This window comes from Electrophorus electricus, chromosome 12 (assembly GCF_041902795.1).
Source record: "Electrophorus electricus isolate QZ-2024a chromosome 12, ASM4190279v1, whole genome shotgun sequence".
NCBI classification, from domain to species: domain Eukaryota; kingdom Metazoa; phylum Chordata; class Actinopteri; order Gymnotiformes; family Gymnotidae; genus Electrophorus; species Electrophorus electricus.
Genome location: NC_137508.1, coordinates 12,201,152 through 12,262,099, shown reverse-complemented (window position 1 = coordinate 12,262,099; position 60,948 = coordinate 12,201,152). Strand labels below are relative to the sequence as shown.

The window sequence follows — 60,948 nt, the reverse complement described above, 5'->3', positions numbered from 1 at the left end:
TGGCTTTCTTGCTTCCCACATCATCCTCTCCGGCAGGCGGGACGGTTCTGCTTTGCAGTGCTTACATAACGGAACTCCGTTGTCTGCCACATGCCCCTCTCCTTCCGCAGCGCGCGTGAGGAGCGTGGCTCCATAAAGCGCGGGGCTGGTTTTTCGGGAGAGAGGCCTTCTGCGCCAAAGCCTTCCCAGTCTCCCCAGTAACGCGGACGAGGGCTGGCTGCTAGGCAACCACAGCGGCCCTGCAGAAAGAAGACTGGCCTTCCAGTTTCGCAGGAGACATTACATAAGATCTCACCCATCTCCTGCCTCGATGCTTGCATCACAGGACTGGGGACAGTGCAAATTAGTCACAAGCACAAACACAACCGTGGGGTCTCACGATTGGGCTTTATTGTAAAGGAGTGGGCATTCTCACATTCAGAATCATACCTAAATTCAGTAAAACATCTCGTGACTTGGGTATTCAGCACTGAGACGGATATGATTTAGTACAGCATATTCATATTCACCTCCTTTGGTGATACAGTAGTTACAGTAGCTCTTTTTTGGTGTTCATCAGTCATATTTACAATGAGCAGTCTTTGTTCATGCTACCACGGAGATCCTTTGTGCAAACGTGTAAAGTGTGTCGTCATTGGGTTAAACTGATTTATAAGGATTGTGAAATTGATTTTGTTGTGAATGTCTACAAATTCTAGTGTAACTCGATGAAATGCATGCATAACACAAGAAACGCAGACAGTAGCTATCGACAACACATCTAAAAAAAAAGCTCGAAATAAAATTGTTTCTTTAAGACCTAAAACACTGTGACAGTGGGAAAACAAGTGTGTTGATGCACATGTTTGTGAATGGTTGCGCATGACTAACTGTGTCAGTGCATGCGCCTAGTGACTCCCCCATCGGCCGCGGGCGTGGTGGGGCGGGTCTGCCCTCATAGTTCTCGGGGGATGATGGTGAAGGGTCTGATGGGCCAGCTGGCCTCCAGCTCCAGGGCGGTTAGGAAGCAGTCGGGGGCCTGGGCGCTGCCCCGCGACTGTAGCGCCTCCCCGAGGCTGCTCCATGCCTCGTGGGCCAAGCTGTGCACTTGCACCGCGTCTCGCAACACCTTCTCCCCCAGACCTACCCGGCCCGTCCGGACCAGCAGCTTACCCTGAAGAGAGAGAGAGAGAGAGAGAGAGAGAGAGGGAGTGAGTTTTTCTCGCTAACATGCTTTAATTTCCCAGCTTTCTTCATCTACTCTTACTGCTGTTCTATTGCTGGCACTGATGCCAAGCGGATTCATGTGCTCTTTCTACAAATAAAAGAGTTACAGAGAGTGTGTGACGCATGTGTGTGTCTTTATGTGCGCGTATGGAGATGACTCTGCTAACATGCCCCGCTGATGTTCATCTTTAGCAGAGGCCTTTCAGGTTGGGACTTTCACATCAGACAGTATATCGCGACTCGGCTGCGTCACTGACAACTCATATTCGCACACCCGAAATACACACACACACACACAAACACACCAAGCATGCTTGAGGTTGGGAAGGTGAGTCTTTCTATGCAGACAGCACTACAAAGCTTCACTTCATCTGGGCCGGCATGAATGGGAAGCTGAGGGTCCCTTCGCTCATACTGAACAGCACTGGACTTAAGCTACAGCCTTGGCTTACTCCACGATACCGTTGTGCGGTCCTTTTGCTTTCTGCTTCCATTTTTTGTCCATCTCTCTGAAAGGTCAAATCCTCAGATTTTTCCAAAATCAGTTTGCTCATTTAGAGTAAATAAAGCCATACATTCCAGAGACACATAAAAAGAGAGAGAGACAGACATTTTTATAGCTAGGTAGTTAGATTATGACCGTTTTGCAGTGCTTTGGTGTACATGTGTTATGTATAAACTTACATACAGCGTAGAGAGTGACATGCATGATGTTATAATAGTACCCAAATAAATCTTTCTCGCATTATAATGTTTATCATTTGACATGATCAATATTTCAAATAAAAACTCAGAAGACACCTTAAGCCTAACATTGTAATATTTGCAATGCAGACTTCATAATGTACATTGTGTGCATGCCCCACCCAGTGAAAGACTCTGTAACCGCATTTACCCGTTACCTTCATACCAATACATACCAATACACACACACACACACACACACACACACACACACACATTTGAGTGACCATGTCTGCACACTAATGTGAACACCCACTAAAGCAGAACTATGAGGCAGAGAGATGGAGAGCAACACTGATACGGCAACAGATGGCTGCTGATTATGCGAGCACTTCAAAAGCTGAGAGCAGAAGCGGGTGACTCCTGCAAGAGGGAGGAGAGAGATGGAAGGAGGAGAGGATGAAAAGAAAGGAGCCAAGCGCCGACAGAATGAACGACGCTGACACGGGTCCATGAAATGCACACCTGACACCACCCTCAGCACACGCACCGTTGCCCCTATAAAACAGCTCCTACAGGGATGACAAGATAGCCCGGGCTTGTTGGCACAACAGAAGAGAAGCCATGAAAAGGGAACATAGGTGCTGTGACCTCCGACCCTTCTTACAGCTAGATGGGCTAATGCTGGCATTCAGACATCAGCACAGTCCCAGTGCTGATGTAGGGCAGCTAGCACTGCAGCGCAGTGATGTGCGGATTTTTGACAGGTCACCGGAACGTGAGGTGGGTCAGTGCCTGCGGTGCTGACTGTGACAGTGGTGGGTCGTGGCCCAGTAAAGCTCTGCTAATCCTGCTGCACACACACCTGATCCCCGTGAGGATCCAGGCCCTTTACCTGAACCACTACTACCTGCTATTACAGCACAACACTGGGAGCTGAGCCACACTGACTCACATCCACACACACACACACACACACACACACACACACACACACACACACACACACACAGAGACACACCTCCTCGAACACATGTAGGCATGGGCACAAATGAATGTGCACACAAAAGAACACTCACTGACACACACACACACACACACACACACACACACACACACCTCTCAATCCTTGTATCTCTTTCTATATCTTCCTCATTAGCAGACCTCTTGGTGGTGAAATACAATTCCCTGGTTGCTAGGCAATCCCATAAAGGCCTGAGAAGGAGTGAAGTGTTATAAATAATGTATTTGCATTATCTAATCACCTCACAACCACCCCCATCTGACAGAGAGAGATAGAGGAAGACAGAGAGAGAGAGAGAGAGAGAGAGAGAGAAAGACAGAGAGAGAGAGAAAGTCAGAAAGACAGAAGAGTGTCTGTGTGTGTGTGTGTGTGTGTGTGTTTGTGACTGAGCAGAAACAGAGACAGTGCTGAGTCACACTAAGGTGCAGTGAGGCAGTATGGCTGATGTGGTTAAACTCATATGACACAGGGGTTCAGAGCTTCACTGAGTTTGACTCAGCTGACTCCACAGTTATACCGATAACACCCAACCTACGGCTCATGAGTCACTCTCTCTCTCACACACACACACAAACAGAAAACCCTAAAGCGGGGTTGCCTACTCTGGACTGGTTCTGGATGGACAGAGCAGCACATGCTGGAAGTCTCCAGCATGTGCTCCTTCCCTGTTTACAGCTCATTGAGCATACCCCCATCATGGACCTACAAGATCTAAATTCATGGTATCTTTGGAGAAAGTGCAGTAAATGAGAGTTGAGGTTTCTTCAAGTGTAGTCTCTTTCTGTGTGTGTGTGTGTGTGTGTGTGTGTGTGTGTGTGTGTGTGTGCACACGTGAGGTAAAGACTGACATTCCTCTTCACTATAATAAATAACAGAGGTAATGAAAGCTGCATTGTCTTGCTTCCCTGTACTCAGAACTTCCATTACCATTGAACTCTCACTGGCATTAATCACAGGTAGACAATGGGAAGCAGATAAAGGTCTCCATTGCAGTGCCATCACACTCTGCAGAAGGGCAGAGAAGACTTCAGCAGAAGGGCAGAGAAGACTTCAGCTGTTGTCAGCACCGCAAAGACAAAGTCTGGATCCGTTCCAGCAGTTGAACAGAGAGGACTGTGAATAGAGCGGAACGTGAATGCCTCCCGGTTACACCTCCGAGACAATAGCACTGGAAAATGCTTCTCTGTCAACGCTGCAATCCCCTTGGCACCGCCATTTACTCCGCAATCTAACTGACAGAGCCATTAGGAACATTGTTGGACTCGGACAAAGTTTGCGAAATTTCGTCAAAGCAAGTGGCTTGGTGGTGAGTCATTCCTGAGGTTTGTTAGCTGCAGCCAGGAGCCCAACAGGAGCGGGTCCTCCTGGCCCGTTCCCCCCCCCCCCCCCCCCACAGTGCTCCACACCCCCACCCCCACCCACCTTGGTACAGCGAGGCCCGGGTACAGTGGATGCAGGTGATACTACAGCCTGGAATTCTTGGAGCTGAAGGAGTGGATTTGGCCTCTGCTATTATTGCAGTGTAGCCAGCTGCCTGCGATTCAGGATTTTAATGGCAGCTGGGGACTGACGGGTGAGCGCGCTGTCCAGGAATAGCAGGGATACGTGCTCCGCTTGGCAAAGCGCTGGGGAGGTGAGGTTGCCCATCCTTCGCTGCGCTTGCTCCAGCTTGGAATAACAGATCCTGGGCATAACAGAGCTTCTAGTGGCCTGCATCCAGGGTCTCTCCATGCTCGCGACACCCTCGGTTCCCAACGGGCCGGGCCTCGCCCGCTCACACGCTCGGCTCACGACGCTGTCCATTTCCGGTGATATGCTGGAGACGGTGCAGGTCCAGAACAAGAGGCGCGCACATCAGTGTGACAGTCGAGTCAGTCCCTTCTCCTGAACTTCCGATGGCAGTATTTCATGTGTAACTTTGGATGAAAAGGCTCCCAGTGAGTAACAAACTGCAGAGAACTTTTTCACAGCTGCCTCTTCGCATCGACACAGACTTCAGGAAGTGTAACAGCGTGAGGATGTCACTCGGAAGTCACCTGCTTGGCTGTACACAGTCACAAACAGGCTTAATGATTTATCCGGTGGTTACCAGCGAGTTCTAACCATCCCACAGCTGTTAAACAGTACACATGTTTATTTACACCACGGGGAACATATCGCAGATGTGTTGAATGACACCACTGATGGTGTGGAGTACGTATCACAAACTCTCATGTTTGATTTCCACATGATAAATCCGTGGAGGTGTGAAGATGACCTGAGGCACATATTTAGAGGCAGAAACTGCCATCTCTCAAGACTCCGATTGGGGTTCTGGACTTAGAAGTTCACGGTGTGGGGAACACGTGTAACGGCGTGCCACGGTGAGGCGGGAGGGCATGACCTGTCGCGTACCATTGTGACCTTCGCACTGTGCTGAATGTGTGGCGTCGGCGCGTGTGATCGGCATGACAAAGACGTGGACGTGTGTTTGTTTCTGAGCGAAAAGCGAGAGAGGTCCTCACCAGGTGGAGGAGTGTGTGGGGGGCTGTGGGGTTGATAGCCAGGGCTTCGTCGTACAGGCTCTTGGCCTCACTGTTGCTGCCTCTGAGCTCAGCCAGGCGGGCCCGGAGGAGCAGCACGGAGGGGGAGGTGGGGAACAGAGCTGCAGCCTCCTGTACGCAGAACTGTGCCTCCTTTACGCGGCCGTCCTCCATGAACAGCTCCCCTACACACACACACACACACACACACACACACACACACAGTACTAAGACATTCTAACATACTGGCAACAAGTAATCAGGTCCATCAACACTAATTACAATCACATAGAAGGCAGCTCTTAAGCTGATTAGATAGATAAAAGGTAATTAATGATTTTTATTAAGAATCACAGGTGTTTAAAATGGTAGGATCTGAGATGGTAGGACTTGTTATGGCAATATTTGCAATATATTATGAAGATCATAAACCACGATTCATTTAAGGCAAGTAACACACAATGTTTTATTTTGTTTGTTTTATGTTCGTTATGTTTGGGCATCTTTAAAGTGTGACAGTGGTTACTTAGTCTACAGAAAGATACACATAACTTACATCTCTGTGTCTAAATATGTGTGTGGTTGCTATTGCAGTCTACAGAGAGGCCAACACATCATACACACATGCACACAAACATACCCACAGAAGCACAAAGACACACCCAGACCTTGGACGTACACACTGCTCAGAAATGGCATGCACAGCTGCCAACAGGCATATTACTACATGCTCAGTAAAGTCTGTGTGTGCATTTGTCTGAGTGTGTGTGTGCTGGGCTGTGTGCGGGACTGCGTGTGTGTGCGGGACTGCGTGTGTGTGTGTGTTTGTTTTACTGGAGCACAGATGGGAGAGTTTGGGCAGGCTAGTACAAAGGGAAAATATAAATATTAAAACCGTGGTCCATTTTGAATAGGGGGGAAGAAGAGAAACTGAGATGGAGTGATGTCACTGCGGATTCTCCCAGTGGGAGCCAATCAGTTCATGATAGAATGTGCAGATGTGACGTGAGAAATGTTCCTGCTGTAGCCTACAGCGCTAGCCCCGAGACGGCTGGGTGGCACAGTGTGGGCCCAGCTGCACAAATGCGGTGCTGCTCCGGCATGGCGTTGGCCCTGCTACCACCCCACTGGCTTTGGCTCGCACAAGGATGCAGCCCATTTCAGACAGGAAATGAACCCATGCCAGAGGAATGCTGGGAATGGAAATGAGAGGGCACACATCCCCTGATAGGAGCCCTGGGAAAGCCACTTTACACACAGCTGCATATAAATAATACTGAACTACCATATGGGTCATGTGAAGGAGACAGGCGGATTCATGGTTTCTGTCAAGCTCTGTGCTAAGGGCTGTTCACCAGTATTGAAGATGTCCTGCTGAAAGAGCTGGAAGATTATGTTTATATTGACAATTAAACTAACCGACTGTGAAAAGATTATATAAATGGGGGCAATTAAATGAGCTAAAGTCCCTCCCGATGTTCTCTTGTTCACCGGCAGGCAATTGGCTTGGGCAGCCATCAATCACGGTTTCTTTACCTGCCTGCAGCCAGATGCGCTCCAGGGTAGTCCAAAGGTAGGCAGGGCCATGCCTGTGGGCGGAGCTAACGGCAGACACCTCGGACATGGCCTGCTCCAGCCGAGACACAGCAAGAGACGGGACTTTCTGAGAGGCTGCCACGGGACATGAGTTACACATACACGCACACGTCCTCATACAGAAAAAAGAATGTTGCGCATGACTTGATTACACATGCAAGCGCCACACGCCCTCAGCAGCAATTGCGCAACTCCACGCACGCCCACACCCATACACGCACCGCTTACACACACGTTAACACGCACCGATTTCCGTCTCCTGGAAGTCTGGTAGTGTGAGGTTCAGGCCACTGGGCTTTGTGCTCAGTGGGCTGGGCTCAGGCAGGATGCTGCTGCTGTCATCAGTCTCACTGCAAAGACAAGCTGCGCTTCATTCCAGCGCCTCATGCCACCCCAGCACGCATGCACGCACGCACGCACGCTCGCACGCACGCTCGCAGCATTTACCTGGGCCGGGCAAAATTGTAGCGACTCTGCCAGAGCTGGAGCATTTCTTCACACGTCTGAAGCGCTGCCACTGGGCCAAACAGAGCCTCCTCCAGTTTCACCTTAGTAAAGAGTAAGCTGCAACACACACACACACACACACACACACACACACACACACCAGTGTAACACCCAAAACCGATGACAAAGCAGCCGTCCACGCAGCACGGGCGTGTCGTAGATTTGCTGCATGCCGTTAAACAGCCTGCACGGTGGTGTTTAGCTAGGCTGGAACGTGTAGGGGAGTCCAGCTGGGCTGTTGGTGTCTGTACTCAGACAGCCTCCAGTCTGTGCCATCAGCCTGCCTCCATGGCCCAGCGTCACTGCTTCTGCCAGGCGGCCAATCGTGCCTCCTTAGCAGCTTGTGTGAAAGGGGTGTGTGGGTGTGAGCGTGTGGGTGTGTCTGTATATGTGTCTCAGAGAGAGAGAGAGAGAGAGAGAGAGAGAGAGAGAGAGAGAGAGAGAGAGAGAGAGATCATTTGACAAGCACGCAGAGTGCAGCAGAAGGATAGCGTGTCGGACATCTGTCTGACACAGTGTCTATTCTGAGACAGAGCTGTATGTGCTCAGTGCAGTACACTACATATAAGACACAGCATAGTCTGTAAGCAGTTGCACAGTGGCACTTTTCATTGTTTTAGCATAACGGTTTTAATTTGAGGATATTTGCACATGTATTAGGGAAAGCATTTAGGAATCACAGTCCTTTTTACCCATAGGCCTCCATTCCAGGGCATCACAAGTCATTTTAAACGTGGCTGCCACTGTGGTCTCTCAACAAGAGGACCACAATGTCAAGGCCACGAAATCAGGTCACCAGAAAACGTATTAGAAATATCCAACCCTTGAGGTGTGTCCAACAAAAAGGTGTGTTTGGTTCAGTGGTGAGAAGCTTGGTGTTTGTAGCGGTAACAAACAACCCGCAGTACGTGTCCAAAAATACATTTGATGAAAACAATCAGCGACATGCAGGCAAAAACAAAAAAGTTCAAACCACTAGTAAGGGCAGAGCAGTCCGGTTAATGTTTCCTGTAAAGTGCATAAAAAACCCCTCCAGCTTTCTGAGATAGATGGCAAAGAGATGAACCAGAGTGACAGAATGAAGAAAATGTGGCAGACAAAAGGACATCTTATGGTGTGTGTACATTGCATCAGTAATAAAAAACTGAAATGTATGGCTTGCCAGTGGAACTCACTAAATAATGAGCTTGTGACATGACCGTTGGCAGTTGCAGCAAGCCAAATCCTGAAAAGAACAGAAGCACTTCGATGGCTTGGATTCAAGTACCTTAAAACCATGCTGGTGGAACCTTGAGGTAGAACTATGAACCTAAAACGTATGAGCAAAGCAACAGTAGCGTTTCAGGACCAAAAAGTTGAGTGTTTCTGACCGGTCAAGACAGTTACCGCTCAGCATGCATTTATGTTACAGGAGACAAGACTGAAGGAAAAAAGACGGCGGAACATGCCGGAACTGAAGACAGCTGCCCCACAGGCCTGGCAGAATACGATGTGAGTGGGTCGTGATCTTCAGGCACTCATCCAAAAGACTGCCTTCCCAGACTGGCAGTTATTCATATGTGATTCAGGCAGTGTAGATATGGATACTCTCAAATTAAAGCTGAAGTTCGCCACTTTAGCCTAAAACCAGCTTCGAGAATGATTTTGGTTTGATTTTTGCAAGCGGAGCCGAACGAACAAAAAACAGGGTCGGTGTAATTATGCGCGGACCACACTGCACTGCGTGGGTTTGTGTCTACAAGCTCGTTTCTAAGTTTTCTTGTATGTAAAGGGGGAAAGTGATCCACCAAACAAAACCTGAGCCGCCCGCCGTGCTATGATCACCTGAGCCCGTATTATAGAGGCCGCGTCATGCGAGCTCTGCGATATGACGGGGGCGGACTCTGACCCAGGCTCTCACTCAATGCCAGCTCACGCTCCAGTTTGCCAAGGGTGGACGAGACTGCCACGGAGCATATCTAACTCCGGATCTGGAAATGAGAGGACAAAGAAAGAAGGGTTGAAGTGAAGAAGGAAAGAAAGAGACAGTTGTGTCATTTCTGACCCTCATTCTACATGACAAAGACACACACGCGCAGTGACACACGAGACCCACACACAGTGACTTGAAGGTTTTTTTTCAATGAGTGCCCATACAGGTGAACATGTAAACTTAATATCCCTCTATAGCCCTATATAGTCCCTTCACTTGACCATTTAGCTATTTTCTTTCTCTCTCTCTCTCTCTCCCTCTCTCTTGCACATGCTCCGTGTCTGTGTGTGTGTGTGTGTGTGTGTGTGTGTGTGTTTGTAACCCCAGAGAGCCAACAGTGACCCCACCTGGCTCAAATATGAAGAGCCAGAGGAACTCTGCTAAATGCGCGAACATGGCCGCCAGATGGGTGTGGCTTAACCCTCATCCTCCACAGAGCACCGAAACTGTTTGCGTCTCCTGGCAGCGCGGCAAACAAACCACGAATCACGGTCACACGCTGAAGGCAGCGGCACGCCATGGTTTCCACTCGTAAAGGCCCCCTATTGTTGCCGGGTTAGTCACCGCACCTCTGCAGTCGCACTCCGCCACCTGCGAGCAGCCAGAAGGCAGGAGATGTGCCCTGAGAGAGCATTTACGAGTGTTTAGGAAAGAGAGAGGTGAGTCACGCAGGCCCAGGGGAGGCAGTCTCCCGAGAGCACCAAGCCCAGGGCCTTCTGCCATTACTGTTTTGGATTGCTATTTTGGGGGGAGATTTCTTTATGTGCCGCCTCCTTCGAATGATCTGTCTTGTGCTGGCTGGCCAAGCAGGTCTAGCATCGTGCTCGTCAAAGTCAGGTATCATCTTATTATCCAACATTTTGAAAACCTACTTCTATGTCATTTCACAGACACCTAGACACACACACACGCGTACCTTTTAGCACCTAAACTAGGCTAGCAATCCCCCAAGACTAGGCAGGCTGTTGGTATACATAGGCAGGATATTCTCTGGAGCCTATAATGACTGCATCAGCCTGTCCCCAGCTCAGCGCTGAGAAGTCAGGGGGGCTGTGTAGAGTGGATGCCTGGACTGGCCTTTCTAAATAAGGCCGTGCCTCTGCTATTTGGAACGGGCGAGACACCGAGGCCAGCTACCGCCGCGTGTGCACACAGCAGTTATACAGACATACACACGTGCGCTCACGCGCACCCACCCGAATGCACACGCACTCCACCCCCTGGCCACCCCCACGCACACACTTGCGAGGACAAAAGATTACGGCACCAAACAGGCTGTCTGCTCACAGCGCAGATCTTCGGCCAAAGGGCCGCTCGAGGACGAATGCGGGAAGACGTTGTTCTTTGAGGTTTACCCTCTGGTTTGAATACGCCGACATTGGGAACATTTAATGCACTGTGAAGGCGAAGGGAGGTGTTGGTGTGGGAGGAATGCTGCTCTTCTCAGATTTATAGACAGAGCTTTACGGGCCTGGATCGACGGGACAGCAGCTAAACAAACCTGTTCTGCTGCTCCAATAGTTTTGTCATAAACAATGCAACCAGAAACCAGTGCTACTGAATGTAAATGGGAGAATGTGGCCTTGATCTCATTGGAAGGACAGGTTTGTCCTTCCTGGTGCTGAGCCCTGGCTAAAGACCTAGTGCGTTGAAGAATTTATGTATTTAAGTAAATAAAATGGCTTAAAATGGCTTCAAGTGCTCGACATTATAAATGTAAATAATAATAATAATAACAACATAGAGCCTCTCTCAGACTCAAGGACACTTTACAGACAGATAGCAGCATTTACAATCACTCCCACAACAATGATTTTGTGCTTTACTAAATGTTTACATTCTCAGGTGAAATTCAATCACGTGCATTCACATTCAAGCAGACACACGCGTGTGCGCACACACATACTTGAAGTTGTCGGGGTACTGATTGATGGCGAGCGCGAGCGTGTCGAGGGCGTGCTGGTGGTGTTTCTGGGCACTGAGCAGGAGAGCCAGCAGGTGTAGAGAGTGCAGGTCATCACTGCGCAGACTCAGAGCCAACTGCAGGGGCTCCATGGCTGCCGACACCTTTCAGAGCGAGAGAGGGAGGGGGGGAGGTTGAGGAGGGGGAGGAGCAGGAGGAGGAGGAGGAAGAGGAGAGTGATAGAAACAAAGAGACAGAGGAGAGTGAGGCATGAGATCAGTTCGCCAGGCCTGCCGGAGATCAGAAAGAGAATCTGAGGAACGAGTGCTGAAAACGAGCGTGGTTCGGAAGATTCCAGAACGCCGTAGCCGCCTCTGAATCACAAGGACAAACAGGAGCCATTAGAATAAACTACAGCAAATGATAGGTACCCAACAAGCTGTCCAAGCATGAAGCTACTCAAAGCAAGCAGCATGACCTGGGATACACGTAAAAGACATGGACTGCCGAACTCTACTGAACAAGGGGCAGAGCATGACTGGTCATGGTGTGTTTTCAGGTGGGAGGGTGAGACTGTCTGTCCCCTTACCTGTCGCACCAAGGCAAGCTGAAGAGAGAGGTAGAGGGCAATCTGAGGGTCTTCGGGATCGAGTTCATGTGCCCTGAGAGTGAGAGGAATCACACGCACACACACACACACACATAGGAACGTGTCATTCTTTCATTCTCTCAGTGAACCCTGCCCTCTGTCCGACGTACCTCTGCAGTGCCCACAGGGCTGTCCTGTTGAACTCGTCCCGGTCCGCCCTCAGCGTGGCTGTAAACACATGCAGGGGAGAGCGCTGAGTCTCGCGGCACGGGAAGGCCGAGACCAGGCCAGCAGAACACATGGCAGTCTGCCTGAGGGCAAGCGTGCGGGGTGACTGACAGCCACCGCGCGGGCAGACCCAGGGCGAGCCAGGCACCTACCGTCGGACGCCTGCAGGCTGAAGCACAGACCCAAGGCCAAGTGCGCTCTGGGAAAGGACTCACCAGCTCCTTCACCCAAGGCAATCACGCTTTTCGCCAGAGCTTTAGCTTCCCCCAGCTGTGACACACACACACACACACACACACAGAAATCCTGGCTGTCTGTCCCTTCAAGAGATGCCAACATCGCGCCACACTGTACAAGGTAGCTCTCAGCTATTTATCAACATAACAGGTGAGTAGCAAGCTAACAACTAGACAGTCAAACTAATGAAACTCTAGATATGCTGACTGCAAATCCCATCTAAAGTAACGCCTTACGTCTCATTCGGGTTGGCAACTCTGTGCTCAAGTCCGATAACAGTGGCACTATCTGAAGATTCGAGCTTTTGATCTGTGATTAGCCTGGCTGTAGCCATGTGCTTCATGTAAAGTGGAGGCCGGTGGCCAGAGGCCCGACGCGATGAAAAGCATAAGCCTCTTATGTCCTGTGCATGCCATGTCAGTTCTGTTCTCTGCTCCTCCCTCAGAGAGCCTGTAATCTACTGCCCACAAGCTCTCTGTGTGGCCAGGTGACCACTTGGCGTGGACACTGTACTGTAAGCAGCAAAACTCTGCAGCACTCTGTGCTTATGTGCGGGCAGTTTATATAAAGGCCGTTCAAGAGAATGACGGGAGCATGATGTGTGTGTGTTTCCTTGGGTGGGTGGGTGTGCGTGTTTGGTAGGGGATGGGGGGGGGGGGGTTTACCCAGTGCAGCTGGTTGATGCAGACTTTGGCTGCCAGCAGTGGTGGTGTGGGGTCTAGAGGTTTCATTCTAGCACATTCTTTAAACGCAGACACGGCACCTTCAGACTGTAATGTACACACGTCCAATAAGCACACACATGCACGTATGCAGTGACATAGTGACACAGTGGCAGTGGCACGCACGCACGCACACACACACACACACACACACGCACGCACACACGCACGCACGCACGCACGCGCACGCTAAAAATAGAATTGGATCTAACGGCACGTCCATATACAGTGCGGCCTATTTCCAGAGCTCCCCATTGATCTGCACTGTCACTTTGGTGACAGAAATCAATTCTCCTGTTTCACATACAGACACAAACACAAACACATGCATGCATGCACACACACACATACAGGCACACATGTGGAAGTGTATGCATTTACTGACACATTGTCAGCATTTGAGAAGTTTTTGACAGCCTGGCTCCAGTCAGCGGGGTCAAATGATGAACCCAATAATAGAAAACTCTAAAAAGTGCCACTTGACAAGCTCGTTGCATTTTAGCATGCATAATTATCAAAGATTTTTTGTATCTTAATTATTTTTAGTGACTGTACTTTAACAAATGTCTAGCATTCACCTGTATGCTCTGGGTTAAATGAGGTGGACTAGATTTGGTTTTTAGATCTCACCTTTCCACTAGCCATGAGGGACAAGCCCAGCTGGAACCAGAGGTGAAACTCATTAAAGGAGAACTTCATAGCTCGCACCAAACACTGGCAACACACGCACACACGCGCACACATACCCACAGCCACACGCACACATCCATGCACGCATACACGCGCACAGACACACACATACATAATTAAATGAATTAAGATGACATAATATAGTATAGTGGTGATTTGACATGCTAACGAAATGGAGTGTATGCCTGGTATTGTTGGTTAAAGGCTCATCCAGGAATTATTGCAGCTGGCAGGCTGATTTGTAATGCAACAAATGCAAATTCCTTCAGACAATATAAGGAAATTATGTACAGTATAAACAACTGAATGAACTTTTAATAAGGTCATGCTGTATTTCAAAGGGACTACTCAAATCTAAAATACAGTATGCACTTTTGTTTCTTAAAAACTGCTTTTTGCTTTAGTCATAAAAGATCCCCATACCATGTAGCTCCAAACTAGTTTAAGCATGGCTTCATGGGTTTCAGAAAATTCCTGACTGGGCCTTTAAACTGACTATTATACATAACTAAGAATATATTAGCATAATGGGTAGGTTTAATAGTGAATTATAAAAGAAAGACAGCAACGTGGAAGCTTTTCTTGATGTGAAATGTGAAAATATAATTGTAATAATATTTGAATAACTTGAAGTCCCCCAGAGGTGTATGTTAGGCACTCTGTCAGAAGCACTTAGCATACTGTTAGTAATAAAGAAGGAAAGATGTCCTCTGTGGGGTGACCAGAGGACATCTGTTAGAATGACTAGGACTGTGTTCCTGAATTCACCTGAGTAAGCTGGAATGCACCTGGTCTAAAACTCACATAGCCTGAAGGAAAGAGGAAAGGAGGAAAGAATCAGAATGAAGTGGTAGCATCTGGTACACTGGAAAAGCAAAGAAAGGGCAGCAGAGGAACAGAAACACCGCCGAACCCCAAGGTAAATCAGCGCTCCGTCCTCCTTAACACGGCACTCTCCCTGAGCTTTAAACCAGGCTCACCTCTGACAGCATTGCATACTGCCCCCTCCTGGCCATGCCAATGCTGAGCAGGTCATAGACGGACGAAACATCCTGGATGCTGGCCTCCCGCGCCTCCTGGTGCGCCGGCTTGCGGCTGATCACGGCCTCCACGCCGGCCTGCAGGGGGCGAAACGCGGCGGCACCTCTCAGGTACCTGGCACAGGTGAGAAGATGCCCCCGCGTGCTAGCCGGGGGCGCGTTTCGAGGCTACCGAGGTGAGGGACCCGACCCGGCTCATTCCACTAATGAAACAGCCGCCCGAAGCGCCGATTATCACGTCCCGGTAAGACGAGAGGACGCACAGACTGTCCCGCTGCGACCGTGGCCGCCGTGACGCACTCCTTCCGTTCTAGGATACTTGCGCTGTGTACCCTCAGCGGGTGTAATTAACAGCTTTCAAAGCCACAGCTTTAGCCAGGGACATCTGGTTACACCGCGGTCACTGCCCGCCATAGCTGCGGTGAAGAGGAGACCAACAGAATGAGGGAGCCGAAGGGAACGGGAGGAGGAGGAGGAGGAGGAGGAGGAGAAGAAGAAGCCAGTGAGACAGGAGTGTGAAAGAGTGGCTCACCATCGACTCGGCGATGAGCAGCAGCAGCACGGCCTCCTCCACCACGTCGCGGGGACAGAACGCTCTGCGCCAGGGAACAAACAGGAAGGGCACAGGACGCGTCACGCAGGTGTGTGCACGCGCGCGCGCGTGGGTCTGTGTCTAGTTACAAGTGTCGGCCTGTAACAGAGAAGTCCTCCGACAGTATCACGGAAAAGCGCACGCTCGGGTATCCAGCCTGCGCCACCTATTGTTCCTCGCGCTCCCCGTCAGCTACGCTTTCAGCTCGAAGCTTTCCTGCTCTGGAGGGGACGGGGGAACTGCGATCTGTCTGCCCCACATAGTAGCTCCTTTTCGCTCTGATCTTCTGTCCTTTTGTTGGAGAACGTCCCTTCGATGCCTATTGTCCCAGCCTCTGTCCTGTTCAGGCTCAGCGCTACAGTTACACAGTATTATATTCGCAGGTAAGAGAGAGCAAAGATTCCATTTCCTTACCTGTCATTCTATTCTCTCCTTTTCCCCTTCTGGCCTTCGTTTCCCCCCCGACTGTGTCGTGGTAAATACTTACTCACAAGTAATGTGGCAGAAATGGATTTAACAGCAGGGGACAGAGCCAAGGCCGAAAGAGAGAGTGAGAGAGGGTTTATGTGTGTGTGTGTGTGTGTGTGTGTGTGTGTGTGTGTGTGTGTGAGAGTGAATGTGACCTGACCCTTCTGTGCTGTAGCACTGTGGTGGTCGGGAAGAGGGGTAGATGGCATCTTTCGGGTGGCTGGCCCCTTCCATGTGGAGCCAGGCCGGGGGCGGTGGAGACAGAGGGCCCCAGTAACTGGCCTCGCCGATCGAGCTCAGCAAGACCTCGGCTAACCTCCGCGTTACTGCCTGCGCAACAAGGTGGGAGTTGTGTATGTGTGTGAGTGTGTGTGAACCAATAAAGGACAAATTTACGAATGGAAAACTTGCATTTTGTCTGCCTGTGTTTTCTATTATTAGAGTTCGACTGCTCACCTTCCGAAAGATCTGAGAGCCACGACTCTCCACCACCCTCAAGACCCGCCGCAGCTGGTGAGTCCCCTGAGCTAAGTGGCTAACACCCGCACCCGCAGACACACACCCACACACACGTAAATACACCCGCACACAGAGCCCCCCTCCAACACACACACACACACACACACACACACACACACACACACACACACACACACACACACACACACAAGACAGGAGGAAGCATTCAAACATGAGGGACGAGAGCATGGAACAGGTTAAAATAGAACACTCCTCTAGTGAGTACAGAAGGAAAGCCAGGAATAGCGCGGGCGACTTCAGCTTATGACGTCAGGACAAGACCTGCTGTGAAAGCTATGAATGAATCAGGGTTGGGATATCGATAAAGCTGAACGCCCTCTGCAGTCTCACTGAGGTATGACAACAACACATGCAGCAGACCCAAACACATTCGGTGCGCTCCGCAGAGGAACACTGACACCTGCTGGACACCATGAGAATATCCTGTCCAGCACAGCACAGGCATGGGGCCCACGTGGAGCATCTGTACTGTTGCTTGTCTGGCATGTGGGTGACCACTGCTAAGGAAAAGTAATAGATCTGAAATACAGTGTGTGGATACTTGACATGCTGACATGCAAACACACACACACACGTGAAACCACCCACCCACCTGCCCACCCAAAGACACACACACACGCACACACACACACACACACACACACACTCACCCTTTACGCAGAAGGCAGAGATATGCACTCTGGAGGGCAGCCTGCAGGAAGTATCCTGGCTCCACCTCGACTGGCGGAGCTGAGGTGGAGCTCTTGGCAGTCTTGGTACTTGGCGTGCCAACAGTCTAACCAAGCAGCAACACACAGGGGATTCAGCAAAGTTGAAGCAAGATATAAGTACAATAGCATAGCAGAGCCTTATTAAACATTTTCTCACACACCTGCACATACCACTTATACACTAGTAAGGAGAATAGGCTCACTGTAAAAATATTCGTTTTGAATGGAACATAAACAAAACCCTTGAGAACACTTGGCTTGAAACTGAACTGGAAAGCACACACACACATGCACATTGACACACACACACACAAGCAAACACACACACTCGCACACGCACGCACACACACACACACACACACACACACACACACACACACACACACCTACACTCGCGCGCGCACACACACACACTCGCACACACGCACACACACTCGTACGCATACAGACCTTGTCCATCTCTTGCAGGTAAAGCAGGGCAGTATCACAGGCACAAAGGTAACAGGACAGACATTCCTCCTCCCTCTCAGAGAGGCGGATGCGCGAGGCTGCAGATATGCTCTGGTGGTTCAGAGAGAGTCCTGAAAAACACCATAAGAAAGCTCGACCAGGACAGCACAGAGGGTGCACAGACAGTCCCGCAAAATGCCCCAGCAGCACAGGCACAGAGATATCCAAACACTGTGCACCTGTGACCCATCATGATACAGTGGAGCTAGTGGTACAGGAATATGAAAACTAGATGAGAGAAGTAGTATAGACAAGTAGAGAGAGAGAGAGAGAGAGAGAGAGAGAGAGAGAGAGAGAGAGAGAGAGAGAAAATGAAACCATATTCAATCATATTTATCAGAGAGAAAGATAAGAACCCATGCCAAGGTGTGTCCTTTAAATATTTTAATAACCGTTATTGAGACATTTCTCTCTGTCCCAGTGACAGGGTGAGATGGGGCCTTAAGCATATCTCTGGCATGGGAGGCTGATGAAGTCATTAATACACAAATAACGTCTTCGGCAACCGGAAGAGAGCAGGGGAGCAGATGGCAGCCGTAATCAAATAAGGAACAATTGGAGGTCCAGAGGAGGCCATGAACACACGCATAATTTAGATTAACTATCCTTCCACGCCCCCCCGTACTGCTGTGCTTACCAGAAACCATGAACCCGGCTGCCAGGAACTGTAAAGCTGTACCATGTTTTGTTTGGTAGTTGTTACTACAACGTCGACCACCGCTACACGGATATTGCCACTATAGCTGCAGTGTGCAGACGTGCCCTCCATGAATTCTCTACATATTTGCTGTACACTATGAGGATGCTGACCAGTCTCAGACGTTCAGAGGAGTGTGGCGTGGTCACTCAGACGAACCACTGCGGCCACATCGGTCTGACAAAAGGAAATGGGTTTTGTGAAAATGACGAAGGCTGTGACACATCAAAGGTCCACCAAAGTGTGTTTAATATAGTGCAAGACATACCACGATGTGACGTGTAGAACCGCAGTGCAGAGTTGTTTTGGTACTGAGCTCTACAAAGACTAATGACAAACTCACCTCAAAGCAGCCTTCCAGTCCAAAACCACTAAATCCCAGCTGGGAACAAGGCATACACCCACTTAGATGGGATACGAACTAATGGGGGGGGGGGGGGTCTCCATTACTCATGCAAATATGCAGTTTTAGTTCCTAGCTCCAAGCTTGAGCGCAGACTGCATTTCCACAGAAAACTGTGAGCAATGCCAACTCACACTGAGAGGCGTCTGCCACACCTACTGGCACACCACTCCCACCCTTCTGCAGTGCCAGAGCGTGCGAATGTGTGTGTGTGTGTGTGTGTTTGTGTGTGTGTATATATGAGGAAATTAACTCCGGTAATGGCTAGGAGGATATGTGTTTATTGTCATGTGGTGTTGACTGATATCTCCCAGAAGCGAGGAGAGAGACCGGTGGTGCGTATAGACATTACTCAGTAAGGTCATGGGGCGCGAGGTTTGCTGCTGCGACGTCCCTGCTCAGGGGGGTCCCGGAACAGCCTGGCCTGGAAGCCTTTGTAAGGCAAACCCCCTGCACATGATGGAATACAGGAAAGAGAACCCGTATTCTGACAGAGGAACAGAAGAGTTCCTCTTACTGAAGTATATTTTGACTGCCAACATTTGAAGTCTAGTGCGTGTCTGTGTGTGTGTGTTTGTGTTTGTAAGACTAAGGGAGAAGTATGGGGAAATTGTCTTGCCACACACACAATGAAAAATGAATTCTGATAAGGATTTGAACCAATCTGTCTTTAAATCCAAGATTCTGGGCCAACTATATATAGTGTCTTTCTTACAGACAGTGACGCAAAACTACATTTTTAGCCATCACTTCCTGATCTCAGGGTTATACGATTTTTTATTTTTTTTTTGAGACATAAGCAATGAAGAAAGCAAATACACACACAGAGATACACAGACACACTCACTAAGACACACAAACACACACTCACACAGACAGATAAAACGGGTGGAGGTCGATCGTCATGGCATTTTCATCTCAAATGTAAATGTAAATTCAGAAGTCCATCTCTCATTTTGAGTCCAGGGTGAGCATTCCTGGAGCGGATGCTATTCTCTGTACTGGAACGGCTCCAGGCCTTCTGACGGCATGTGGTGTGTTGCGTTTAAACAGGCCACACCAACACATCTACGGGACATATATGGAAATGTGTTTTCAGACGGCCAGTGACTCCTACCCAACAACCCGAAACCTCCAGCCGTAGCAATTCAGCCAACTGCGGCTCTGTTGGCTGTGTTTGGAAGGTTTATCGACCAGTCTACCACTCCGCAAACCTAATTAGCGCGAGATGGAAACCCATGGCAATGCATCCTCCCAAAGCATGATGCCGTTTCAATTGTCCTGCATTTTCTTTAAGTCCTTCTGGTGTCAGCTCAGGGTCTCTTTAAACACACCCTGGGGCTGGGTGCTGTAATCTGCGAGGAAGCTGGAGTACAAATAACACCAAAGGTAACATGAAGCATTTAACCTGTGAATAGGCATGCGGCCTTTGCACTGTAATAAGCTCCCGTTACGTTGTGGCATTACGATTTCATCCGATAGCACTAGCGAAAGGGGAGCTATACTCACGAGCCGCGTGAGCCGTGAGTCATGTCTGCATGGCTTGTACCTTTGATAACGAAGGCCTCCGCCAGCAGGCGCAGATGGTAGAGGGGCTGCTCATCTTGGGTGAACTCCTCGATGCCAGCTCGGACGCACATGCCCTGGGCGTCTCGGTAGTGGCCCTGCGCGTAGTGCACTTTGGCCAGGAGGAGGAGCGCCTCACTGAGGTGGCGTGGCTGCAGAGACACCATGCCAAGCACCGGGAAGTTCAGGTCAATGGACAGGCAGACTGCTGGGAAACCCAAAACCTCTGACAGTGAGATGAAACTCAGCTGCTGCAATGGCACATGCTTTTGTTTAAAACGTTCTCGTGTGACCTGACCTCATGACACATGAGTGAGTGGTGCCTGCTGACAACTGTTCAAAACCCCGTAGCATTTCATTGCGGTGGAACGTGCCAGGGCATTTGATAAACTGAAATTTGTGTCTTACGTTAATAATAAATATGAATTCTGTCAGAGGGAAAATGTCAGGTTTTTATGCCATTTTACAAAATTAATGTGATTGTTCACACATCAAATGTCAGATGAAGCCTGACTGCTTCCTCAGTATGACACAATCAGGTTATTATCTCTATATATGCAAAAACCTCTTCTACAGCTAAACATTTTAAAAGCAGATTCACAACTGTTACCATTTCAGAACAGTTCTAAGATAATTAAGGCTAGATTAGAGCTTAATTTATGTGTTGTATCACATATGTGCAATTCTAGAAACTTCCTCTACCTTCACACATTGCAACGCACTTTACCTATTCTTTGCAATGTCTATACTTCAAAGGTAAATATGCTGTTGTTAGAAAAGACAATCCTCACAGCCAAATGCTCATTGATAAACATCAAATACTTTTTCATCATTTAAAACGATCTATTTGCATTTTTGTCAGAATGAGAACCCATGGCTTGTCTCAAACTCTCAATCTAATGTCTCGCAGTCTAGTGTCACGTCCATGTCTAAGGTCGCCACTAGAGGTCCCTGCATCCCCCTGTTTTAGTGGATTTTGTCTATCTATGGTTGATTGTGCACACCTTTTCCTGATTTCAACAAATTGTACTTCTTATATAAGTACATATAAGTCTTATATAAGTCTACCGTTGTTGTATTTGCATATCATATGTTGCAGTACTAAACCTTATTTCTAAGTTGTCCTAAGTGTTAGCAGTTGTTGCTAGTCTTTCATTCCTCGTCTTCCTGTGACCTTGGGCTTTGCTTGTTGTATTTCTATATTACAAGTCCTGAATTGTTTACTCAGTTTTGTTATATTCAGTTCAGCATTAGGATCACAGAATTCATCTTGTACTTTCTCAATCCTATTGCTGCCTGTCGTAGAGCACAAAGCCAGTTTCATACTGCAAGCACTGGTACACAAAAGCTTAGGTTTATATCTGCATCTTTAGCCTGACCGCATTCACACATTAAACGTGGGAAGCACAAAAAGGAGTAAAAAGTGGTCAATTTAGCACCTTGGAAAAGCTGAATTGCTGTGTGTTTCGAGCAGTCCATACCGCTATTTATTATTAACATTTATTTTAGTAGTATACTATATGTATACTCAGTCAAGCGCAAAAAGAATAAGAGGTCAGTGACAGGCTGTGGGAGTGTTGGGCGCTTGCTCTGTGGTTACGCTCTTTTATGTGTGGGAGGTGTCGGTGGTGGTTAGGCCTACTGTTAATAGGTGTGAGCATCTCAGCTTATGTAATGTGAAAGATACTTCATGGAAAAAATAATATTTGTATATTACATACGAGAAAAGTTTCATATCACATTATCTCCCCCCCCACACACACACACACACACACACACACACACACACACACACACACAAAGAGTGTGGAACCGAAATAAAATGCGGACCCCCAGACGACCCCTCCTCAGGAGGCTGTTCAGATGGGATTTGGCTTGGGCTAGTTTGGGATGAGTGTGTTCAGACAGGGCAGTGTTGTCCATCAGCAAAGACATGTTCTCCAGAAGACACTCCTCCAGGAGGGCCTCGGCCAGCAGCAGAGTTCCATAGTCATCTTCATACACAGAGAGAGAGAGAGAGAGAGAGAAAGGGAGACATATAACCATAATACATGTTTATTTTCATATACAATTTAAGTTGATACAGCAAAAATTGGACTTGCTTCTTTGAAAAAACCAAAATGACGCAAAGTACAATAATGTACCAAATAAAGTAAGCTATAAAATCCAGTTACTAGTACAACACAGTTTTTGCTTTTGTTTGAGTTTGTTTTGTCATACATGACACAGAATGTGCGCTGAATGACACAACCGCAGTGTGACAAAAACAGTTCATCCTGATTACACCACTGCCGTGCGGAGCCGCCTGAATGTGGCCATCTATGAACATAAGCGCTTAAAGCTTCTGGCCAGATGAGGTCAGAGGTGAGGCTGGATAAATGTGTAGCACTGGGCTCACCCTAATCACCTTGGATGGAAAGCACAGCGTCCTTCACGCTGTTCTGCTTTTTATCTTTTTTTTTGTGTTTAAGATAGCATGAGGCCAGGAAAGCACTGCAGGGATCCAGTGGTGCTTAAGGGTCTTGGATGTGTTTGCATTGGCACAACTCCGACGTTAAACCACTTTAAAAAACCTTCTCTTTCCTTCTGTAGGTTTCTCGTATACACGTTGCGAATGAAGCGTTTCCTGTTTGCTCCAAGCTCGAGCAATTCTCTGATGTAATCTGGCTTATCTTGCGCAGCCGAGAGCCCTGTGTGTTATATGTCACATTAACAGCTCCCTGTTGCATTCTTTCATATTTTCCAAAGCTTTTACGGACACTTTTATTTAGCACCCACAACGTGACAGAACTACAGAAGCAGCTATCTAACTCGTAGGTCTGGTGAATGGTCTCGTTTTGCATAGAGAGGTCGGCAACCCACAGTCCCACAGGACTCCAGCAGAGCCACCAGGCTGCTCGGACACTTCCCTGCAGCCAGGCTCCGTATACAGAGAAAAGGTCAGATTTCCTTAAAGATTATGGATCAATCCAGGGGCCCAGGGACACAGTCACAGGTGTTGCCACAGTGTGTGTTCAGGTGTTGGCATAGCAGTGGACATGAGTGTGGATAGACCTCATGCTAGTATAAATAAATAAATAAAAACTTCAGAACTTCTACAGTAAATGTGGTAGCTACTAGGATCAAACTATGAGAAGTCTAAAAAGGAAAGAAGACCACTTTGTATGTTGAAGAAAGTAAATGTTCTTCTAGTATCTATTAATTGGTTTGAGAGCACAGCTCGGTTTTTACCGAGGCTACTCCTTCAGTTTTCTGAATGTATTTCACGGGGACTATTTACTTTAGCTTTGTTTACTTTAGCATGGTACAGAGGGGTGTGTGTGTGTGTGTGTGTGTGTGTGTGTGTGTGTGTGTGTGTGTGTGTGTAATAAATGTGTCCAGTGCCGTTATAACAAAAACAGCTTTGTACTGGTGAGGCAGATTAATGCCATATTCTGATCAGTGGTATACAAACAAAGTAAAAAATAATAGGATTATAGTATTATTTAGTCAATTTTACACTCTAAATGGGACAAGACTACAAATCTAAAAAATTGTGTCAGATCGGAGTGACTCAAGTTGAAACAACCAAGCTGAGAAACCAGCTGCGCATGAAGTACAAAGTTCACACGGAACCGCCAACTGGCGTAATGTCAAAACACATCAACACAACAAAACAAATCCACAGGTTGTCATCACTCACCATCTTCATGGAACCGGGCAGCTGCAACCTGCTCCACCAGAGAGGGGATTTTGTCCCACTGGCATTCGGCGCGAGAACGCTCAATCTCCGCCTCTAGTCGATACTGGGAGAAAGAAATCCTGGCTGACATCCCTGGTACGCCTCGATGTTTCGATGTGTGCAATCGCACCACACGAGTGGAATGACTGGAGTGCTAAGAGCGACAGCACTAATCATGTGCTGCGGGACTTCTGCGTAAAGTACAAAACGGGGAAACGTCAGCAGCAAATTCCAAAGAGCGCCTTTGCTTTGGCTTTTGATAACTACAGATAATTTGGTAAAATGACTCAATTAAGTTGGATGAAATCATATTGCTCAATAAAAATTATTTCATTCATTCCATAAAGAATCAATATTCTTTATAATTAACACACTCATTAATCACTTCGTTTTTAAAACCCTGCTATTTAAATATTATAACTCAAGAAATACAAAAAGAAAGAAAACTACACTAGACTTCAGTATATATTTGTCATTTTAATAACTTTGCGTATACAATGCACGTAGTCAATTATTGTTGTAGCCCACTAAATCACATCGATAAATGGAATACCATATACATGTCGTTAATTTAGAAGAATGCCGGAATGCCACGTTTCATAATACCGAAGGTTTCTTTGGGTTTGTTAGCTACACTAAATCAATTACAAGATCGTGGTCACCTAATTCCATAAGCAGTGAAGAGAATGTCAGAGATCGGGGTGCAACACAATAGCTTGACCAGAGATGTTATTTCCTTATGTAGTGTATCTCTTTTTAAACACATAACAACTGCATCAAAAGCTGAATGATCCGTGGGCAATAAATTAGTTGTGTGGTGCCTAACCTTCCATGATTAGGATATTAAAAGTTCGGAAATGTATTATTAGTGCCATCTTGTGGACATATTAGGACCGATTTCTATATTAAATTCTTGCAATTATTAGCTTTGTAACACTGCAAATTGGGTCACATTCGAGTTTGCGGCTAATTTACAGATTTATCTAAACAATATCGCAAAAGTACTTCATGAGCAGCGCACAGGCAGTTTAATGCAACAAGTAATTTTGCAGTCTTTTTATGGTTGACAGCGTAAACTATTTTATTATCCATGAATACAACAGTGCAAAACGAGCTAGCAACATCAAATACGAAAAACAACGCTGCCTACAAGGTTATCTATGACAGATTATGACAGACTAGTCTACACGTTTATAAGCAGTGCACAGAATATATACACAGTAGGCGGAGCCTCCAGCCGTCGGGAAACAGATTTCACATTTCCTTTGTGAATGTTTGCCATTTGAAGAAGACCAACTACTGACTGACTTTTCTGTGCACATCGATTTACAGACTATCTGCTGCTGGATGTAAATCCCTCCTTCAGCAGTAACCTGGTTTATATAACCTGGATTGTAGTGAACACGTGGGATTACCGCGGACTCTTCAGTGACGCGGTAGTTTGTAAAAACCAATCAGAATTTAGCTGTCGTGTCCATAAGGTGAAAGGTAACTACGGCTACCGAAGCAGGTCATTGGTCTGCGACTAGCGTCGTGTGAGTTTCAAAGCAGCTACGCTGTTTCGGGAACTCGTAGCAATATTTGCGAATAAACTCGGGCTTCAAGACAGGTGAGGAGTTCCGAATTTCACCGATGTCGCTAAGATAATATTATGGATATTCGTTTAGAGCATCCGACGCGGTGTAAAGGAACGTAATGCGATCTGCAGTGGGGCTGAAGTCACTCTCCAGTGACGGGGTTAGGGTTTGTGCAGCCACAACAAAAATGCATCGGAGTTAGAAAATAATGTCATATGTATATATGAGAGCAGTTTTTGGGGCCATCGATATCTAATGAATGTGTGAAACTGCTTCAAGCTTGGCTAACTTTCACCGATTATCTGAAATGGATTGTAGCTATGTGTTAAATGTCATGATTCTGGCCTGCCTGCTTTACTAGTAGACAGTTATGATGCCGTAGCTGGTTAGTTAAACACAGCCACAAATCCGAGTGGTTCTCTTGGCAACGAATCTTTTCTAAAGGAAATCTCTACTCCTATACCACTCTTCACCCCCCCCCCCCACCCCCCAAAAAACCCGAACCCGTAAGTGTTTCGAGCAAATCATGCTAAGGCACCAACAGGCACAGAATGAATTTTAATCCTAGGCTGTATTTTATCAGAACTATATAATGCAGTATGGAGGAAGACTTGGGAAAGCCAGTATATGGGGCTGGCTACTGCTACTCTTCTCCTGCATGCTTTGTGTCCGGTCCCACACAAGCCACCATGGGCAAGCGGCTGGGTCCCATCAAGAAGGGAATGCGTATCCTTCCATCACCCGTCTAGACAAGAACATGGTCCAGGACAAAGAGTGAGTAGCCTGGACTGTTCTGGCTTACCACAGCTTATACACCTGTTGATGGTCTTGACTGAAATTGAAATGTGTTTAATCCTTAAAAAAAGGGTTAAAAATAAATATCATGAAATGCTGTTTGTTAGTGAGTACTGAACTCTGCCAGCTTTCCGAATGACCTTGCTGCCAAACAAACTCTAATCAGGTCTTAACAGCACAGTCTTTATCTAGCTACTTGGAAAGTAATGGAAAGCAGTTATTTTTCAGCAGTCCAATTGTTAGAAATGTAGCAATGATGAGTCGGGACCCTGTGTTGATCCTCAAGAGTCTTGATGTTTATTTGCACATGCAAAGACACTTTGGATCAGTTTTTTTCTTTAGTCAGAAAAAGAGGTGCTAGTCTAACAGGCTGTCAGCGTGACAGCACAGAAGATTTAACTTGAGACACGGGAGGACGACATGAGGGAGGGGGACAGCTGGAGGAGTGGATGAGATCTGACCTTGACGTTTGCCTCACAGGCAAACTTGTTCTTTCTGATGGCACACAACATGCAATTCCGTTAATACAGTGATGTATTTAAGGTTTAAGAAGTGATGGTGTGCAGTGTTTGGTTTAACCCATTCTGACATGGGCGAGCTCGAACTTGTGTTGTACAGTCAGCTGTTGTCTTGCGCTCTCACTTCAAGCCACATCATGGAGCACTTAGACGGGGTGATCGACAAGCCGGAGTCCGACATGACTCCACAGGAGCTGCAGCTTCACTACTTCAAGATGCACGACTACGACGGTAACAACCTGCTGGATGGCCTTGAGCTCGCCACTGCCATCGCACACGTACACAAGGAGGTGAGTGGCAGCTGGGATCTCGGGAGATGCGGTGGGATCTGGGAGGTGCAGTGCTCAAAAGAATACGGTTTAAGTGGTTCTTCTCTGGAGCTTTATCCGTAATCAGTGGTCCATGACTCATGAATCACGCTAGCCATCTTGCTCAACCTGACAGCTTACATTTGTTTTATACATTATACATTGTCAATTCTCATTAGACTGGGTGTCGTAGTAAGGATGTCAATTTTTGACATGTAGCAGTGATGTTAAATTATGATGCATTTCAGTTTTGTTTTGCTAGAATGTCTGCTGGCTGTTTTTATGACTGACGACATTCTATGGTTAAATTTCTCAAACTACTGCTTTGAACCTCCTGTGGTTAAGCGTATGTGTGCGTGCGTTCCAATGACTGGCATGTTATTTCACCTTTAATCATAACTCGTGCCTACTGTTGCTTTCCAGGAGAGAGATGGGAAGAACCAGCCAATGAAGGAGGAGGAGCTCATCCATCTCATTGATGAAGTCCTCCGAGATGATGACAGAAACGATGATGGCTACATCGACTATGCTGAGTTTGCAAGGTCCCTCCAATAAAGTGCCTACTGCCTTACTGTGAGCGCTGTTTACCTCTGATGTACAAATCAAATGATCTAAATCTATCAGTTTATCTGTACATAGTGCATATGCTCATATCAAGTCCTGGAGGCCCGCAGTACTGCGTGGTGTAATCTTTCCCCTGTTCCAACATGCCTTCCTAAAGCACTTCAGAATCGCTTACTAAACTGCACAGTAAGCTGACATGCCCCTCCAGGACTAGTTCAGATCTCATCAGAATAAATGGTGATGGGACAAGGTTACACGGGTTGTACTGTGACATACACATTTAAAAACAGGTGCATTTTGCAGTCCATGCAGTGCACTGGTTTTGTAATACTGAACACACTTTATTTGTTTTGGAAAGGCTTGTCAGAATGAACCCCCGCCCCAATGCGCAAACTGCCAAATGTGTCTGCTGTAAACAAAAGTCCTTCATTACTGTTGCTGTACTATGTTTTGTGGAAGCATTCTCACGCAAATGATGGTCAGAGGTATGCTCACTTCTGTGGTATTTAGATCATGGCAGTGACGTGACTGCCGCCTGACTGAGGAGAACCTGCTGATTGGGCTGGTAAAGTTGCTGACTTGTCTGAGAACAGTATATACATTCCTGGATTTCTTTTGGTTGTTTGTGTACAACATTGAATTGAGAAACTGATTGCAGATAAGCGCACGCAAGATACTGCCAGATGTCATTTATACAGCTACATGTGTGTTGTGCCTATGAGAAATCACTGTCCAAAGTCTGTCCATGTTTAATTCCCGGTTTTAAATAAATGACCCCTGTTTGAAATGCAGGTTGGAGGCTTGGGGGGGGGCATATTTATTCTATATCTCAGCAGGGTGCTAATCTATGTTCTTGCCTTCAGTCTGAGGTATATGATAAGTGTGGACCTAGTTCTGACAAAATTGCTTACCTACTCGTCACCCCACTCACAAAGAGAAATCTTTCCTATTTGCGCTGCTGGAATGTACTGCACTACCTGTTTGAGTGATTTGCTTGCGGTTACACACCAGCTCAGTTTCAGGTGCGTGGACACAAGGAAAGCACTAAGCTGTGGAGTGCAGCAGAACATGGACAGAGGATTTTGTACTAAAAATGCTTTTTAGGGGGAGTGATGTGAAAATGTATAGTCTACATGGGCTTTCCTTTCACTCACAGTGGGTGTAGGTAGGCCTAGACTGTTGTGCATCTCATGTGCGTTTTACCAGCCTGACTTGGCATGCAAGCATAAAAGACAAACAGTGTTGACCAATAGCACCGAGGCTAATTTATTTTTCTGAAATTGACATTTGACTAAAATCCTTGTGTACATTTCCAGTAGCACTTGTAATTTATGTTATGGAAGGCCCTACAGCCATTCTGGTGTCAGGTTTTTAATGTAAAGTATTGTGTAGTCTACTTGTTAAAACGGTCATTTAGAATGTAAACCAAACTCTATCAAGATTGTTATATTTTCACACTTTGATGCTTTCGTTTGTGAATTAATTGAAAAAAAATGTATATTTAATTATTTTATAATAGCAATAATTTACAGAACATCGTGATGTGTGAACTAAAATAAAACATGTTAAAAGACGTTTCAAAAGTTTAATGAAAAAGGCAGTAAAAGCAAAGCACTACGACATCATCACGACGGCTCTGTCGTGATATCACGGGTGTTTTTGTCAAAGTATTCGGTTGTACATGTTTTCTTAAAGGGGCTACTTATGAAACAGTGAGGACATATAAAGCCCAACTAAACTAGATCATTTAAGCACTACTGGGTTTCCTTGCAGACCTCTCTGTCTCAGCCCACTCTAGTTCCAGTGACAGGCTGGTTCCAGCGTTGACATGGAGGCTAGAGAAAACACAGAGGCGTGGGGCAGGCTGGGGCCCGGAGCTCCGATGCTGCGCAGCTGGCTGTACCAGTCCTCCTGCTGCCTGCCAGGCAGTGCTGGATTGGGAGCTGGAGGGCAGGGCAGCTGAGTGCCTGCTGCTGCCGCTGTGTGGGGGGAGTAGCCACCAGAGGGCAGCGCTGAGGGAAATCTGGGGATGTGCGGTAGGGAGTGAGGGCACCGGTATGGCCTCACGGCGGTGGCCGCGCCCACGCGCACGCTGCCCAGGAGAGCCCCGCGCCCTGGAAGCATGCCGGGTGGCAGTGCTTTTTGGCTGGCACGCTCCTGCTTCCGCTGCTTGGCACGGCGGTTCTGGAACCACACCTGGCGAGGTGAGGGGACAGGAAAGGATGCTGAAAACGTGAGTTGTTTGACCTGAGCCACAACAAATTATTTGTTTCAAAAGAACACACTGGCCCTAAAACACCCCCCCCCCCCCCCCCACACACACAAAACAGTACCTTAGGAGTGAATATATACATCAAAGCAGTATAGCATGGTGTCCTTTGCTGATAAGTACGGACTTCAATGGGTGTGTGTATATGAGACAAAGCTGCGATGAAGAGCAAATATTAAGAAGAATGGGAGCCCTACTACAGCTGCCCATGGCCGTTATTGCAGCTGCTATAAATGATTTTTTGGTGGACATTTATGCTGAAGTGTCTCTACACATCCTGAAATTCTCATTAAATGTTTGCTTTGAGAAAAAGGTCTCTCAGGTTTTCCCATGCTCTGTAATCATCAACCAAAAAAAATGTCAGCATAATCCGTCTGTCAACCAGTCAGGAAACATCTCTATGAAGTCCTGCTTGCCTGTGAATAATTGAATACATGCACGCAGCACACTGACAGCTAAGCAATAAGCTATTGAATATTTTACATGCTGTCCTCGTGCGGGATTGGCTGAAGGTGCGCTTCTCTGACCTGTACACGAGCTTCATTGAGTTTGGTGGCCTGAGCAAGCTCCTCACGGCAGTAGATGTCAGGGTAGTGGTTGTGTCTGAAGGCTACCTCCAGCTGCTCCAGCTGTTCATGGCTGAAAGTGGTACGGTGTCTCCTGCGGGATGGCGATGGGTGGGGTCTCGAACGCCCCGATTGGCCCCCGCCAATCTTGGGCTCTACCGATTCCTTCCTGGGAGGAGCCCGAACATCTGTAGGGGGTTAACAGAGTTCGCTGAGAGAGCAAACGTCGGTGTGGCTTCAAGAAGAGCTCCTGACAGGACGAAATCTCTGCTGACGGGGCCTTTCTGCTTACAGGACGTTTCCCACTGGCTGAGCGTGACGAGCCATGGTCAGATTGGCAGAGTTTGGTTTGCCAGAATGCATTTCACAAATGGCAGTTCTCTGAACAGAGAGGGTTTAAGAACCTTAACACTGGCAAACAAAAGGTGGGGAATCCAATAGGCTGCAGGCTTTGCCACTTAAACTCAATATCGTGAGAGAGAGATACCAGAGGCAGAAGGATTGAGTAAAGATTAAGTGAACAAAAGCCAAAAAAGTGACTAATTTGTCAAATCGTGGCTTTTTTCCCAGTGTTAACGTGGGGGGTACGTCGACAGAAGAAGTCAGACTTAATCAAACCTAAGTGAACTTACCTCTTCTGACCATTGGGTCTAACTGATAATAAAACAGGAAGTATGCAAAGGCAGGAATAGTGACTAGTTCATTGCCATTAAATTGTTAGGGCACTGAATTTGATGATGTCAAGTAAATACCTTATGCCACCAGAGGCCATATACAATGTTAGCATCTTTCAAAGACAAAAGACAAATGAATTATTACTTTTACCCAATATAAAGGTGTAGCGTCCTGGAGGATAGGCTACATTCAGAACTCCTTTACCGCCCTAACAGAAGGCGAAGTGGGTCAAAGCCCATCTGAAGACTTTCCACTGCCAGAAATGGCCAGAGTTTGAAGCTCTGCAGAAGGTCTCGTAGCAGAACACTCTGTAGAATTTTCTTTTTGCAGTCTACAGCATAATTTGGTTCTGGCGAGGTCTGCACATAGGCTGACGTGACCAATCTTTCAGGAACTGTTTTGCGAAGACTTCACAGAAGTAAACTGGCTTGCAGGGTCACATATAAACCCAAATGGACAGTTCCTACCTGCGCTCGAGCTGACGATGACTTCAGAGTACATGTCGGAGAACTGTGGGTGAGGCTTGACAGGGTCCATGGTCAGTCTTCTCTTAGCCACGGTGGGGGCTTTAGGTCTGAGCTGGGATAAGACAAGCCTACCTGAGTCTTTACACCACCACCTGCAGTGACGTCATTCTGCGATCACACCCCTCATTGCTTGCTCTTCTCTTGGTTTGACACACACCGGACAATGTCAACCCGATCTATAAGTTTCCCTCAATTTCAAGGAACAAAATTGTAAAGTTGCTTTATGGACTTGCAACACAAAAGAAATCTGTTTTCGGTGTGGGTGTAAGCGGTTCAGCAACAGGGCTGTATATCTGGAGTGAAACCAATATAATATATGAAAGCGTCGCTCAGTTTAACTCCAGTCAAGTGGCATGTTGTGTCATTTGTGCATGTTGTGAGTTTCTTATTCATTCCCGCTGCACGAAAAAGCGAGTGCTCAGTAGTCAGATCGTGCAATAGATGGATGTCACCACCAGGGGGAGAAATTGGGCTTCATTAGCAAGACGGATTCTATGGCGTAACCTGAGCAGGACATATTGTGGTTAATCAAACTACCTCCATTCTGTCCTCATCAATACAGACCACTAAATACATGCACATATGAAACTTAGACAGCATGGTGGTCTTTAACATGGATAGCCCTTCCTCACATACACATCTCCTGAGGAAGGCTCCTTATCTAATTGCAGAATAATCTTGGCACAGATTGTATTTACAGATTATAAATGTTCTGAGAAGTCTGTGTCCTTTCTCAAATCTTATTATTTCTTGGTAGAAAATCTAATTATGTGTACATTTATTCCCACTTTTTTCTGTTATGAAACTGTGGCCTTTCCTAGGGTTCCAGTATTCTTCTCATATGAACAAACAATTCTTTATTTCCAAAATGTTGTGTGATATATCCCTAGATAATGAATATGGGACTGTATTTATGAAAATGGTGGTGGTGTTAGGGTGGGGTGGTGGTGGGGGTGGTGGTGGGGGTGATGGGGTGGTGTTAGGGTGGGGTGATGGGGGTGGTGGTGGTGGTAGGGTGGGGTGGTGGTGGGGTGATGTTAGGGTTGGGTGGGGGGTGATGGGGTGGTGGTGTTGTGGTGGTGTTAGGGTGGGGTGGTGATGGGGCTAATGGGGTGGGGGTGGTGGTGGGGGGATGGGGTGGTGGTGTTGGTCATGGTGGGGTGGTGGTGGTGGTGTTAGGGTGGGGTGGGGGGTGATGGGGTGGTGGTGTTGTGGTGGTGTTAGGGTGGGGTGGTGTTAGGGTGGGGTGGGGGGTGATGAGGTGGTGGGGGTGGTGTTAGGGTGGGGTGGTGATGGGGGTGGTGGTGGGGGGATGGGGTGGTGGTGTTGGTCATGGTGGGGTGGTGGTGGTGGTGTTAGGGTGGGGTGGGGGGTGATGGGGTGGTGGTGTTGTGGTGGTGTTAGGGTGGGGTGGTGGTGGGGTGGTGTTAGGGTGGGGTGGGGGGTGATGAGGTGGTGGTGGTGGTGTTAGGGTGGGGTGGTGATGGGGGGATGGGGTGGTGGTGTTGGTCATGGTGGGGTGGTGGTGGTGGTGTTAGGGTGGGGTGGGGGGTGATGGGGTGGTGGTGTTGTGGTGGTGTTAGGGTGGGGTGGTGGTGGGGTGGTGTTAGGGTGGGGTGGGGGGTGATGAGGTGGTGGTGGTGGTGTTAGGGTGGGGTGGTGGTGGGGGTGGTGGTGATGGGGTGGTGTTAGGGTGGGGTGATGGTGGGGGTGGTGGTGGTGGGGTGATGTTAGGGTGGGGTGGGGGGTGATGAGGTGGTGGTGGTGGTGTTAGGGTGGGGTGGTGATGGGGCTGATGGGGTGGGGGTGGTGGTGGGGGGATGGGGTGGTGGTGTTGGTCATGGTGGGGTGGGGTGGGGGGTGATGGGGTGGTGGTGTTGTGGTGGTGTTAGGGTGGGGTGGTGAGGTGGTGGTTGCGTGAGGTGGGGTGGGGTGGTGGAAGCTGGCAGCACACACCGGCTCTCTGCTCCTCTTAACCGTGAGTGACACAGCGTCATCTGAGCCTGAGGAGCATAACGTACTACTGGTAGCCAATCCAGGAATGCTTTTACATCTGCCTGAGCCTCTCCGCCTTTGAATTGAGTCTATTCGCTTTCATAAAACAGACTGTTGGAATGTGAGATCGGGCTCACTGCTCAGTGGCTGCATGACTGAGCGTAACGATCACGGACACCTCTGATGAGTTTGTCTGTGTTAAAGTTGCTTTGTTCTGTTTGATGTTATCACTGTGGTAATGCCGGATCATTCTGAGACCGTGCATAATGGCCAGCTCATGGAGGGAGGAAGACTCACTTAGACTAGCTTCATAAATAACTGTGTAATATAGGCAGGACTCAGCAGTATGAAATGAATTACCTGTGACCTTTACATATTTCAGTGTTACAAAAACAGAGTGCCCAAAGAGAAGACCTACTCTATATTGCTGAAAGTGGATGACTCTGTATGTGTATGTGTATATATGTGTGTGTGTGTATGCATGCCAAGGCTGCTATACCCAGTACTGGAGAGGGGAACCGTGGGGACTGGCTGAACTATGAGGACCCCTGGAACACTGCGGCCAGGCTGCCCAAGGAATTCTGGGAATTTCCAATAGTCTGAGGAATTCGGACTAAGACCCAAACAGCACTGGGTGGAGGTTCTGCCTGCATGAGCCAGAACTTAACCACAACATCTACTCTCTCTCTCTCTCTCTCTCTCTCTCTCTCAAACACACATATGAAACCAGTCAAGCTTACATGTTATACTACTGTGATATGACAGTGTACATTTGCACTGACATTACTTCAAATTTAGTACATGTTATGCTCTAAATGAACACACAGGAATGTTACTCAGAACACCACAATACAAACAAAGGAGAGAGACAGAGAGAGAGAAAGACAGAGAGAGAGAGAGAGAGAGAGAGAGAGAGAGAGAGAGAGAGAGAGAGAGAGAGAGAGAGAGAGGGAGAGAGAGAATCTCCCTAGAACTGGGAATGACCTGCCTGGCAACCTCATAGCCCTGATGGAAGGAATGTAACCCAACCCCCCACCCCCCCACCCTGCACTGCTTAGTGACCTCTGTGTGTGTGTGTGTGTGTGTGTGCGTTTAAAGGAGGTGACAGATAGATACATGATCTTTTAGAATTCTTTCCTTTCCTAAGGCCAATCTCTCTGTAAGTAACTTTAATAGTCAGTGGGCTTTTTAAAAAATAATCCTTTCACATTGTCATCCATGGCATCAATCAAAGCAGTGTTCCCAGCCCCATGCCCGCCTCTGAAGTCAGGTCTGAGCTCCTCAGTGTAGCTGGGGTGGTGGTATGGGGTGGAGGTATGGGCTGGTGGTATGGGGTGGTGGTATGGGGTGGAGGTATGGGCTGGTGGTATGGGGTGGAGGTATGGGGTGGAGGTATGGGGTGGAGGTATGGGGTGGAGGTATGGGGTGGTGGTATGGGCTGGTGGTATGGGCTGGTGGTATGGGGTGGAGGTATGGGCTGGTGGTATGGGGTGGAGGTATGGGGTGGTGGTATGGGGTGGAGGTATGGGCTGGTGGTATGGGGTGGAGGTATGGGGTGGAGGTATGGGGTGGTGGTATGGGGTGGAGGTATGGGCTGGTGGTATGGGGTGGTGGTATGGGGTGGAGGTATGGGCTGGTGGTATGGGGTGGTGGTATGGGGTGGAGGTATGGGGTGGTGGTATGGGCTGGTGGTATGGGGTGGTGGTATGGGGTGGAGGTATGGGCTGGTGGTATGGGGTGGTGGTATGGGGTGGAGGTATGGGGTGGTGGTATGGGGTGGAGGTATGGGGTGGAGGTATGGGGTGGTGGTATGGGGTGGAGGTATGGGCTCGTGGTATGGGGTGGTGGTATGGGGTGGAGGTATGGGGTGGAGGTATGGGGTGGAGGTATGGGCTGGTGGTATGGGGTGGTGGTATGGGGTGGAGGTATGGGGTGGTGGTATGGGCTGGTGGTATGGGCTGGTGGTATGGGGTGGAGGTATGGGGTGGAGGTATGGGCTGGTGGTATGGGGTGGAGGTATGGGGTGGAGGTATGGGGTGGAGGTATGGGCTGGTGGTATGGGGTGGAGGTATGGGGTGGAGGTATGGGGTGGTGGTATGGGGTGGTGGTATGGGGTGGAGGTATGGGGTGGAGGTATGGGGTGGAGGTATGGGCTGGTGGTATGGGGTGGTGGTATGGGGTGGAGGTATGGGGTGGTGGTATGGGCTGGTGGGCTGTCACTGTAGGAGTTTGTATATGCAGGACATAGGTGGTGCAGGAAAGAGGACACCACCACCGTCTGGACTGCACAAGCATCCAGACAACAGCTCTGCAAATCCAGCCAGCCAGGCCCACCTGCCAACAATACACACACACACACACACACACGCACGAACACACTCGCACGCACGCACACACACGCACACACACACGCACACACTCGCACGCGCGCGCGCACACACACACGCGCGCGCGCACACACACGCACACAAAAGCCTCCATCCATCATCTATCTTCATGACTATCTTAATGTCTTAATTGCTTTACGAATGGAAACATTTAAGAAACAAAATGTGATTCATTTTATGCTCAGAGTACAGCAGTGATGACAGAATTGAAATGAAGTATGGAGTCCTGGAGAGAAACACACTATTCCGCCCTGTTACACACACACACACACACACACACACACACACACACACACACACACACACACACACACACACACACTTCTACCTGTCATGACTTTCCGAGAAGTAAAAAAATGAAAAAGCACACAATAGAGCACTGCAGTTTTGCCATGTGCTTACTCTAGAATCAGAACCAGAATCACTTCATTTTATCACATACAAGGAATCTATCTTGGTCATTGCTACAAAAATATGGCACTGAATAAAATAATAAAATAAAATAAAAAATGAAAATACAGAGAATAAGACAGCAGAGTAGATTTAGGAATAGCAGTCCTGAGCAAAATATGGAAATAAACTCTTCTTTACAGGTTACTGCAGGTTGATATGAGCAATTTTACATCTTCATAGTTTTACAGATCAGAGGTGCATTATTATACAAAAGTGGTAGAGCCACAGCTTGGGCTAGAGTGTGGAGCTCTGCAAGGTCCTGGACAGAGTGCTACGGTGGAAGCTGTCTGCATGTCTGGTGTTGCTGGATTGGCTGGTCCTGAGCAGAGGGCAGTAGCTGGAACAGGCGATGTCCAGGGTGAGAATCAACTGTGATCTCGCCAGGCACTTCTTTACCCTGCTAACAGAGACGTGCTGAAAAGCTGAAAAGACTTCCCATGATCCTCTCTACTGCCCTGAGTATGCGTTGGGAGTGTTTGGCTCACTCATGTGAGGTGGAGGATCCAAACCCCATTGCTCTTGAGGATGTGAGCATGGGCTCGATGTATGTTCACACTTTTCTAGGTAGGACAGAAAGCTATAAATGTTGTCTTTTTCTAAAGACAAAATTTTAGTGAGTAATCTACTGTTAATTTCCTTAATTTCTTAAGTATGCAAAGTGTTGGCTCGGTAGGTCAGATAGAAAATACATTCTATCCAGTTTTACTATCGGGGCTCAGTCGAGTCTTCGCTTGCCCTAGGTGATAGCGTATGGTAGTCTGTAATCTGTATCTTGTTGACAGACAAACAAACAAAAGGATGGAGATGTAGCTGAGAAATGTATTTTACCATTTTGTAAGTTTCTATAAGTGAAACACTTTATGTGTGACTACAAGAAAATAAACTTCAGATGTTGTCAATCAGCATGTTCAAATGTGTTCAGATACAAAAAGATTTCACTAAATACAGCCAGCACACTGAAGCAATATTGTCAGCCCACTTTAGTGTGGATAGTCACGCTCTAAGGTTTCGCCTGACTGGCTCAAATGAACTTGCAGAAATGGGCAATTCTAAAAGCTAATCACTTGGGATCTATAAAAGTTTCCCAGTAAGAATTTGGCAATACAATAGCTATGACTCAGATCTCAGCTTGAGGTGTTTGCGTGCGTGCACACACACACACACACACACACACACACACACACACACACACACACACACACACACACACACACACACACACACACACAAATAAATTGGTCCAGCTGTATGCATTTCATATACTACCCTTGACTAGGTGTGCATTATATATCAGTTAATTTACAAAGAGTATATCTGTTCTCCCTATGCAGACCCAGCTCTCATTTGCATTTCCCAGACTATCTGCTACACCACTACACTTTTCAACAAGTCTGGGAGTAACTTTTTGTCTAACCTAACACTAATTGAACTGGTGACACTTTACATTAGAGCATTAATTCACCATAAGTTATTCTAATAATTAATTTAAATACTAATTAGTAAATAATACTTATTTTAATTTCCTGCAAGCATATACTTAGATTTACATTTACGGGATTTAACAGACGCTCTTATCCAGACCGACTTACAAAAGTGCTTTGTGATTTACTCATAGAATATATCCAAATACAGTATAGTAGGTTAGAATTAAACATACCAATGAACTAGAATACTGTAGAATACAGGGATGAATGCTGATACCTAGAAGTGCAAAATCTTAAACAATGATAAGTGCAATAAACAATAAGTGCTAGAGTTTGTTAAACATAAACAATACCCTACAATAAGTACTAAATTAGTCAGTCAATATGGGAGCAGGGTCAGTTATCCTTGTCCAGGCAGTTGTTATTTTTGTATATCAAACTGAGGAGAGATGAGGCTGACACACAACTGACAAATGACTGCTTGCTGAAAATGTGTATTGTCATACCAACATCATTAATCACAAGTGACCTGGGTATAGTGTGACTGTCAGCTGTCTTAAAAGTAACCACAGCATATGTATGTGTTTGTAAGAGATCACTGCCCCTCCCTGTATCTTTTTTATTTATTATTATTCAAGGTCAGAGTGGAAGTAGTCCTAATTTCCCAGCCATAGTATCATTTGCCCCACAAAACTAGAGTCAGTTTTCCCAATGTGAGAGAAGGAGGCGTGTGCTTCAGTCATTTTCTTCCCCGAATCAAATGCCCATAGAGACATGACAAGGCAGAACTGTCTGCTTTTAGTCAAATCTTTTTCAGGCATCCATGGTGAATGCAGCCAATCAGATTCACTCCACTTCATTCCACTGAGAATATGTGCTGGATTCAAAAGTCCATGTGGAACAGCCTGGAATCAGTCATCTTGTATTACATAACACAGCACAAGCTGATACTGTTTCCTTTGTATATCCTTTGCAAAAAAAGGAATGTATAAAGATCATGACACAGAATGCTTAATTTCAGGTTTCAGTTCACAAAACCGGTCATATGATGTGCCTAAAAAAGATTTCTACTAGCTGGTTAATTTTAAAAGTGCAGAACAATTGTTGTTGATTCCAGAATCCATGTAGCAGTTCAATAACAGACAGCTACAGCAAATTTGCTTCTTTGGTGGAACTATAAAATAATACCTTTCTTCATCACACATGAAACAGTAAGCTTCTTGTTAATCAATCCACTGGTTTGGGTGGTTATAAGATTCTTTGCATCGGAGCATAAAAAGACCTTTTGTTTGAAACGACCAAGTGAACAGCAAAAAGGACATCAGCCCTGTGACTGCAGAGAATAGAGCAATACTGCTGGTCTTAAGAGCAGCGTCCAGCTTCACAAGGTATGAAAAGAATAAACTGAACCGGATCCATAGCCTTGGACTCTGGCAGAGGGATCTTAGCGGACCACTATCATTGCAGAATCAGGCTTTTTCACTAGAGAAGCTGTTGCAAGGTTGAATCCAATATAGAATTGACAGTTCATCTTACGTGATATGGCAATAGCACTGATCAGCATACAGACTAGTCAGTGTAGAATGCACCTATAAAAAATGCATGATCATATCTGTAGCTTCCATTAACTGATGAGCCCCTGAGCATTGTTATTATACAGTTAATAGAGTCCTTGTTTGACCCTGCAATTCTAAAATATGTGTGTGTGTGTGTGTGTGTGTGTGTGTGTGTGTGTGTGTGTGTGTGTGTGTGTGTGTGTGTGTGAGAAACTGAAGCTCGTGTGGTTGAAGTAAAAGGAAGGTTTAATGTCCAGGGTTTAAGGGCCGGCCTTCCCGTAGGTGACGGTAGTTGTGCTCATATCTTCTGGAAGAAAAACAGTTGATTAGGAGGTGGTATGGGGGATGAAGGTGAGAATCATCCAGACCAAATACACCTCCCCTCAGTGGTTATGGTACTTGACTTGCAATCGAAAGGCAGCTGGTTCAAGGCCCACCACTGCCCCTCAGCAAGGCCCTTAACCCTCAGTTCCTCAAGTTGTCATAATTTTAAGTTGCTTTGGGTAAAAGTGTCAGGTACATGTAAAATAACAGGGTTAATTAAGTTAGTAAATGATCTCATGCTGTTGTTTCTGTAATAAAATAATGATTATTTATCAACAGTTGCTAGACAGCAGTATGTGGATATACAATGGGATATATAGTTTGTGAAATGCTTGGAACTGTCAGGCAGTGAGTGGGGCCAGGTGTACCACTCAGTTCTGGTGTAGGTTTAACCTACTTTGCCAAAATCAAAACAAAACAAATCCCCTACAGCAGAGCATTGTTCAGTTCTGATATAATGTTTTGAGGAAAGATTGCTGTTTATTATTGAGATTAAAAAGGCCTATTTATAGATAAATATTTCTATAAAGGATTTCAAAGAACAACATTGAATAAGACTGGTGTTTATAGGTTACCACAGAGGAAACCACAGCTCTATGTAAACTAATGTTGCCCAGTTTAAGGTTGTAACAAACCACCTGGATGTTCAATAGCACTACAGGAGCAATTGTTTAGTGTACAGTTGAGACAAAAGTTGAAGCTGTATGTTTGGAGAAAAAAACACCCTGCACACCAGTGCCAAACCTAATCCATTCTGTGAAGCATAGTGGAGGAAGGAGTGTAATAGTATAGGGCTGACTTAGGGAAGGGCTTGCAGTCAGTGGGGCAGCCATTGAATTAAAGCTGCACAAGGTAATTATACAGCACGGTTTGAGGGTGTCTGCCTCATAGTGGAAAACTCAAAAACTAAAAAAAGGTGGGGTCATGCAGCATGACAATAATTCAAGACACAAAAAATAGTAGCTCAATTTTTAAAAATCAGAATTTCAGAAGGGCCATGTCCTGACCTCATGTCCTAAGCACTGACCTCGGTCCCACTGAAATTCCGTGGTCTGATCTAAAGCTGTCCCAGACGTATGTGAACTGAAACAGCCGCCATACCTCCTAACTGGTGATGGACAAATGACAAACATCCTGCAGAGGCATCTGTGGTCAGAATATGACTTCAATAAAATGAAAAGTCACCTATTACAATTTCACACTGAGTGCACAACTTATTTCTATTAAATTAAGTAGCACAAGAATAACAGCAACCATGGGTGCAACGTGAAAGTAAATTAATGCGTTTCACTCTGATAAACGCTGCATTAATGAAGTTAGGTCAAACAGATGCTGGACAGAATTTAAACATTTTTACACAAAGGGGGAAAAGTTAATGGAATAAAATATATAAGGTACCTAGGTACAGTAATATTACACAAGCAATATTTCTTATTGTCTAGCACTCCTCCTTACCAGTGGTAGGATTAACAACATTATAAAGTGATAGAGGTTATTGTCAAGAAACATTCTACTGTTACAATCACTTTTAACAGTATTACAAGACAACTACATATGAAAGATACTGTAGTTACTGTACTCCTGAAAATGTGCTTGTATTTCTCAATAAACCCAGGTTGTCCTGACTTTTTGTCTGCCTCCATTCTATTGAATCCCTGGTGAACTTTGACCTGTGTGGATGTGTGCCTGGCCACAAACAACCTCTGCCCTAAAGAGGCCACGATGCCAGTTTAAAACGAGAACACACGACACTGTGAAATTGAGTGGAGGGCAAAACAAAGAAAACATAAACTCATGGAATAATTCTGTAAAACAGGGAGTAAATCAGGAAATGGTTCTCGGTTTGGGAAACACTGCGAGAGGGAGCCCTGCCACAGGGGCTTGAGGGAGGGAGAGGGGAGGAAGAAAGGAACCAGTGGTCAGCCGAGGAGCAGCGCTAAGCCCACTCTCTTACCTTCCCCCTTCACGCCCCACTGCTTTTTGTTTTCTCATTTTTTTAATCCTCTTTTATTTTGTCCTTCATTTCATGCTCTCTCCCTCTTTCTCATTCTTCCTCTCACACCCCCCCCCCCATCTCTCTCTCTGTTTTTTTGCCTGCCGTGCCTGGAGCTTATTCCTCACACATTTTTAATGGGTGTCTTCCCAATCAGACTTTTACTGCAGGAAATTTCAGAACACCGCATTGCGTGAGGCGGCAAAGTGCTCCATTCTTAGCTCAGCCATGCACAGTGCCAGGCAGCTCGGAGCTCGCCAGAGAGCCGGCGGGGCGGGAGGGGGGTGTCGGTCTGTGTCGGGGGTACAGTGCCAACATTACAGCTCGGCAAAAGTTTTTTTTTCCCCTTTCGACAATAGAAGGGGTGAAAACGACGCTGAAAGAATGGAGACAAAAAAATAGCAGGGGACTGGCCGACATTTCTTTCCCTTGAGAACGTAATCGGATTGACACTTGTGAGTTTGAGCTGTTTGCTTAGTCCACAGTGAAAACTGTGTAAGTGAGAAAAGCAGCTGCACTTACCCTGCTTACTCCAGATTTTCCTTTGTCTTGCTACCACTTTCTCTTTTCATGCTTTGGTCTGATATCTGGTTCTCGAGGCCTTTCTGTTTCCAGCCCCCCAACATCTCCTTTTCTACCTCAGGGATGTGGTAGGCCAGCGGTTAAATAGAAATAATATTTGCTGTACTTTGCCGCCTTCCTGGTCCTGTTCTCCTCTAACAACGAGCCTTATTTTTAGCCCAAAGTCAGGGTTTGGTCATTTCCTGCTGCTGGTGCAATGCAGGGCTTTATGGAGGCTTTGGTAGAGGCAGTTCCAGCCCCAGTGTGGGCAGAATGCTTCCTTGAGTGCTGACCTGAGACCAGTCTTGAAATACTTTAATGATAGCTAAAGTCGGGTTCGGTGCAGACCGGCGATTAGAGCAAAAGGGCAACTTCTTTCCAGAGCCAATGTCAGATGCAGCAGGCTGAGAACAGACAGAGTAGTAATCAGTAACCAGCCCTATCTAACAGAAGCCAGATGACAATAGAGAGAAAGCCGCACTTGCACACACATATACACACAATCCAGCATTAAGAGAGGTCCAAGATGCACTTGATTTAGCCAAGTCAGTGCAACTTCCACATAAGATGCACTCTATGGTCCCATTAGTAATATTTGTTGTTTTTTTAAAAAGTTTTTTTAAAAAAGGTGTGTGAATATTTAACGCATTTTAACTTGTAACACATAGAGATGCGTTCATCGACTTACACATTATTTGTTGAGAAAAGAATGGCTTAGCATTCAAACTAAGAGCTGAAATCCTGGCAGTCTGATAGCCGAATGGACAGCCCCTCCCCCCTCCCCCTGGGAGCGTGAGATGGTTTGGTCCTGGACCCCCTTCAGCGCTCTGGGAGATTTAAGACGGGGATGAAAGGAGCCTGGGCCACTCAGTGGTCGCCCTTCTCTGATTCATCTTTCTGGGAAAGAACACGGAGAGAAAAACCACAGACGGATTCCTTTGCTCCCATAGTTGCAATCGTACTGCACCGGCATAGGTTGGAATACAGGCCTGTCCCTGTGGCTTACAGCAGTGATGTACATGTCCAGCCTTACATTGTCTTTTAATGAATGCTCCAACTATAGGACTGATTATCAGATTCTGACACACAAGTGTGAAATGGAAGATGTGGCAAATGTTTTCTTCATACAGTGACTCCAGCGGCGTACTTAATTGTGGCTTACTTTTTTACTATGTGCATATACTATGTGCATAGTGTGTAAAAAATAAAATTAAGTCTTTCAGATGTAACGGCATCCGGTGCTTTAGAACTGCTGCACTATGCCACAAGAGCACTCTGAACTTGGCTCTGAAATAAAATTTAAAAAAAAAACAGGCAAAGCCAGAAATTAAATACCAACCCAATATTTTTTTCTTATGACTATAATATTTACAACATGCTTATATCCTGTTAATAAAAGCAATAAAATGTCCAAGAGAGGATTTAATGAATCATACTTTTTAAACGCCACGGCCAATTATGGTTTTAACATCAAAATGCTCAGAGTCCCTCCCAGATGAACAGCATTACTTGGTACAGAATAACAATGGCATGCTCCACCCTGGCCCTCCAGCCCAGTTTCAGCACTGGGCAGGCAGCCCCTGCTCAGCGCCAGCACGCCCCTGCGACAGGATCAGCTGATATGCAGCGCAAAGTCAAAAGAGCTTGATGTTGCTTTAGTAACCTTCAGATCTGCAAGACTCGCCGAGCACCTCCTTCCCTGGCCGGGAGACATTCAACAAAGAACTCACTCATCCAGCACTTACAAAGCACCTACAAAAGCCTAGAAATGTTGACCAAAGTACATCTAATACCCCATTACAGGTGACCCTCCAATCATTTTACCCAAAGGGCAAATTCATTTCCATTATAGGTGCTAGTCAGGTCCACGTTTCACGGAGCGTCACAAAATAGCCTGCACCCAACTCCATTACGGCCTGCGTAGCTCCAAGAATCCTTCTCTTTCGGGGAAATGGGCCGAAATTAAATACGGGCCTGTCAGATCCCGGAGGGAGGGAGAAAGGAAGTGAAGAGAGGGAGAGGCTGAAGGGGAAGGATTTTGTCAGGACTTCATAAACATGTATATAGAGCAGGAACCCAGTGCCAGCATTAAGGCTGAGGAAAACTTTCCAGAGGTGGCTGGAGGCAGGCAGGAGGTGAGGGAGAGCAGAGCTCGCAGGCCTAGAGTTTACAGGAAGGCCAGCCAAACAACGATACAGTACGCCGGGAGGGCCAGAGCAAAGCAGACAGAGGGAAAGACGGGTGTGAGGTGGGGGGCGGGGGTATTTTGGCCATCAAATCCAGATGCCTAATAATAAAGTAAAATAAAAATGGACTGAAAACATCTTACAAAATATGCCTCTGTATGTGAGCTCAACAAAGTACAAGGAGAACTATGGAGCGAATGGAAAGGGTGAAGAATTCCCATCATTTAAACACTGCAGAGATGAAAGATGAAAAGGGTGCAGAAGAGTAATAGCGAAAGGTTATGGAAAACATTACATTACGCATTCATTAAGGCTAATGATTGATTACACCACAATGATTAATAATTAATAATAAAACGTGATTATTGCTGAGATTATTCATGAATAATTGTGCATTTAAACTCCAGTTAAAACTTTGGGGAAAAAAAGACACATGGAATATTCACCAAAATAAATGGTAAACCCATTCACTGATTTAAAATTAAGAGTTTCACGTCTGTCTTAACTTAGATATGACTAGAACAATTCTAGTACACCTCATTATTATTTTTCTTTAATATAGTCTAAATCGGTTAAATCTATTCTAGATGAATTGTTTACCTAGAGATAATCTATATTTTATACACACGTCAGTTTGTATGACATTTTCCACCTGATCGTCTGATGAAGTGATTGATGATTTTCAATCAGGAGTGCGTTAGCTACGTGAGGTGTCAGTCTTATGAACAATCACCTTTGTTTGGGACATTTCCACGGTCAAAACCCAGCACTCCTGTCTCTTTCTCACACCCACGAAGACACTTCACATTTGCACGTGAAGCTTGAGTTAATCCCTTCCCCCTGTAGCAAGTGGAGTGAGGCACATGTCTCCAGATGACTGTGCAATGGTGGTGGCTGTTTTTCTTGGCCTCTGTGAGCAGGTTGGTGCACTGGAAGCTGATTTAGGCCTTCCTTCTCCTACCAGCCTCTGCCTGTAGTCGTCCACGGTGGGTGTAAAGCGCTGTCTTGGGGATATATTTCTAGTATGACATATAGATGAGAACCTGTGTGTGTGTGTGTGTGTGTGTGCGCGCACGTTTCTGTGAGGACGAGGTGAGCGAAAGGTCATCCTTCTCTCTGCTGCCACAGACTTGGAGGCCATCCAAAATAAGGGGAGCAGGAGGACATCTCTCCCTCTCTCTCTCTCTCTGGCTTATCCTGCAGCAGTCGACGATGACATGCAGTGGTATGCATGGAGTGTGTGCCTGGGTATAAGCTGGGGTCTCCTCTCTGTGTGTGTGTGTGTGTGTAGAGGGACGGTATCTGGACCATAGACAGTATGAGAGGAATACTGGAGAGGAACGTCACTCAGCCCATTATGAATGACAGACAGGCTTTTCATAACTAGGATAGAAATCAAACTCATTCACCCATTCCACATGGCACTCTCTGTCAGCAGAACATTTCTCTTTCATGATGTGATAAACCGTGCCATTCAAAAATATCTGACACATCCTCTACTGCTGAAGCAAAGGACATGCCCTGTTCTACCGTTGACATACAAAAGAGATAGACAGCAATACAGCACTGCTGCTGAACACAAAGTGAGCAGTAATAAAGATGAATCAGAATGTGTCCCTGGCTCACAGTTCCCATACAATGTGCGTGGGAGGTGATGAAAGCTCTCCTGGTGTGCTAAATTAAATAAGTGTAAAATTCTGACTCTTTTCACGTCTCCAGGTCAAAAGCACGGCTTCAATTATTCATAAGCTTATGTGACTAATGTGAAACTGATAACCCGCATACTATTTATACATCGGTTTGACAGGGACAGACAGTGAATTGCTGGCTACTACAGCACAAATGTCAAGCCAGTTCCAGCACTTGTCCTTAAACCAGAGGCCCTCTGAGGCCTAACCTGCTGCCTTGCTGGGAGATAGTAGTCTTAATTACACTCTAGAATCGTCTTCAATTACTCCTGGAACTGTAAGATCTTTGTCATAACATTTTGTATTTGACCTGTGGAAACGCATTCATTATTGTGTCCGAAAAACCCACCCCCATACCTAACCACAAATCCAAAAATGCGTATGTTTAAACACTATGCTAAATATCACATAAAGAGGTGGCCAAAAAAGACAGACAATGCAGTGGAGATACACATATAGAACCGCTGGTCAATAAAGGGGGCGTCCTTTGACTGCATGGAATACACTTGACAATTTTATTTGGAATATTAAGACAAAGAAGCATTCGCAAAGCACCAATAGTGATAACTACAAGCACTGTATCCATTGGTTTTCAAATGAAGTTAGGCAAAAGACAACAGCATGAAAAAGGACAGAACAAAACAAGGGTAAGGAGGACTGGAAGTAAACACAGACAATAAAAATCTGAACATCTTCACCAGCCATTGGAAAAAAAAAATCCAATTCTGTCCTGACATGAGCTAACAAAGAGAAGGAATATAATTACACTATATTTGTTTCATGGGTGCTGGGTCTGCCTGTGGCAGCTGATATGGATGTTGTGATTGGTCAGAACATATAAGGCAGTCTGGGATGCAGAATGACAACCATTAGTCCACATCATTGTCAAGCCTCGTCACCATGGCGCGTGCATTCACATAGCAACCGATGTGCACATACAGCATTAAAGTGACAGTATACCAACAATAGTTACATCATACTCATTGCATATTAGGGACAGGATTTATGTAAAAATAAAAATGATTTTGTTGCTATGTTTGCATAAAAGTAATATACAACCCCTCTGCACTAATTCTAAAATACTTACTTCTATTAATTTAATTCAAAAGTACAAATTCAACTTAGCACAGCTTTAAAACTAAAGTCAAAAGTAGGGTTGGCTGAGTGATACAATTCTGCTCCACCACAGTACTTACACAGTACTGCTCCACATACAGTACTTATGCTCAGTCCTACAACTGATTCTTTTTGTTAGATCTTAAAATCTATTACTAACTTATAATAAACATCCAGACATCTCTTTGCGCCTTTTTATGGAGCAGTATGGAGACTCGTTTGTGTATTTATGTGGGCATCTCTTTTTAACTGGTTTTTAACTGGTGAACAAAAGGGAGCTGCCGGCCTGCCCAATAAGTCTGTACTCGCGGCACAGAGTCTGTTTTATGGTTCATATGGGCAACATGTGGTACTGCAAGGGCTGACACATGCTATTTCCCATAGGGAACAAAGTGCAGGAAAGGCTTCAGACTTCCCAGTACTGAGAGGCTGTTTTCAAGTCACACTAACCATTTGATAGAGAAAACCCCACTGCCCTAGATCGTAATTATGAGGCACAGTTCAAAAGATTCTTGAGAAGAGACTTCTTTATTCCCTGTAGCCATGGCTGACAGATTTCCACTATTTCGAAAGCAGTGAACGATGTCTGAATCAGAGGGAGTGTTCAAAAGTCTACAACGACCACAAGCCCCTCCTATTCTCTTGACCCTTAACCAGATAATGACTGATAGAGTTTTTTTTACTCAATCCCACGCCCCAGAGCAAGACACCAGAGCACTGAAAATGTCTCAATGGTGCCCTGTGTTAGCCTCTTGCTAATGCTAACTTTAGAATAGCCCCCAAATAGTGTCGAGGCCAAGCAGACTACACAAACAACAGAATTTTTGCTTTCAGCTCAACATATCCAAGAAAGAGGGTGATGCTGAGGATGTGGTCAGACTGGGGAAAAGAAAAAAGTCCCTCTACTCTATATTTTCAGAAAACCCATCAAGAAACACAGACTGGTCCTTTTAGTAGGTGGTAAATTTAGAGGGTAGCTTAGTAAATTTAGCCCATGATTAGCGCCTGTAGGGCAGGGCAGGGTCGGACTCTGCCAGGAGAGACTCATTTGCTGAGTTATAGCACAGAAAGTCCCAAGTTTGCGTGTGAGCAGGCCACAGCTTTCCAAAGTTCAGAACCCTTACTTTAGAAAGCAGGAGTGGGAAAGTGGGAGATGAGAGGCTTAAGGCACAGGTTGCCACTGAAAACACTGGGGCTAACGTTTATTACATCAACATCTTCCAAACCTACAGTGCCAACATGAAATTTATTTAAATGTTGTTGTGTTTTTTTTTTTGTTTGTTTGTTTTTTTTTGGGGGGGGGGGGGGGGGGGGTCAACCACAACCAGTCGTTCCGTTTTTTTGTAGATCAAACACGGAGGACTGACCTTTTCAATAAACTAGGTTTCTACAGACTATTTATGTTGTGATGAAAAATTACTGACAATTCCTGAATTTGAAATGTGCCAAGAAAGTGTTCAACAAATAACAAGATAAAAATTAGGGAACATGATAAAAAAAAGCACACAAACATCCCTTTGGTCAATGATCCTCAAAAATACAAACACTAAATTACAGCTTCCATTGCAACCTGCCATTATGCATAAGTTGAACTCATAGTGGACCTGAGCATCTTCTCATATTAATATGATATTCCAGCTTTGACAGTGAACTGAACAGTTGACGTTAGCTTGGCCTTTATTTGTCCCATATAAAAAATATTCATCACTCATATCAACAAATTAGGTTATCGTAGGGTATATGATTAAAAGAATTGGCTAGCCCATCTTTTTTTTTTTTTACAGTGTTAAAGGAATCTCATTTTTAGTGCACAAAAATATGACACAGGAAGCATATTATAGCTATATGCTTCACAATGGGTAAAAGTGCAACAAAAGTGTGGAACTAACCACATCTGATAAGGTAACAGGACATCAATACTAAAAACAAGTACACAAATGGCATATCTCCATGTTCATGCTGTGTCTATAGCAAAGACATAGTGAGGTAATCGTACAAGCTGCAAATATCATTTTATCATGTCCTCTTAAAACCACAGACAGATTAAAACATACATTTATTTGTATAATATAACATCTGCTCAGACTGAAGGTGACCGATTACAAAACTTCATATCAGTGTGAAACACAGACCACTGATTCATGCCCTGTATGGCAGAAGATAATGATAGTGAGTTCTGAAGACATGAACTCAAGTTATGCCCCAAATGGGGGGAGGAAGTAACAAATAGTCAATAATACTATCACAAACTGACACTGCATATGTTCAGTCCACTGCTCTTTTCTGAACTACTACTATGACAAAGTGCCTGTGGTTTTTCAGTTGAGACCCTCACTCATAGCATAGCAACATCCTATTGAAAATGGCAATTGTGCTGAGAGAGGACGCTGCTTTGCAAGCCAATTTTAGATAACAAACCTTCCATTATATGGCACATGGTCAACTATGTCTGTGTGTCCATATGTCCCATGTGTGTAGCTGGTGGGTAACAGGAAAGAATCACTGTCTCTAACTGGCAATTTCCTCCTCATGCAGTTAATCTGTGTCTTTTAGATCTGCCTCCCTTGAAAAGGCGAGCTCAGCGCTGAAAGGTGAGTGTGTAACTCTGTCCATTTCCTGTGTTCTGAGATCTAAATGCTGCCTCATGAAACATAACACTCAAGAGGGTTTGGCAAAGTCATTTAAACTTATTGCTGGTAAATTAGCTATTACTTAGTAAATAATCGTGTAATACATAACTAAATATAAGCCTTGTAAGGCTAGTTTTAAACACCTTATACTATGAGTATAATGTTAGTATTTAAATGAAGTGAAATGGATGTTGTCCATTTTGTGAGTAAATGTCTGTAACTAATCTGGGACCACATGGTGTAAAATGGGAGAGACAGTGCAGGCGTGTGCAGACAGTGTAGCAGGCAGGCTGAAGCTAATCCAGTAGATATGGTCAGAGAGACTGGACAGAGAGGACCAAACTATTCCAATCCAAACCTGCTTGACAGTTAAAACATGTGCTTGCCAGGTAGCGTAAACTGCTTATTATAAATGTGTATTCCATGTGAATGTGATTTAAGTGTGAACTAAAACAACTGTGTATTGGCAGTTCCAAACATTTCTTTACCACAAGCCTAACCCCAGCTCAACGAGTGTTGATCTGATCCATGCACATTCCCGTTGGCAGAGAGTCCCCCTCGCCTTCATAGCTCATGCCTCTGTTGGTCAAACAGCCAGGCCTCATTTGACCTTGAGTGGCAGCTCCCTCTCTAGCCAGCGAACACGCACTTTCTGTTTGTAGTGATACTCCTTGAGGAAGTCCTGCATGCTCACGGGCAGCGGCAGGGCGCTAATGCCGTCGTAGGTGGTCTGGCTGCAGATGGCGGCCCGTGCCAGGTGCTGCAGACTGAACGGGAAGGTCCTGTGCAACGGAGCCGTGAGCAGCGGCTCGAAGAACATGCAGGCGCTCGGGTCTTTGTAGTGCTCCAGCAAACCCGTGACCGTGGAGGAGTGGAAGACGCAGGGGTCATGGGCATCAAAGCTGAAGTTGTGGTTCCATTGCTCGATGCGCGCATGCAACGAGCGGTTGTAGCGGCGGAAGCTAACTGAAAATAAGTAGTCCTCTTGGGCAGAGTCACGGAGCAGGAAGGTGCCCTCTGGCCGGCCATCCAGCAGTGCTTCTGCTTGGTAACGATCCATCACCCCCCAGTAGCAGGGAAGTGTTGTGATGGCCAGTAAGTCAGGCACCAAGCAGTGGATGAAGTCAATCTGTGTGTGAACCTTCCAGGGTCCGGGATGCCTGGAGGAGTGTCCATCTCCAGAGGAATGCCTCTGCTTAGGCCTCCGTGCCTGTAAGCACAGAGTGGTCGAGTCCTCCTCGGAGTCGCAGTCAGCAAGCTGGGATGGTGTGGCTGTGCTCATCCCCACCTGTGCCACTATACCAGTCAAACCCCCTGAAAAGGAGGTTCCAGCACCCAGGCTCCTGGCCTCCCCGGGACCTTCGCCAGAACTGGGTGCCATCTTTGGTCCCAGTTTGTGGAGGGCAGACCTCTGAGCGGTGGCCTCCAGCGTGTGGATTTGCGCGTTTGGAGGTGGATCGACACCTTCCTCAATACTGAGCCTGCGTCGCTCGCGGAGTCTCTCCTCTTCGTCCTCCAGGGAGGGCCGTGCTGGGTCGAAAGCATCCAGCAATGCGGTGGACGAGTGTGGGCTGACTGGTGCTGTATGCTGCTTGATGAGGTGCCACTTGTTGGCCAGGTCAGAGCCAGGTGGGAATGGACATGTTTCCAGCATCAGCTCCGTTAGGTGGATCTTGCGCTTGGAAATAACCTGGCCGTCGGCCGAACGGGGCCGACGGCCTGTATTCAGAGGCAGGCATAAGCCTACTGTATCCTTCAGCTGCTGCCGCACGGAGCGGACACTTAGGCTCCGCCCACCACCTCCTACTTCTGATTCACCCATCTCCTGGATGGAACTGGTCCCGTAGCAGCGCTCACGCCTCCTTGGCCCTCCTCTTGAGCATTCCGTCCGCCGATCGGCCTCCAGAGAGCTCTGCGTTTTAGTGGAGCAGGAGTGCTTCTTTTTTCCTCCCCAGGGAGCATGCCGGGAATAGGAATCCCTGCGTACCAGCGGCACCCTCCGCACATCCTCGCTCTCCTTGTCAACTGTGATTTCCACAATCTGGGGAATATCTGCCACACAGTTGTGGCCTCGGCGTCCCCTGCTCACCCGGAGAAACTGTGCAGAAGCAGAGCCCCCAGCAGCCTGGGACTCACCTCTGACTTCTCCCTGGCCCAGGTCCACCACACAGTGGACACCATCCATATCTAGACTGCATACACTGGGTTCAGGACCATGGGTGTGGAAGAGGGTTTGACATCTGCTCTTGAGGCTGCTCCACATCTTCCCCACTTTCTCCATTGAATGGAGACTCAGACCTGTTTGGTAAATAGAAACCAAGAATTAACCACTACTAAAACTAGTGCCTGTTAATAAAAACAGTGATGCACCATTTTAATGGTGTATTGGTTATTAACATTTAGAAAATGTGCATATGTAGATTAAATAGTGTCCAGCGATTTACTCACAATTATTTTATAGCACTGTATCTTAATTACAAGCAGAATATGTCGCGATGGTAATTCTGGCTCTAAATTGTTCATAAACTGTACACCTGGTAGGTGGAGACGGGGTGTGAAGCATGTTACGCATGAATGGCAAGAGTGGGTGTAGCAGTACAGTCTGCATTTGCAAGTCTGTACAGTGAAAAGTGTACCCATGTGTAATAAAGTGTGACCGTACTCGGTAAAGTCATACGGTGAGCACAGAGTTGCCAGGCAGATATGCAGGGACACAAGGCCACGGCTATAAATGAACGCAAGGATCTACTCCCAGCTGATCTGCTGGTATGTAAAGCATTACTGAGCCAGTCTGGACCTGACTAAGAACCTTCCCTGTCATGGCAGTAGACACATGCTAGGAGGAAATACTGATGAATGGAGTTACTGGACACAGACACATATGACACATATGTAGACTGACAAGAATAGCAGTCAGTTTTTGCTTCTTGTCTGTTCAAAGTTCAAGTCAGACAGTAAGTCATCTCACTTCTCCTTTATTCACTGAGACAGAGCTGACCTTGTTTAAATCCAAGTGGTCCGTCTGTGCTAGTTATGCAAATCCAAGGAAAGAACTTGATCTTGTCCAGATCCCCATTTTCTCTTAGAATACTGGCTCAAAATGATCACCCTTAAAGAGGAAGACATGAGGCAGAGCATAGAGTTTTCTCTGGAAGCTTAAAACTAGGAAAGTGTGGCGTGTACATTACACACAGTAGGCCTAACCAGATTGTAAAACTGAACACCATTATTTGAACCCATAGTCTCTGTAGGTCATGCAATGTTTGTTAATTTAGGGAGGATTCATGACGGAACACAATATAGAGGCATGGATCTCCAATTTTCCTGCTCTAAAAGATGTCAAAGGTCATACAGTGGCAATTGATTTTATCTTCCCTTTTAATTAAAAGAACAGATCTCCATTACAGCAAATTTGCTTAAGCTTTGCACAAGTTCTGAAGAAATGAAGCGAGTTATGCCGGCATTGACAGGTCAGTGTCAGGAAGTTGAGCCCAACCAAAAGTCCTGCGTTTTATTACCAAGAGAATTTGACTTCTTTTGAGTAAAAAAGATGACCAAGAATCTTGCTTATGGGCCTAGCTTTTTAAACATTTGCTGTTTTTGAAATCATTGTTATACTATCCCCAAATATTATACAAAAACCTGCTCATTTTACTCGCTTTTTTCCCCCAGGTGAATTTAGATTGACCATTGTTGTTGAAATAACATAATCTGTTATACTGTGTTAACATAATAACACATAGTTAAAGTTAAAACTTTGTTTTTACTGTGCTATGCTTCAATTAATATATAAGCTAAAGTAAGTAATGTGGTTGCCTTAATAATAAAATAGATTTATGCTTTAGTTTTATTATTCAGTAACTACTGTAAATTATTCAGTAACTACACTGACATTAAGAGGAAAGAGATGTAGGTACATGAGTGAGAAATGAGAGCGAGGGCCCACTGGCAGGCCTGTGGAGTGTAAACCAACAAATAATGTTTTACAATGTGGATACATATTTGAAATGTGTCAGAACAGTTTTAATTACTTGAGAAATAGCTGGCATTGGTAACCCTCCAGAATTCTACTTTATTAATATTATAATATGCAGCACTGGGTAACAAGAACTAATGTTCCCCTTGTATTATATACAGAGGCAAACCCTAACAACATCTTCAGCACTACATTAGTAGATAATAAACATTTGTACAAAAGTGCATATGATAAAATTAAATGTAAAATTTAATACAATGACAATTTAACACTAAGAATTAATGTTAGTTAACATTAACTCTTTGAGTGACATGAAATGATACTTGACTTGACTGTAACATCACACATCAAGTTCATTAGGATACATTTGATTGCAATAGCTGGGATAAAAACACTGTGACAAAATATAGCAAATGCCTTAAAAAAATGCCCCCAATTAGGTCTTATCTCACATGACTAATTTTCTTGAACAGATTCCAGCAAGCAACATTGAAATCCTCCAAACATTACCATTATGGCAACCATCTTGCTTTATGCGTCTTTTGCAACATGGTGCTCAACACAGTATAGCCAGATACTATTGTTTCTTTGACTGCGTGTGGCCCTCCGCCAAAAAAATATTTTGTGTATTTATTTTTCTCAATTTAAGATGTCACTACTTATCTCTACTGCTTCTGGATGGTTTATGATAATCATCGGACATTCCTGATAAGTATGTGTGTGTCATTTGCCTCTCTATGAAACTCAACTATGTTAAAACATAATCTTACCAACTGGAGACACTTTCACAGTTAAGACTGGGCCTACATGTAATAGCAGAGAACATTTGTGGTATACTTTAGCTTCAAGTTTGCCAAGCCTGTTCCTGGGTGGAGGGACCACTTCCTCTCTGAAGAAAGATTGTTCAAACCCTCCTCTTTCCTCCATTATAATGAAACAAGGATCAGAGGTTGAGAAGATATGTGCACATGTATGCACATGCATGTATTAAACATAATTTCATAATTTTACAGCAACAGTAACAAGGGAGCCATTGTGTAAATGTACACAGCATTGGGCATTTAAATGCCTAACTGACCATGACACTTTAGCGATATCACTTGTCCACCCAATAATTTAGGTAATGTTGGCACATGTCCATCGATCTTCTAAACCACCTAATCCGTTTCTGGGTTGAGGTGGGGATGGTGGGGCACAGAGCCCATCCCAACAGCACAGAGCGCAATGTGCAAACTCTTGTGCCGGGAATCGAACCCAGGTTACCGTAGCTGATAGACAACAGTGCTGACCAGTGCGGTCAGATCATGTCTCTATTCATGTTAATTCTCAACATATCACACCAGCAAATATCCTGGTAAAATAATGCACACTATTCAGAGTAATTAATCATTTCCATTTTAGAAACAAACACAACTGATCAATAAGCACTGTACTGCATAAGACATAAAATAGACATGCACACAAAAATAGACAACACAAGCAAAAGGCAGATAACTTTAATTAATCGACTTCACAACCACAATTAAACCTGAATGAAGAAATTGATATTTAGCACACTTACCATTGCCCTACATCAATAATTTTATACTAAGAGGGCAGAGGATTCACACACACACACACACACACACACACACACACACACACACACACACACACACACACACACACACACACACACACACACACACACACACACACACACACACACACAGTGAAGCTTTCATCTAACACTTCACATATGAAACAGTCTCTTTGTCCTTCTCATTTATTTCACACCCTCTGCTGTTTTTTTCCATAAAATGCATCACTAATGTGCCAGAATATCAGATGCATCTTAGGAGGCTGTGCTTTTCCATGCGAGTTAGCATATTTTTTTTCCGTGACTTTGCTAATCATGGTCACAAAAACAAACAAAGCCCAGCTCTGGCTTGCATAAGGGAGGGAGGGACTGAGTGTCCTTTCCATACTCCCAAACATGCTGAAAAGCTTAGGATATTTTTATTGACAAAATTATACTTGATTCCTTCATATATGTCCATGCCACATGCTAGCACACAGAAACGCAAAGCTGACCTGGTTTTTCTATGAGAGATGCAAAATATTCAAATAACCTTTACAAAGGTTTTGCAGAACCCTTCCTAATTGTTGAAGTTTTTCCTTTGTTACCACTGCTCAGGCATTGTGTCTGACAAAGTGTACTGTGTATCAATAATTAAGCAGTTGATCTGTTCACATTGGAACCAAAATTGGAATCAATATAATTTAAAATAATAAAGATCCTGCACTGATGTTTTGCAATTTCCTTCCCAAAATTGATCTTAAATGTATTTATTTATTTGTTTGCTTGTTCACTTTTTTCATTCTGCTGTGTGGACATGAACCTCAATATATTGCATATTCAAGAGAAACTATAACTAACAGTCTCTGCATCAAGCATAACAGTCTAGTTGTTAGCTTGAAGTATGGCAGAAGATGCAGATAAGATCAGGTAAGGCAAGTGTGAATATACAAGCCTGATGAGAACATTGATTCCCTGAAGAGAACAAGAACACTCACATGGAAATCCTCAATGGCAGTCTTGCAGCAGTTACCACTGCGCTCATCGGTACCATTTTGGGCCAGATTTGCACTTATGTTAACTAGCCAGTTAAGTGTGTAATCTTACAATTGGGTAGTTTTGCCAGCAGGGAGAACAATATTTTTGCAATAACACTAAAACTAAAATAAAACCAAGTTTAATTTAAAGTTTTTCATAGAATAAATTTATATTTTTACTTTTTCTACATTTATTCTATGAAAAACTTTAAATTTGTGGTATGTAAATGTAGTATTTATGATTGGTATGAAGTGATTATTGCCTTTCTCTTCATTAACAATAGATTTGGCATTCTGCCTATATGGATAGCTTTCAACTTAAGACATGCTACACACTCAATGGATGTTGGCATACTGGTTGGTTAGCTACATTTTGGGCATATGGATCACTATTTAGACTATATACAGACACTATATACTTTAACAACATGTTTAAACATGCAATATTTCCTCACACACATACAAAAAATACCTTTATTGTGACGACAGTTACGCTTGTTCTAATTAACAAAGCTGGAGCAAGACACTCACAATAATGAAACAAAAGTAAAACATTAAGCACACTAGCCCGTAATAATAGTGTTATGGTCTGAAAATCAGCCAATTTGCATGGCGAGTGAATTACATAACAAGCATTAAAAATATCGATTATACCAAGCTGTACTATCAAGTAAAACAAAGTGAGGCCCAGGTGATTTCACAGGTCAGGAACATGCAATAAAATGTAGACTGTGATTTGACACAGAAAATTGTTGTTATGTAAGATGTATTAGACAGCACCAATAAATGTGTTCATGGGCCTTCATCTTTTTTTTCGGTGGTCATTTTATGCATTCTCAGTGCATGACATAGGCTATGCTGTGCCAAAACAGAAGGCTTTGAATAAGAAGGCAATATTCTGTGGAGGAATGTTAACGACATGACTGAACACTCACACCCAGCTAGTGAACAAGCAGAGAGATTAACAGTATGGAACTGGATAACACTGATTAGGCTGCAGCTCCATACTGTTAATTGCTCAACTTTAAGTCAAATATAGCAGTCATGCTCTGCAGCATGTAAACAAATGTCATTCTGTGCAAGAGAGCAGGGGGACACTATCTGCAAAAAAAACGTTTAAAAAACACAATACGTGTTGTGGATAAGGATATAAGGTAAACTGAGCAGTAAAAGTGGAATATCTTAAAGTCTTCTCCTAGGTACAGGCACAATAATTTGAGCAGGGAACATGGTTGATTGTTAATGTAAGGCTACACATATGAAGCTGGATTACTAATCAAACAATGTCCTGTGTCTCCCGTTAGCTAGGATACCTTCTAATTAGGCATCAAATAAATAGCTATGCCAAGCATTAGAGAAGAATGGGTAAAAATAATAGGTCTGATGCCAAATCTGTATTAACAAGTCCTTGTGCCTTTCACACATTCCATACACCTCAACAAAGCACATCATGGTAGAGTGAGACAGTGTGTAAGACCACAAGATCACTTCTGTGTCGTGGATAGAAATGTTAAGGTCTTTGCCATTGTCTTAGTTTGTAATTGGACCGAAGAGGGTAAAAGGCAAAAGAATGGCACAGTGGAAACGTGATTTAGGGATAAATCGGTCACTGTCACTCCCCATCAAGAACAACACCGTCAGCAGTGGCTAGTGACTGTTTTTTCTCAGTGAGTATGCTCATAAAACACTTGATAAATATACAATGGCTTATATGAGCCATTGCAGTTAACACCAAGGTACTCCATAAACCACAACAATGGGATTGTTACAAACAAAACGGGAAGCGGGATGAGTCATTTCCACAGGATGAACAAACAACAACAACAACAACAACAACAACAACAACACCTCACCAAGAATGTTACGGTGATACACCTCCCAAAGACCAGCCTCGAGGAGCACAAAAAGACTAGTGCAATGCTGCCCCATACGGAACCCAAAAACGATCCTCTGCTGTTACTTTCAGCGCGGCACGCCTACCCTCATGGGGTCCCAATGAGTGGCCTGGCTTTCAGACAACATTATGGGCGTAATCACTTTCTTTTTCCGAGGCCGATAAATGAGATGTTTGTGGTAACCTTGCTCACTTTCAGAGCGCTGCCCTAGGAGGATAGGTGAGTTCAGACTGCTCTGGAGGTGTTTAGAGCAACAATGCTTTTATAAGGGTCTTGGTTGAAATTTAACTGACAAAAGTACTGTCTTGTCCAGCCTCTTGCAGCAAGAATGTTATGAATGTTAGAATGTTAGTTTGTGTCACTAAAGAAAACCATTAATATCACATTCAAGAATGATGACAGTACTTGCTCCAAATATCAGGCTTAAATAAATGCACTAAAAGTAAACCCAATCAGTTGAATCAGTCAGATTCCATTATTCTCTTTTAAAATCACACATGTTCTGATTCAGAAGTGACAAGTCTTTTTTACAGTTTGGTATGGGTTACTTTACCCCAGCTGGCTTTCCAGATGGTTTGGTCCTCAACTAACTGATCTTTGCCAAGCTGACTTTAATGCAATAAAGTGAAGGAAGTGCTATGGTGGTAGATGCTGTACAATACGGGCCACTAACTTTTTTCCCTTTTTTTGACATGCAATTATGGCAGAAATGGCATTAAATATATAAATCAAATACACCCAGAAAAAATATAATACAACCTGAACAAACACTGCTTGTTTTTTTGTAAATAAATGAAGCAAACCTGCACTATTTTGCCTCACAATAGATTAAACCCTGTACAGACAGAAAATCTTTAGTCAAAGAGCAGTATATTCAATATTCAAATATATAAACAGATACTGAAGTATAACTTCATACATGAATGCTACAAAAACTGAAATATCACTTTGACTTACTTATTCTGGTAAAACAACCGTTTTATAAAAACATAGGTCCCAGATTCCTAAAAATTATACGAGAGGCTTGCAAAAACGTCTCAGACGCAACTTGTATAGCGATGCCTAACATTCATAAAGGCAATATAATCTGGACAACACAGCCCACGTTTGGGTTCAGAATATAGCCTTTTGTAAGAGTTAAACTTCGCCAAAATAATGCAGCACAATTAACCTAGCTGGTCTGATCCCACATGTCTGAATGTCAAAACTACGAGAATTGTGTCCATGTCCCAAAGGCGATTAAAAAAAATCAAAGCTAGTGATTTTATTTTGGAGGCATTGGCCAGTCAAGCAAACTTCGCTTGCCACTTGAGAAGACTCCGCTAGGCAACGTGGAGCACGCACCGAAGCGCGAGGGCAACCGCCGTAAATCCCAGTGACACATCGCGCGCGTTCCGTTACATTAAATCTAGCTAGAGTTCGGCAACGGACTAACGTTAGCGAACCTGACTAAAACATTACACCGTGTAAAATGGATATATCAGTAGGATATGCCCACAAACTGTTCTAAACTGAGCTAGAATGAGAGTGCTTACCTCTGCAATCTCGGTCGTCTATCACTTCGTAGCCCTCTTTTGTCTGTAAAAGATGGCTATCAAAAGATGTCAGACTCGTAGCTATCCCATAAAAGCTTTCCCAAGGCGAACAGAACATGCGAGATACCAACTCGTCATTGCCGAAGTCCGTTTCCTAAAGATAAATGAGGAAAAACTTCGAATTGGAGCTCCGCAATTCTGCTGCTCTGGAATGCCCATTTGATCCAGGGCCAGTTCTGAGCCACCTCTCTAGTCCGCGTCTTCCTCCTTCTTGACAGCCAATATGACGGTCGCTGAGCAAACACGGGGCGAATAGCCTGAACTCACAGGCGGACCGGGGCTCCGTTAAACCAATGAAGGGAGAACGCACTTCCGATGGGGCGGCGCACAGAAATGACTGGTCGCAAATACCGCGACGGGCACCACACGCGTCCAATGAAATTAGGGAGGACGAGAGCCTTGCCTCGGTTGCCATCCTGAAAACGTGGATACCAGAGACAATGCATGCGTGAGTTAGACTGTTGTTTAGAGTCGGATACTGTACGTTTTTTATGTAGACTACGGCATGTTTTCTTTAGACTTAAGTATTTGTCTAAGTTCAGTGCACTTTCTTTCATTTTAATAGTCCGCTGTGTGTGGTCACTAATAATATGTTTATAGTGATGGATACGCTCTTTGAATGTTTCTTCTAATACCCTTTGTGTTCAT

The 60,948-nt window shown here is 45.5% G+C and overlaps 4 protein-coding genes across 10 annotated transcripts; 1 reads left to right on the top strand and 3 right to left on the bottom strand.

Moving 5' to 3' along the window:
- Positions 1–338: 338 nt before the first annotated feature.
- ttc7a (tetratricopeptide repeat domain 7A) lies at positions 339–24,402 on the bottom strand. 7 transcript variants are annotated; one of them, XM_027002525.3, is made up of 20 exons: positions 24,089–24,402; positions 22,237–22,400; positions 20,390–20,558; positions 17,681–17,811; positions 17,171–17,295; positions 16,437–16,515; positions 16,141–16,310; positions 15,453–15,516; positions 14,861–14,998; positions 13,821–13,904; positions 13,134–13,238; positions 12,384–12,501; positions 12,174–12,231; positions 12,004–12,076; positions 11,418–11,578; positions 7,480–7,596; positions 7,279–7,382; positions 6,973–7,107; positions 5,419–5,621; positions 339–1,153 (listed from the first exon to the last, which is right to left on the bottom strand). In XM_027002525.3, exons 1-20 carry the CDS (start codon positions 24,216–24,218, stop codon positions 935–937), a joined length of 2,547 nt encoding a protein of 848 aa, XP_026858326.2. In that variant the 5' UTR covers positions 24,219–24,402; the 3' UTR covers positions 339–934. The 7 variants fall into 7 exon arrangements, with proteins under 7 accessions (XP_026858326.2, XP_081580519.1, XP_035387318.1 ...); XM_081724393.1 differs by having other exon boundaries at positions 13,821–13,850; XM_035531425.2 differs by lacking the exon at positions 6,973–7,107.
- A 1,196-nt stretch (positions 24,403–25,598) lies between these two features.
- On the top strand, positions 25,599–27,896 carry mcfd2 (multiple coagulation factor deficiency 2, ER cargo receptor complex subunit). The gene is made up of 4 exons (XM_027002526.3): positions 25,599–25,736; positions 26,288–26,478; positions 27,148–27,307; positions 27,749–27,896. The coding sequence occupies exons 2-4, from the start codon at positions 26,297–26,299 to the stop codon at positions 27,878–27,880; spliced, it is 474 nt and encodes a 157-aa protein (XP_026858327.2). The 5' UTR covers positions 25,599–25,736; positions 26,288–26,296; the 3' UTR covers positions 27,881–27,896.
- Positions 27,897–29,131: 1,235 nt separating this feature from the next.
- On the bottom strand, positions 29,132–31,947 carry prop1 (PROP paired-like homeobox 1). The gene is made up of 3 exons (XM_027002524.3): positions 31,867–31,947; positions 30,686–30,912; positions 29,132–30,085 (listed from the first exon to the last, which is right to left on the bottom strand). Exons 1-3 carry the CDS (start codon positions 31,934–31,936, stop codon positions 29,684–29,686), a joined length of 699 nt encoding a protein of 232 aa, XP_026858325.2. The 5' UTR covers positions 31,937–31,947; the 3' UTR covers positions 29,132–29,683.
- A 15,047-nt stretch (positions 31,948–46,994) lies between these two features.
- On the bottom strand, positions 46,995–60,532 carry socs5b (suppressor of cytokine signaling 5b). The gene is made up of 2 exons (XM_027002577.3): positions 60,241–60,532; positions 46,995–52,537 (listed from the first exon to the last, which is right to left on the bottom strand). Exons 1-2 carry the CDS (start codon positions 60,356–60,358, stop codon positions 50,841–50,843), a joined length of 1,815 nt encoding a protein of 604 aa, XP_026858378.2. The 5' UTR covers positions 60,359–60,532; the 3' UTR covers positions 46,995–50,840.
- Positions 60,533–60,948: the final 416 nt, after the last annotated feature.

What these genes read in the sequence shown, in the direction of transcription:
- ttc7a (XM_027002525.3), bottom strand. Translation starts at nt 24,218, where the DNA reads ATGTCAGCCAGGATTTCTTTCTCCCAGTATCGACTAGAGGCGGAGATT. An exon ending in GGAGGCCTTCGTTATCAAAG is followed by an intron (nt 17,812 to 20,389) that starts GTACAAGCCATG and finishes GGTGTTTTTCAG; the next exon opens with GACTCTCTCTGAACCACCAG. An exon ending in CCCTCATGGCTAGTGGAAAG is followed by an intron (nt 13,239 to 13,820) that starts GTGAGATCTAAA and finishes TGTACATTACAG; the next exon opens with TCTGAAGGTGCCGTGTCTGC.
- socs5b (XM_027002577.3), bottom strand. Translation starts at nt 60,358, where the DNA reads ATGTTCTGTTCGCCTTGGGAAAGCTTTTATGGGATAGCTACGAGTCTG. An exon ending in AGACGACCGAGATTGCAGAG is followed by an intron (nt 52,538 to 60,240) that starts GTAAGCACTCTC and finishes TTTACCAAACAG; the next exon opens with GTCTGAGTCTCCATTCAATG.
- prop1 (XM_027002524.3), bottom strand. Translation starts at nt 31,936, where the DNA reads ATGGACCCTGTCAAGCCTCACCCACAGTTCTCCGACATGTACTCTGAA. An exon ending in CATCGTCAGCTCGAGCGCAG is followed by an intron (nt 30,913 to 31,866) that starts GTAGGAACTGTC and finishes AACCCCCTACAG; the next exon opens with ATGTTCGGGCTCCTCCCAGG. An exon ending in TCAATGAAGCTCGTGTACAG is followed by an intron (nt 30,086 to 30,685) that starts GTCAGAGAAGCG and finishes TCACCTCGCCAG; the next exon opens with GTGTGGTTCCAGAACCGCCG.
- mcfd2 (XM_027002526.3), top strand. Translation starts at nt 26,297, where the DNA reads ATGCAGTATGGAGGAAGACTTGGGAAAGCCAGTATATGGGGCTGGCTA. An exon ending in AACATGGTCCAGGACAAAGA is followed by an intron (nt 26,479 to 27,147) that starts GTGAGTAGCCTG and finishes TCTCACTTCAAG; the next exon opens with CCACATCATGGAGCACTTAG. An exon ending in TCGCACACGTACACAAGGAG is followed by an intron (nt 27,308 to 27,748) that starts GTGAGTGGCAGC and finishes GTTGCTTTCCAG; the next exon opens with GAGAGAGATGGGAAGAACCA.